Here is a 72,089-nt window from a genome sequence, read left to right as displayed (position 1 = left end):
CACAAATTAGGACTATCCTGCAGGTAGCTTGCTTCTCTTCACAGTTGTATTATAGAAATCAACAATCACAGCAACAGAAATACTCTAGGAGAACAGGAATGTTAGGAGGAATTTAGAGAACTGTCATGTCTCCAAGACTCTGTACCAGTACTGAAAACGGGCAGTAACTGTTGACTGGGTCCTGAGGTTTTGATGCAACTATTACTAAAGACTTTTAAAGTAAAACTGTAATTCCTCTAAAAGTGAATATGAATTCCTAAGACAAGAGAGTCTTACACGTGAAAAGTCCACTGGAAAGCAGAGCAGGAAAATGATATGTGGGACAACAGTGCTAAAATGAGGAAAAAGTCTGTTTAACGTAACCTTAGATGGTGAGAAAAGATGAGTGAAGGCAGCTTACCAAGTAGCTGTAGATCTGGATGTGAACAGAAAACAACACAGCCAGAAGCAAACTTGTTGCTGAGTTCTGGTAGTTTATTCCTGATGCTGCCTCCCTGCCTGAAGTGTTAGGAAGCAGAGTTGCAATTTGTGCATGTGCTCATTACTTGTGACTAATGAGACAGCACAAAAAGAGGTTTGGCATCCTCCCCTGGGTGGTGACCTCTCAGGCTGTGAGAGAAATTAATTATTGGGAGCAATTTGTGTCAGGGTAGCTCACAAATACTACTGCTGCAGAAGAATTCATAGCTGGAAAAAGATAAAGAACCACGTCTGATGATTGCTTTTGACAGTTTTCCTTATGAACTTGATATCATGGTAATTGCTTTTTATGATAAATGAAAATGACCATTTAACACTGTGCTAATAAAAGTGTCCTAAGAAAAAGTCAGGCTTGGCTATTATATCCTGCTATAGATAAGCCATAGATGGGACAAACATACAGTCTTAAAAAGCATGAGCCTGACTTGTCACTGTTTCTACTTTTATGGAGCAGACCTTGGAAGATGCCGAGGGCATATCAAAACTATCAGAAATTAGCTTTAACTTCAGGAGGAGTTCATGCCTGCACAGCCAAGAGCTCCCTGAGGAGAAGGGACATGGAAAGCCAGGCTTAGGAAGGCAAAAACAAACAAGAAAGGAGTAGAGGGACTTAATTAGGGAACTGCGAAACCCAGCACACAGAAATCTGAACGCGGTGAGGTAACTGAAGCTGCACAAACCCAAGTGGGCTGAAAGCTCAGCCTAGTGATCTCTGTTTTGTTTGCAGGTCCAGTCTTTGCACCAACAGGACAGGTTTACCAGGCAGAGGGTGTCTAGCGTGCCCCCTTCCCCTTCCACCTCCTTGTCACCAAGTACATGATTCATCTGCTAATAATGCACAGCCATGAGTGACCACACCAGCTCACGGTCTCAGTCCTAGCTCAGAGCCCACCTTCTCAGTGCTGATGATCACTCACACTGGTGCCAACCTGCAGTGAAGGGCTCTCTTGGTGTGGTAAGTTGAAGCACTGCCAGGAGCAGAAGGTGCACGATTTTCTTCTGACTTAGCAGCTACCGTGGATACAGTCAGCTCAAATCTTCTGAAATGTTGCAGGGTGGCAGGGTGTATTGGGGTCTTGTGGTGAAGAGCACTGGGTTTCTGGGGTGTAGGTGGCATGTTCCTGTGAAAAGCAGCGAAAGTCTCACCACAGCTGCTTTGAAATCACTGTGGCTTCACCACAGTTACGGAACTTAGATGAACGAGCTGCTCCGGGAAGAGTAAGGTTTTGAAAACCACCAAGTGTAACTGAGGGACCAGCTTTGAATTTCTTCTGGTTAATAGATAGCTTAGGGAAGTTTTGAAAACTCCAAAACCCCTTATATGCCTTTAAAAATCTCTCCCCCACCTAGTCTAATGCTCACGAGTTCCTGCAGGTTGGAGGCCTCTGAGAGGAAGACTTTCTCTAGCTAATGATCATGTCCTTATCTCCTTCCTGCATAGGTCTGACTCAAAAAGCTGCCCTAACACTCCCAGCAATATGAGGAGAATGTAAAAATATCCCTGCCAGCACTTCTTTTCATTTGGCTCATTACTAACTACATGTCAACAATATTAGCTATGTTAAAGCACTAATACTGTGTTCATCTCTTGGCACTACATATGAGGACTGAAGTTTACTACAAGCCCATAAAATACTTATTTAGGCTGTAAGAAACTGTTAAGCTTTCCCAGACCACATTAGGTAAATGTATTCAGGTAAAGGTATTCAATAAAAATTCTTTAGTAGAAAGTCAATAATGTTTCTTCAAGAGGGCTCAAACTGAATATTACTTCTCCTTTGATCTAGCCATGGTCATTGCAGAAGTGCTGATCTCAGTCACAAACCTGTATCCACACCTGGCCCCAACTTCAGCTGGATTTGATCAACAGGATCCGTGCAGGAGGGGCAGCAGAGGTCTGCTCAGCAGACACATACTTAGTGGGAGTGAAATAGTGAGGACTGTCAGCACTTTCCTTCTTCAAAGGGCGTGGAACAGTGAATTCTTGATCTGCCTCAGGAGGCAGGTTCTTGCTCTTGTGGAGGATTTTTTTTTTTCATAAATATTCAAGATTGTCATTTGTTCTCCTTAGAGTTTTGCCTTTGAGGAGATAAGAAAAAAAATGCCTTGGGAAGCTCTTATTTCTCTACTCCCCCTGACCTCTTGATGCTAGGCTTTGTTTTTTGTTTGTGTGTCTCTTTTTTTTAAAAAAAAAATTCGTTAGTTTTTTTATAACAATTTAGAAAAGAAAGAAAGCAGCTAGCAGAGAATTTCTGCATTTAGCTGTTATTAATCTCTATTCCGAAAATAGATTTGTAGGTATTATAAAGAATATAATATAAAAAAAGCCTCTCTGTTTCCTTCTCCACCCTCCCCCCCCCTAAAATAAAAATAATAGTATGAATATTCTTTCCAGGTGTGGAGGTACAGTGTGAACAAACACTGTTTTGTAAATGTGAGCTGTGTGCATCAGGAGCAAAATATCTCAACTCACTTTTGCAAGTGACCAGTGATTCTGCTGCCTCATTTTAAGCAGCATTGAAAATGCTGGATTTTTGCCAGCAGAAAAGCTGTTTCGAGTTCCTCTTAGGTTGGCCCTCTAGGAATCAAGACACTCTCTAAATCTGTAGCCACCTTCTAAACTTCAGACCAAGATACAATTTTGTTTAGATCAAAGTTTCCTTGTGGGAGAGCTTTCCTGCGTCTCTGTAGCAAAAGGATTATCGGCATGTTAACTAGTTTCTCAGATCACAGTGTGGCAGAGTATGTAAGACATCAGCATGTGGTGATTCATGTCCCCAAAAGGCAGGACAGCATCATACAGAGACTTCCCTGGAAGTCCTTCTTGGCATAGGGGAAGTTGCTGCTTGTGTTCAAGAAAATATGTTGGGAAATACTTAATCCTCGAGGAATCAAATTGAGATATAGTGAGTCACATCTATGTTGGAAATGGAGTGGAGAAGGGACAGGGAGGACATAGCTGGAGTGGGGGCTGGATTGGCTGCTGTACCTGGAGGAGGTGCTTTGTGTGGGGTCACAATGTGTGTTTACGCTGCTCCTGGAAGGGGTCCACAGCTGGACTGTGTGAAAGGCCCAAGAAGCTGAAATGCTGCAATTAAACCAAAGTGAAAATAAATGGACAGTTGATCTCTGAAGAGTGAGCCTGCTAGGCACTCCCTTCCCCTTTGCTGCTGGGGTCACCAGAGCGCAGGGCTCTCATGTGAGATCCAAGCTGGAATGGTGCGCGCGGACTGTGAGATTTCTCTTCGTGCCATACTCACAGCATGAGCCCCCACTCCACTGTAAGGATGCACTTTTCTCCAGGTGACAGTCGCTGGGATGTGCAACTTTGCACAAGGTTATTGTTTCAGAGCAATGGAATGTCTTACAACACAGGAAAAGACAAAGGAGCCAGAATAGTCCATCGGAATCCATTTCCCTTCTTCAACACTGTAGCAACTGTGTAGCATTACATGTGTCTGAGCCTCTTCTCTTGCATTTCACCTCCACTGAGCACCTTTTTAATTTTTTTTCCTTTCCTATATATTGCTTTTGTCCAAATTGGAGGCTTCACATGGATGCCAGAAAGTTAATTTGCACAATGAGGCTTTCCCCCCAAGCAGGCTTGTGGTTTACCAACAAAACATTGCAATCAGCAAGGTACTTCTTCCTCAGAAGCGGTCACAGTAGACAATGGTTTGGAAATGAGGAGACCTTTTAAATTAATGGCTCATGTCCACATTTGCCATTCTATTCAGTACAGACTCAGGCAACAAAGACTAGATCTCACCTTGTGCTCCAGAGAATTGCTTTAGAAATCATGGTGATGAAATGAGTGAGATTGATCATATGAGAATGTAACAATACTGTAGGATTATTTTGTCATTTTGTCTAACCCCTCTGACACTTTCTTTCAAACAGTCACAGAGATGTTTCATGAACCAATTTATAAACGCAATTACGGTTGTTATTGCAAAATGTTATATTGGGAACAATTCATCAAAGCTTCTCTCATGGTCCACGGGCACAGTAGACAAGCTGAGTCAAGTGCTATGTTTTTCTTGGCTTGCTGTTGTTAATAGTCCACGACATTTGATGATAGGATGTGTAGTAACCTGTAACTTCTCTCTAATTGTTCCAGAAGGAGATATGGCACGTCTTTCTTCTCTTTTGGGACACCAATTTGAGTAAGCTATTACAACAAAAGTGTGAATAGAATTAGCATTTTTTAACATATATTAATGCTATGCAGCAATGGGATGACCATTATATGTTACAAATTTTTTTGGAATAATATTTTTTGAATAAGAAATACCAAATGATCAAGTGGAAAGAGAAGAAATGAGTTAACCTAGCCAGCCACTGGATGGCACAATTGTTCTATTTAACTATTATAAAACTGGGTTGTTTTTTTCTTCAAATGCAAGTGAATAAACAAATCAACCCAGATGCAAGGTAGTTATTTACAGTGTAATAAACCAAAGTAGAAAACCAAAGTCATACACCAAGTAGGAAGTACAGTTTGTCATTGCACAATTTATGATATCCTGCAAACAGTACTACTTTAACAGAGCAATTACCAAAACAACTACTTGAACAATTGTCACAACACCGAACTTTGCTTTCCCTCCTGTTTAAGCAGCTCCACTGTCTTCAAATTCATGAAAAAAAAAAAGGAAAATAGCTGAAAATGTACAAGTATAAAGGTCTAACAAAATGAAATTAGACTTCCTGACGAAATACTTATTGTTTTAAAAATAAACTACAATTAATAGGTCTAAACATTGAAATTACAGAAGTGTCCCTAATTTCCCAGTTGAGATTTTTGGAACCTTACTGCTTATTTTGTTTCTAGGCCACTGTTTCACGGTGTTGAGTGTACTGTAATCACCTGATTTTTTTTTTCTTGCTGACATTCTTTGGATCCACAACTTTTTTTCTCTCTTGAGGAAAAGTAGGGAAGATTTCTATAAGTCGTAACATGGATGGCTATGACACATGATGCTTGCCTCCAGTGAGATATGTTACTAGTTACCCAAGTAGTATTTCAAGAAAAAAACAGTCATATAAGGCCGATATTCAGCCTAAGTAGTACAATAATAATACACAGCAGCAGTGTCCTTTTGCTAGGCTTTACTGGCAGCCCATGGGACTTCTCCTGAATTCCATTTTCAGTTGTCATTTTGACTGTTTTTTCATGGGGAGATGTAAACCCAGTGACAACTGCAAAGTGGGTGGGCACCATTGTTTGCCCAAATCAACCACAAAAAAAAAGCTCAAGAGCTGCTGATTTAACTTCTATTGTGGTTTTCTTTAAAAAATAACAGTAAGGAAAAGCAGGAGAGAGATTTGCAAAATCACAACATTTTTCAGTTGGCCACTTGCCTTTAATAACTTTGAAAGATGATAGCAGCCTACAGTTCCTAAATGTAGAAATTTCTCCCATTTTGGGGTGGAACAAAATGGTACCCGGGGGCACAAGACAGGGAAGCAGCAGTGTCCCTGTACCCTTTCCAAAAGCTGGCTGTTGCTGGCCTGTTGGTTCACCAGCCTGCCGATCAGCCCATGCATTGCTTCAGCCTCTGGTCTGCCAACCAAATAAACAAGGACATGAGAGAGATTGTTTGGGATATTAGGGAAAGATGGGGAGGTTTCTGGTGGATGGAGAGCAACCAGACTTCATTGGATCCATGACTCATGCTTTTTTTACTTGTTTGAAAGTCTGCAAGGCACAATTAGATGCCTAGTTTCAGACACACATCAAAAAAAAAAGAGAAAATAAGTAAGTAACAATACCCATGAAGGCTGTAGAAGCACAAAGCCACGATGGAAAGGCTGACAGCAGCTTCAAGGGTTTGCATGTGGAAACGGTGGCACATGGCCAGTTCCAAATCCCAGGGATGTCGCTCTTGCAGCAAAGCAGATTCTTTAATAGGCATATTTCAAAAACAGAAGAATAAACAGTATTTGTATGAATAGCTGACCGGTTCATATGTGGAGGAGGGATCCCCTTGATGAGGAAAAGGAGTAGTACCACTGAGACCTAAAACCACTGGATGAAACTGAAAAGAAATCTGTACTCAATATTACCAAAGACTCCTACACAAACCCGAGGCATGAGCATAAAGGAAGAGCTTAGTTTTCTGTAAGGAGAAGTCCTGGCACATCACCAGTCTCTAGCACACAATTTGACTCTCTTATAGAAGGCATATGAGTTAGGTATCCTAATTCTTTCTCCTCTGAGCATTTAAAATGCAGAAAAAGAAGTGAAGAGGGGTATGATACACTATTAAAGAGGGCAGTAGCTGTCATGTGCAGATGTTGCTGCTGCTGAGCAGAGGGCCCATGGTGATGGAACGCTGATTGCAGTGCCCAGATCCTGAGCTGGGGCTGTGATTCCCCCATGGGGCTCCTCCTGAGCTGGTCCTCGCTCCCCCAGCACATCTATGCTGCTCTCATCCCCACCCTGGTTTATAAACCAGCTGCTACAGGAGAGGAGAAAAGCCTCTTTTCAGAGGCTTTTCAGAGAGGTCCAGCCAGGAGGGTTTTGGCTGAGTAGGTCCTACCCAGACCTCCACCTTCCTTCCGCCTCACTGCACCGTGCACATCTGTGCCCATCTGTGTAGTCCTACCCAAATGATGGAGAGAGAGTTCCCACTCTGTGACTGGGGAGTACCCACCAAATGCCCCTAAACCAATGCTCCTCCTGTTCACAGCATCCCAAATGGATCATCCTAACTTCAATGGATGCCCAGGGCAGGGACTGTCTATTTGTTTGAGGTTTGTGTTGCCCACGGCACAACCAGTAAAGGACCAGGATCTTGGCTGCTCCTGCAGTATAACTAATAACCCTACTTTAAACAGAGTTAAAGGTACACATAGAGTTATTTGGACCTACTGAATCCACAGGCAAAATCAGCATTTTTTTTATGTCTCTGAAATTAAAGCTTTGTGGATAAAGGCCTTCCATTCTGTATGTTCTGTGCTTATTTCTCATAAAGAATTTAAAGCAATTGTCAAGAGAATAGAACCCACAGAATAAATATACTGTAGGCCCCGAATTTATTCTCAGAGCTTTACTGATGCCGCAGCCCACGAACAGCAACAGATCCCTTTATGTGAATTAAAGCTTACATTCGGTTACAACCATCTGTTTACACTGCATAGCTTTGAGGCCTGATTCATTATGGCATAACTCCAGCTTTATGAATGGCACTTAGAGTAATATTAAAATGATGGTTGGATTAATCTGGCTTTTGAATGTTTTAACAGTTTGTTTTTCTTTAACTATCAGAGTTATTATCTGTTGAAAAAATAACAGCTGAATGTAACTTTCAGAGTCCACTAGAAGAAATGCACCACAGGTCTCCTAATGCTGCTTAAGAAAAGGACTGTGACTACAGACTAAGAATTGGAACATGTTACAAAAGAGAAGTGTTGGGCAATATATTTGGCATAGTTAGTATTTTTTCATGATGTGCTAATCTGTCATGTGAAGATTTAAAAGTGTAATAGCTTTGTGGGATGTAAATACAGGATCCATAGGAAGTTTATGAGTGCGTCTGTACTAGCAAGCTGGTGTTTTTCATGTTTTGCTCTGAAGCCACGTTCTCCTGGTCACCCAAAAGGCACATGGCCACCTGAAAGAAGCCAAGCAGCTCCCTGGGAGGGGAAACAGCCTTACTCATGGCACACTGCTGTCGCTTTTTCCACAATGTCAAAATAACAGGTCTGTGCTACACAGTTCACACAAGGACAACCCAAAAGCCATGGCTGGAGACACAAAGGGCTCTTCTGACATCAGTGACAAAAGCGTGCAAAGAAAACCAGTATGAGCTGTTCTTAAGGTGGTTACTTTCCTGGGTTGCAACACTGAGTTTCTTTTAAAGCTGATGAAAGCAGGGTGTTATTGATGTAAGAGATCTGCTATTGATTTAAATCCTGCCAGGTTTCACCCTTCCCTTTTATTATCCTGATGCAAAGTGAACAACGCAAACATCAGAACCTGCACCTTGCCAGTATGGATAACACTGATCTCAGGAGTGGTTTGTGTCCATTGTTCCTAGGTTGGTATATAACCTACTTCAGGATTAAGTTGTAAGAAAAAAAAAAGTTTAAAGTGGTTTTTTTTGTTTGTTTGGGGTTTTTTTGGTGGTTTTTTTTTTGTTGTTCTGGTTTTTATTTTTTTTTTAGGAAACACCATCCCACCCCCAGGTATCTTCTGGGACCTTAAATTTCCTCATATTCATTATAGAAAGGAAATATCATGGACTGCAACCATGTGGCTTGCCATCATCATGACCTGCTGATAAAGATGTGGGTCATTGGTCACCCGTCTAAGTCTTGCCCTTGCAGACTCTGCCCAAGAAATTATACGTTGAACCATTAGCCTGGAGTGCTTGCAAAGAGACCGAGTTTTGTCAGATGTAGCTGTTGCACTCCTGCCTGAAAATGTGTGAAAATACAAGACAGTAAGTTGATAAGTTTCTACAAATGTATAGTCCATAAAGTAACTGAAAGCAGGTCTGGTTTACTTTAAACATTGCAAAGTTAATTGCAACTCTATTTTTCGTTAGTTCCAGTTCCTACAGGTATATAGTGTATTCCATCTTGAATTCCAAGGAATATTAAATGAATATGCATTGGTTTAGAATTTATTTTAAAGAACATTTTATTGGAGCAATAGGAATACATCCTTTAAAAATCAAGGTAATGAATATTTCTGGAAAAAAATCAGGTTGTGTCTTAATCTAGGACTTGTACCTTTCTCCTTGTTTGTTAAACAAGTTGAAAATCAATCTCAAAACATCAGAGAAGGCACAGATGCAAAAGTTAAGTTAAACTCAATACTACTTTTCTGTAGCCTCATTCTTCACATTTTTATTGCATAAAACGGGAAATTAACACCAGATTGAGGAATCTTCATTTTTTTTCCTTCGAAATATCAACAGTACTGCAGTTTCACTTTAGACTGTCAATCAGTCCATGTTTTGAAATGAAAACAAAACCATTAGTAAAAATATACATCTATCTTGTATATTTTCCCTTTTTTTATCCCCCCTATGAAATCAATCTGCCTTCACTACTGTAGTATCAGAGTTCCTTCCTAAAGTTGTCATGAGTGGCATCACATTTTGCCTTGTTTATAGAATCTCTCTGTTATATTCCTCTGTTTAATATTTAAAATAGCTTGGAGCCTGCAATTTGATTCTGAAATGCAATAAAATATTTGACAGTGGATTAAGCTTTCTCATAATCATACTTTTCCCTGCCGACTATTTTTTTATAAACTATCAGTCAGCAGTTAAGGGCTTAAGTCTCTCCCTCAGTTATGGCAATCGCTGCCGTTGTTTTCACCTCAAATTTTATGAGAAGAGTTTTCCCCTTAGGATCCCAATAGTTTCAGCAATATCATAGATGCCTAGAGGGGGAAAAACAAACAGACAAACAAAAAAGAAAAAACCATTTCTATATGACCTTGAGCAACATGCATGCCCATTTTATGGTTTCTGTTGTATCTCAACTGTTTTTTCCTAGTCTGTTCAGTGCATGTTAGTAATGACTTGTGGCTGTATTACCTTGAGCTACAATCTTCTAATATCTTAATATGGTCATCCTGCTTGATGCCTCCGTGAGAAACCTCCAAGGAAAGTGAAGGTTTGGGAGGAGGTGGCCCTGGGGTCGCCATCCCCGGCAGAGCAGAGGGGACAATGCTGAGGAAACATGAACCACCAGCACTGAGGCGCCTTGCTTAGCTGCCGGACAGTTAAAGCCGGTGTGTCACCAGCTATTTAATCTTGTGGCATTACAATTTCTCTAGTTAAATTCTTGCAGCACTTCAGTCAGGAGAGCCTTTCTTTACAGCAGCCCCTCCTCAAGCGCAGAAGTGTCAGGCTGTGTTGGGCAGCTGTGATATTTCAAGATGGACATGGCTGAGCTCAGCCCACAGAGACAGTCGTGTCTCAGGACAAGCCTGACACAAGCTTCACCATTTTTATTCCACTGAAGACAGAATATGGCTTAATAGTAAATTACTAAAGAGTAAATGTTAACTTAGAGTTTGTAAATACACTTCAGGATCTTCTGGACTGAAAATGTTGTGGCTGTAAACAAGATGTTGCTGTAGCGTAAAAGCAGTCTGTGCTGCGTTCCCTTCCATGCTGCAAAGCAGAGGCACTTGCTTATTGGGCATGAGGGAAGTGCTGAGATGCTAGACAATGGAATACAGCATCGCTCCCCTTTCCCCAGCACTTCCCAGTGCGCCTTGTGAGGGGTCACCTGAGTAAAGCACGGGCATGTGCGTGTGTAATCTCATCCCTTCCTCTCCTGACCCTCTGCTCCTGCCTCCAAAGGCAAATCAGACCTGACTTCATGCTCACCACAAACACCATGGCAGATGGACAAGGCCAGGACAGGTTCAGAACAGACGTAAGCTTCAATTTTCAATTTTTTATAGTCATATATGAATAAATCTGCATACTCACTTATGTATATACAGAAAAAGGGCATAGATGGCAGCTGTGTTTCTTTTATAATATTTTATCTTACTACCTTTATGGATGCAGGCTGTACCTGGCCTTGGATGCTGCAGTCAGAACAGATCTCATGTACATGTGAGGTTTTCCCTGGGAAAGTCACAGGAGCTACCCTGTCCATGGAGCTGGCCCCAGAAAAATAAGGCCTCAGCGCATCTTGTCCTGTGTTGTTATTTTCTTATGCCTTGTGGCAGTCTCCATTTCTGGCCAATGTTGACACTATATAGAAAATTTTCTAGGCTGGTATTCTATGCTTTGCTGACATATGTTGGATGTTGTGAATTTTCTCATGTGTGTACCATATATCCCCTTTAAATTGCCTATAAATTAACAATACCCTTCACAGTATTTCTAAATTGCAGTGAACCAAGTTATGCTTTGCAGCTTTATAGACATAGACGATGTTACTCTGGTGTAATGGACAAACTTCAGCTTAACGTGGGAAGGAGAAATTGCGAGAAGGGACGTTTTCCATAGAAAATGTGAGAAAGGACTATATGAGGAACGTTTGGCACTTCTATGACATCCTATATATTCCACAAGATTTTCAAACCCAACTCATGAGTGGGAAGAGAGCATAAATTACAGGACAATTGCATAATATTTGGTCTAATATTGCTGCATGACACTTTTGGCCTGAGGCAGTCTTGTGAATTTGTATTTCAGAATATTCGTGGTCTTTCTCAAGAAATCTAATTAGGCTTCAAAGATGTTTCTACTAAATTGAACTCTATAACTGCAGCAACAGCAATGACATCAGCACCTTTGGAAAGGAAAAATATGAGTACTGCAAGAGAAAACATGTAGGAAAAAAGCTTTTAGGAGGCTGTTGACCATGGGCCAAACTAGGCCCTCAGCTGTGTATATGCTATTCCCATTGAAGCTAAGGGGATTTGTATATGCCTTGAAGCAGAATATGGTTCCTTGCTTTAGATGGCAAAACTCTTCCATGGCCAGATGAGAAATACACATTCAAAAAGCGACATATGCTATAAATGTCACCGAGTTTCCTTACATAACTATTTCTTAAATGAAGAAGATCCATCTTCTTTGTAAAGGAGTTTGAAAATCACAGCTTTTCCATCCCAGCAGATTCTCAGTAAACTGTTGCTAGCAGTACTGCTTAGCACTTGCATACAACAAGCTTCTTGAAGTAAATGCAGGTAGTACAGAAGGGAACAGCTATGTCTTCTTGGGACTTGACCAGGCTCCACATTTATCACAGACTCACAGACCTATTCTGGTTGGAAGGGACCTTGAGAGGTCTCTAGTCCAACCTCCTGCTCAAAGGAAAGTCAACACTGCATCAGACTGGTTTGCTCAGGAGTTTGTCAGCTGAGTTTTGCAAACGCTGGAGGACAGAAACTCCATAGCTTCTCTGACAAACATATTGCACTGCTTAATTACCCTCAGAATGTACATTTTTCCTTAAATCCAGTCTCAACCTCCTCTTTCAACTTATATCCATATGTCACCACAGACCTTGGTGAAGCGGGTGGTTACATCATCTTGATAACATCCCCACAGACCCTGGCAGGCTTCTGCCATCTCTTCTCCAAGCTGAACAAACCTAGTTCCTTTGGCCTCTTCCCACTGGGCAAGTCCAACCATCTCAGTGCAACCCCAACCATCTCAGTGGTCGTCCAATTAACTTGCTCAAGGTTCCCAATATCTTTCTTGTACTGAGGCCCCAAAAGTGGATACAGTATCTAGATGTGGTTTGATGTGTGCTAAGTAAAGGTGGACAATCACTTCCATAATTTTACTTGCTATACTCCTGTTAATATAATACAGCCCAGGATGCTGTTGGCTTGCTTGGTGCCAGGGATCCCTGCTGTCTCACATTCAGCTTGCATCCTCCAGGACTCTCAGATTCTTTCCAGCAGAGCTGCTCCCCAACAAGGCAGACCCTGGCCTGGGTCGGTGCAAGGGCTTAGTCTGCTCCAGTGCAGGACTTGACATTTGCCCTTGATGAATTTCATGAGGGTCCTGTTAGCCCATGCCTCCAGCCTGTTAAGACTGTAACAATCCAAATGCCCACCCCATGTTGAAAAACCTTAAGAGGTTCATACTGTGGAAAATATCTTAATAGATTTCTGCTGTGCTGACTTTTACTTTCAGAGTTATCCAAGTAGACTTTATTTGTTTTTAAACTTTCCACTTCTTGGGATTTAACAAACGTAGGAGTGCATTTGGAGCTGTGCTGTGCCAAAAGTTGTAGGAATCTGCCAAAATTTTTACTTTCAGAACTTCAGGATTTGAACAAAACCTAGGAGTGAAAAAATTATTGCCCACCTTCAAAAGACCATTTTTAAGGTGAGAGTCACTATAGTAGAGAACACAATAATCCTTGTTTTAACTGTTTTCAGATGCACCCTAGTTTCTGTATAATTTTATTTTTTGTCTTAGAAACAATCCTTCTCACTGTCATAATTGTGTCTCATTAAAAATTCAGTTTATAATTCAGAGACTCTCACTTACTAAATGGTGTGGTTATCAGATGATATCATTTAGAGCAGGACAGTTTAGGGCCCATATATAAAAACTTCATCTTCTGTGTGACTCAGGCATAATCCCTTAACTCTAGCTTCCAAATTTTGAAACCTCCTCAAATTTCTAGACAATTTTTCTGAGAATCTAAGTTAACCAACCACGATTAAAATTGTATTTTTTTTTGTTTCTACCCTTCCCCAAAAATACTTTTGCAGAAGTTCTGAGGATAGGAAGGGACAGATCCTAAAGGATGCAGAATCTATGCACAGCAAACCAGGCTTAGGCAGTGGAGGAGCTGTGCTATGAAGCATGGAGAATGGACAGAGAAATTTAGCCAGGAGGTAGCAGATTTGCTCAGCAAACATTGTGATGTTATAGGTACCTCCCCCATTGTGGAAGGTTGTGGACTGAGTAGCAGGAAGAAAAGATAAAAAAAAGTAATAGGCTAAGCTGGGAGCTAAAGAACTTAGTTCTGTTACAGGAACTTGTATTGCAAAGTATTGCAAACCTTTCAGTTGTAAATCTTATCATCTCCTTAAATAATTTTTTTTTCCATATCCCTCTTACAACTCTGCAGGTTGTAGGACTAATGCAATATTGCATTTAAGAAATTTTCCCTTTTCAAGAACCCTCTGTATAGAGCCGAGGTGCTAATTAGCCAATCAAGTAGCCAATGCCCTTGAAGGGCATTCAAGAACAGCAAGCCAGTCTAGGAAGAGGTTGGGGGCATGGGTGGGGTGAGTGGGAGGATCTCAGCCAGGCACAGGTGTAAAGCCAGAGGCAAGGTGAGGATGCCTTCCTCTGTTAAGGCCAGCTCTAGCATGGAGTGAGTGGGAGTCTAGAAGTAAGTAACTGGACAAGCTTTTTCACTCTTGTAGAGAGAGGAGCAGAAGAGGTTGGTGCCTCTCTGGTTTTTGTGCTGTGGGAGATTAATGGAAGAAGGAGCATCTGGCAAAAGGTATTGCTTTAGGAATTTCTCTTGCACCTATTCAGGAAGGTAAAAGGAATGAAGAACACTGGTACTTTTCCTGCAGGGAGTGTGTATGGATATCAGTGTAGGACAATTGACCCAGAGAAAAGTGGGCTAATGGAGATATTCATTGAGGGCACACGGAGGTTGCTGAACAGTCTAATCCTCTATAAAGCCATTTCTGTTGAGGCCAGGCTGACAGAGATGTCCAAGAACATCATACTGGCAATGGAAAGGAAACATGACTACCATAACAGGTTTCTCTTTACTGGATTATATATGTGTGCCCTCTTTTAATGTGAGTGTCCTTCTCAAATTACGATGTCCAGCAGGAACGTAAGAGAGGGAAGATGCTCTGAGCCAGCAAACAGATGTACAGGGGTTCAGACATACAGACTAACATACAATATACCTACTTAGTGCAAAGCTAGTGAACCTCAGAGGCTGTGGTTTGCAGCTGGTAGTGTTCAGGTGAGCACCAACCATATAAAGGAGAGGAAAGGTAGGAAATTCTGGAGGCAAAAACTTTTTGCTCAGAAAAAACCTGGAGACCAGGACTTTGGCGGGAACTTGATCTGAAGCGTTCACTGTACCCTGTGCCGGACTGGAGAGAGAAGTAGAAAGGCAGAGCTGTAATTCTAGGAGGGTGGTATCTGGAGGAGATTTCTGCTTCACTAGGAATAGTGCTACTTGCAGACTACGGAGAAGCTACGAAGAAGAGAGAGATTCTGCTTGAACCAAAGTGGAATCAAACTGCTAGCATTTGCATTTAAGATAGCTGTGAATGATCAACTTTCCTTTGTTCAGTGGTTTCAGAGCCAAACATGGTAGGATGATAATTCAGTATAAGACCTCTGTTAAGGAGAAAGACATGAAAATTCTGTATCAAATGAAGTCATACAAATGTTATGAAGTGTTATAAAAAGAAGAGGAAAATACTCACATCAGTATATCCCTATGTAAATAGGGATAAATGTAAATGTTCACCTACATTTTGAATCTTGAAACCAGCTCTACTCCTTCATTCTTAAGGAAGGAAAGGAGGATGCCAGTGATAGGAGAGGATCAGAAAAGGGCAGCGAAGATGATCAAAGATAACAAAAGGCTTTGGTATGAAAAATGGCATATATGCTTGGACTCTGCAGTCTGGGAAAATTGACTTGGGGACGTGTGACAAATTCTACAGAAGGGAGTGGCTGGGGCTCAATGTCCACTCTGTTTGAACGCAGGAGATATGTGCTACCAAGCAAAATGCTAGGTTCAAAACAAAAGGAAGCTGTTCTTCATGTGGCAGTTACAAACTTGGTGATTTTTTTTAATAAGTTCAATGGCACATAGCCGAAAGTGAGGGTTACTAATTAAACAAACTAATCAGATGTAGGAAATTCCCTGAGCTGAAAAATGATTGTAGGCTGAGGGAAACTCAGAGAAGTAATATACACTTGGAGTGTGCTTATGCTTCCCATGGCAGCTCATCTACACTGTTGGAGACAACTACACCAGGCAAGATGGACTCTAGGTCTGAAAAAATCTGGCTGCTCTCATGGGACATTGATATAAAAAGTAAGGACTCTTATCAAAGCGTGGTTCTGGTGCTGTGAGAGCACTCATCACTTCTGTATCCCTAAGGTGAGAAAGGCACAGTGCTGCTCACCTTCCTTGAGAATACTGTAAATTAAATCCTGTTTTAAAGTCTTGTAGGGAGGCACCCTGGGGAAATGAAGTATCTGAACAATATCATTCCAAGGGACATCTTTAAAAGATTCAAATTTCAAAAATATGATGCTTCAAGCAAGACTGTCATAAAATAAACCTTAGAATTAACAAGACTTCAGGTATGATATACTGGTGACTTCAGGAGTAGCTGTGTATAAATTGATTATAAATTTTATATACAAAAAATCTCAACCCAGGTGTTGTAATCATAGCAAAATTATAATTTCTTTGCCAAAGTGTGCTCAAGAATAACAATTCCTTTATCTTGCTGGTTCAAAGGACATTGCAGACTTGACTTTGTTGGCAAGCACCTGCATTGGCCCAGGGAAGCAGCAGGAACTGGGTACTGACCAAGTAGGGAGTAAAACTTGGCAAGGTAAAAACACTTGAATTCCACGGGAACTAGGTCACCAAATGTATCAAATAGCTTAAATTATAGCAATTAAGCTCAGTAACACACTTTCCTTCATGACATTTCAAGTGATGTTGACAGCCATTTGTTAAATTTTCTTTTTTTTTTTTTCCTTCCCCCTCAAAAATAATTGAGTACATTGACACACTTGACAAAAAGCCAGCTAACTAGACAAGCAAAATTTCTCAGCAGTAGAGGAATTTACATTGAATTATACACTGCATTATTTTCAGGTAGTTCAAACTATTTTTTTAATGAGTGAGGAGGGGAAAAATAGAAAACGTAAAAATACTCCACGATAGCTGCTAGCATAAATTCTTTGTGATCCAAGAGGGAACATCAGCTAATACAATAAATAAAGCTTCTTATGTTTTGGCTTGCAAAACAGGTTCTGTAAAACACTGGGGTTTTTTTGAAGAATATAACATGTTACAATAACATTCCTAATCTGTTATATATCTGATCTCAAAGGGGACCTTATGGACTTGATATTCAAAGATGCTCAGCATTTTCACTCATGATGTAGTCTTCAGCTGAACCACAAGGGCCCAGCAATTTCATAGAACTGAAGCTTGGACACAGTTAAAACCAAAGAGATTTTTTTTTCCTCTTTTCTGGAAACTAGTCTACTTGGTTTTCATTTTAGGCAGCATGAAACACTTTCAGTCTGTCACATGACAATAAATCTTCGTTCTGAGTATCCCACTTTTTTCGGTTGGCAAAATGATCTGTCTGATACATTATCTTTTCTTTCTTTTTTGATACTTTCCTTTTTAAAAAGCAAGACCTCCCTTTCAATGGCATGAGGAATAAATTGGCTAAAGATTTTTTTTTTTAACATCATGATTAGAACCTATTTGTGAATGAAGAATCCCTGCGTAAGGTGCTATGTCTGTCTCCCATGCTTTAGGTTTAATGAGCAAAGCAACAGCCAAAAAAGATAAAAGTGCAAAGACTCAAGGAGATGAACATTGGGGAACAATTCAAGTTATGGTTTCAACATGATAGTGGCCTAACCATTAACAGAAACTCAGATATGTACACAAATTTTTAAAGGAAGATCCTGCTATGTGTGAGAAATTAGGGAGGTACCCCATGTCAAATATATACAAAAAAGGTATGTGGTATTATATCTCTATATATAGTACAGTATTTATACAATTTGGTCTGACAGGCTATTTAGCAATCAAAGATGTACTTCTTGATGCTGAGGAAAATTTGGATAGCATATGCAGCCACACACACACACATAAAGGTGTACATGAAGAAATATTTACGAGTTATACAAATTGCCATTAGAATGGTGGTACTGGAAAGGAAATGTATCTCTGGGTTTTTTGTGTCGCATACACCTTGCAGAAGCTGTGAGGGTGTCAGAATTAAAGCTGACAGCAGGAAAATCCCTGTGGGTATCTGACGGCTGGCTAGTTCATCAAGAAATAGCCCTGACTTTTTAAGACTGGAAAGGCGCAGAGGAATGTGACTGCATCTGACCGTGTTCAGAGATGCTCTCTTTAGCTTTGAACTACAGACTTGTTCTTGTCTGCCCAAAAATAGAAAAGCTCTCCTCATCAGCTGTTCACTGATGAAGCCCTCTGATTCAGTGTCCGCAATTTTCAAAGAAGGCACAATGAGCAAAATTTTCTCTGATAGACCAATTTAGACAGGGAGAGATGCACAAGAAGATGGGAAGAAATGGGAAGAATTTATTTTAGTTGGCTTTTTTTCCCCCCCCCACAAGAGCCAGGGTGCAGCTGCAGAATGTTTCAAGGACAGAAGCCAACCCTAAACACTTCTGAAGACAAGGGTAATCTAGGGAGCACCACGTTTAAATTGCAGAAGTCTTTCAAATTCCTGCTTTGTGCATGCCAAAGTGAATGTGTGTCTAAAAATTCTGTGGAAAATGCATCCACTGACATATTCCCTGCCTCCTCAGCAGTTCAGCCACATATCTTCCAGCCTGGGTGATGCCTTCAGAATGGATGTATTGAGGCTATGGTCAAAGGCTAAAGAGTAAGAAGGGGGTTTGTGGGAAAGGCTGCTCCTGTGAGCGGTTTTGAGAGCAGAGGAACCCCACTCAGGAACAGGTCCTGGACTCTCCAGATTGCCAAGGCATAAACAAGAAGCTTAGGATGGGGCTTAGGGCCCCAAAAGGGGGACTTTGCAAGCTGCAAAGCTGAAAGAATACATCACATGCACTGATTTCAATAAGCATATGTGACAGAACTTGGCAATGTTATGCTTTTGTGGTTAATCATTTAGTTTTATCAGCTCGCATACACATCATCTTTATTAAACAGTAACTGTCCTTCATGAATCATGCAGTTCAAGGCCAAGAAAGCAATCAGAGGCCATGTTATGCTCTGGGCTAAGTAGATGATAGAATGCTTGCAAAAAGAAAGACACTGCTTTCTGCCACCCACCATAGTTTCCCGGGATGAGGGGCCAGGAGATAATGTCGGGGCCCCTCTAGTGCTAATAAATCAGACTGTCTGCCTATGTCTAGGCAACATGAATTCTGTACGGTCCAACCCAACCTGGACCAGCGCGAGACTCCCAAGCAGAAGATGAGCGGCCAGAAGCCCCCACACCACACTGACGGTACCTGTGCTCTAAACACAGCTTCAGACCATTTGGGTTTCTGTAAAATTAGATTTTTTATTTAATTCATACAATGCATCTAAACTGCTTGGTTTTAAATCCAGGGCAGCAGGAATGTATTTCCAAGGTTCTTGTTTTTGTTGTAGACCTGAAAGCAGAAGGAACCATTGACTTTTCAGATTAAATCCTCACCAGTTTAAATCAGTCTGTTAACAAAGTCTTTGTTCTTAATTCTAATTATTGCCTTTTGGTTGTCATTATGTGTATTCAGATCTTCACTCGCACCAACTGTCCCTAATGCTGAACTCTCCTGCTTCCGCCCTCACTGTATATTGGGTCAAACTCTGCAACTACCATCATGCAGGGAAAGAAACTAATAGTGTGCACCTACATGACTGGTGTCAAAATAGTGGCTGAAATCAGGATCTCTTTCTTCCTCCTGCTTTAGAGGCAGTAACTTAGGTTTCTTTCCTCTTTGGAGACACTGAGCAGCAAGCCTTCTTCTTGCCAATGGTATCTGCAACAAAATACCAGTTGCATTACATTAGAGCCAAATTAGGGCACTGATGTGCCCTCACTGACAACTTTGTTGAAGCAAATAAAAATTGGCTAAATGCAATGCCACTAGTGTAAAAAACCTGTCATTAGCTGGACATTTTGAGGTATATAGGAATGATTTAATCGTTGGATTTCAGGACACTGAAAGAAAGAAATTTTGAGTGTCCTTATATGCAGCATGTCTGAAGTCCTTTTCATGAGAAATTTCACGGCACTGTGCAAAGCAAATGCTATTATGGATTCTGCTCAAGAACAGGACGTGTGCCACCTTCCCAAAATAGCAATGTGTTTTCACCAGTACTCACAAAGCAACTGGAGCCTGCAGTGAGTGCCACAGATGAGGCACTTGCAGAGAGATGTACCCATTCCCAGAAAACCAGCTCCTCTACCACTCAACAGAGCAAAGCAGAAGAAAGGCTATCATAACCTATATAATCTATAGATCATATTTCTACAAAAAGTACCTTCTTGTCCCTACGAAGTGCTAACACTTCCATGTGCATTCATATTTCATTTGGGTTGAGCAAAATAAACCAGCAGCACCTCCAAACTGCTAATTGCTATTGTGTCCCTTCCTACCTTCTCAAAGTTCATCCTGAATGTGTACTCATCTGTTTGCCAACATCTGGTAAACACAGTATTTCTAATATTTTATCTCTCCTGACATAGTATTATTCCTTTTAAAAACAACTGTAAACATGTTCTTCCCTTCACAGACATTTGTGCACCTTATGAAAGTGGTTTTTTTTTTTAAAAAAAGGAGGTGAGCATCTCTTCCTCAACTTATCACAAACATTTGAACATTAAAAATATTAAAAGACCATATGGATTAAACATTGATTTTATTTTTAGAGAGCAAGTACAATGATGTTGCATTAAAATAATGCTATGTCATAGTTGTTACAGCTCTGATAGAAAAATAAACATCTCAATATACTACAGTGTCAACTCATTAATAAATATCAAAATAGAAGTTAGTGGTCAACTGAAATTAATAAACAGCTATAAAAGTATACTAATTTAAATAATAAAATATTCAGTATATTTCTAGACAAACAAAAGTAGTGATTTAAAAGTATCATGTAAAATGAACAGTAAGAAGTTACAAATTTATTTAAAACCTCTTCCCTTACTAACATTCTCTATGCATAAAATCTAGAGAAACATTATTTATCTCTATATACCTTTTTTACAAAACGTAGGATATGTTAAATAGAAAGTTAAAAACTGTAGTATTATTAATAGCTGTCACACCATTGCTAAATAAGACAATAAAAGTAGCTTTACTTTTTGAAGCAGTAGTAGGTAGAAGTGAAGAAGGGGTTAGCACAGTGAATTAATCCAACACTAACGTCTTCTCAAAATAATCTTCCACCTTTCAACATCTCCCTTCAAAATATAACTGAAACAGCCCAAACAGAATATAGGATGAAATGTTAGGATTTGGGTAAAAGCCATTACTTTAACAAATGCCAGTAGTTGTTTTTAAATAAGTAGGTACCTTTTTTTAAGAGTGTATGTAGAAAAGGAAACAAAGAGAACATGCAATCCAGAGCAGCATTTCTGAAGCGTAAGAATCTAATTATTTTAAGAATTTTAGGTTTTTTCTTTTTCTTCCCCCACCTCCACCCCAGAAAGGCCAACCATTCTGAGCTGGCTTGCACTCAGTGAAACCCCACTGATTTGGCTCGCTATAGAAATGCATTCACGCTGGCTAATTTTAACCTTTTTTCCCTCCACATGTATTTCAGTTCTCTGTAAGATCCATGAGATGTCTGTGCAGTGTCAAGACCATCATTAAAAAGTAGTGTTCTCCTTAACTACCACTCTGTTCCTTCTTAGCAAATAAATCTTTCCCCTCTCTTGCAAATGGACAACCAGAACACTGGCACTACACCCACAGTCAGAGCAGAATAAGCATCACCCAGTGCTGACTCAGCATGAATGCCTCTGTGAGAAGTGCCCTTTCCCAGCTACAGCTGACATTCCTTAAGGCTGGCTGGTGGAGATCCTGGGGCTGGTGGGAAGTCAATGGGCAGATGCCCAAAGACTTCTCAGAAGCTTTAATGGAGGTCTGCAGCACCCAGGTTTACAGTATGTATTGGCACAGGCGGTCCCTTCTATGTTACCTGCATTTTTTGATGAGAAAAGCTGTGAAAAAACTGCAGTGCTGATGGTTGTGGACTGCACATAATGCACTTCCAACATGTGGCCAAGCGCTTAGGACACAAACTGCACCACCTTTGCCAAGCCAACCTACTCTGAAGAGGCATCCTGCCCTGACAAATGGAGAAGTGAGGTCCCAGAGCACCATCTTCAGAGGGATGCTATGAGGAATTGTAGGATGTGTTGCACCTGCTGAGGATGCTGTCCCTCTTCAAGAACCTGCACAGGCAGCAGTGCCCTTGCCTCGCTCTGCCTGGGGCATCACTGAGTCTTAGGGCTATTTTAGGACTAAGGGTTGCTTGAAGCTGCTTCACATGTTCACTCCCATGGTTTGCAACACATGTACACTTAGGTATGCACACTAAGCAGGAAATAAATTTTATATATGACCAGACTGGGAAAATATTTTTTTCTTCTTCAGCCTGAAGAATACTTTACATAGCAGGTTTTCATGACACCATAGAGAGGAAAAAATAAATCCAGTTGAAAATAATGGATAAAATGTAAACTATGCCTATACAAACGTCCTTCCTTTCGAAGGTTCACTTTCAACATTCCTTGTGAACGAAAGGGAATTTCAGCTGGGCACAATGAAAATTCCTCACATACCATGTGCACGTTTTCTGGATGAAACAGCTATTTTCCCACACACTTCTGTAGCAATGCTGTTAATGTACTTATGATGCTTGGAAATAATCAATTCATAGAATTTCTTCATTTTAGAGTTTATAAAAAACATCTGAAGTAAAATGCATGCTTTCTAATTGCATAAATATGTTGTTTCTGAAATGTTAGACAAATAACCAGTTAAAGGTAAAAAAAGTGGGATTAGAATTTGAAAATTATACATATTAACATTAAAATCTGCTGTGAAAAGTCATGCACATGCTCTGTTTGTGGGAGCACATCTAAAAACAACTCCCAAACCCAATGATGAGATGCAACAGTATCTGCCAGTATATTTCTGGGTATAGGCATGCAGTCAAATTATTTCACTATTTTTTTTAAAATTTTTTTTTGAAGCAGCCCAGCATAAGAAGTTTTATTTAAGAAATTTGGAATGTTCTATTCTGAGGCTAGATATTTTCACCCTATTTTTACGAGCATCTTTGACGCACAATACATTGAAAATGAATATGAACTAATTCGTCTTTAATATCTCCCACATTAAGCACTATAGGAAGCAGAGTCCTTCTGCAATCGCTGAGGAAATGCCTTGTGAATTACAGGCTGCTTTCTCATTTAAGGTCATGTGCTGAGGGAACACAGCTCCCTAAATAGTGAGGCTTTTGTTGGGCTATTCATCTCCTGCAGCAGCTCTTCTGAAAAACATGGTCAAAGGCAGAGAGAAACAAGTACCAAGCAAAGCCAGAGTTTCTCATGGATAGATTCCATCCCTAGAAACAAAGCCTCCTCCCAAGGATCCTGCTCTGTATAAGCTCCCCATGGGCCTTTTAAAAGCCTTGACCTGTCACATTAGCAGCAGCTTATTCTTTTTCACTAGGCTTCTCCACAATACAGCAAAGCCATGAGGGAGAAGCAAGAAAAGCTTTTTTTTTCTTTCTTTTTTTTTTTTTTTTTTTTCCTTTTAATATACTTGTTTTTAACCTCAGCAGAGCAAGCAGCTTACAGTGCAATTTGTCCTGTGAGCCTGCTCTATTTGACCAGAGCACATTAAACATTCGGGCAGGTGTCTGATAAGGAAATACTGGCTGTGCCCCTTCATGGGCAGCACTGCAATGCCAACAAGTGCTACAGAAGAAATGCAGTAGCGGCGTGATCTGTCTGGAAGATGAGTGTTACAGCTCAAATCTTTCTTCCACAAAGAACTTAGCTCCATTGTCCTCTACCCACATATTTTAAGTCCCTCTAACAGCAAAATGTAACTTCCAAGTAAAAAACATTAGCTATCACTTTAGTAAATGCTTTAAAGGTCATTATGGCAAATACATTCCGAGGAATCTTGTTCGTTAAGAAAAATTACCACTCTGTTTAAAAACATAATCACATCTTTTGTTACATACTCAGATATTCTCCACTGAGCTTTTATTTTTTTTTTTCTGTTTTGTTTTGTTAAGCGAAACAGATAACCAGAGACTTTGTTTCCTACTCAAAAATATTAATGAATTGTGACTAGGACAATAGATGTAAACCATTATCAATCTTTTCTCTTTATCCTACTGAAACCAATAGTTTGGACTCTGCTAATTTACACAGGAGGAAAATGGTTCTATGTGTTTTAAAAGAAAATGAAAGTCTAAGGTATACTTGAGAGACTACAGAATTAATCTATAATTAAGATATTACAATTAAGCTATAATTGAAATCAGGTTCAGCGTAAGGCAACCCCCTTTTCTTTAAATAAGGCACTTTTACCTTTACAGTGAAAAGCCCAGGGACTACTTTGAAGACGGCTTTAAAAACACTTACTAGTCCAGTTTACATTTGTAAAAAAAACCTAAAATCAGAAGTTTTTTTGACAATTTTATGGAAAGCTTATTGTTTCTATATGATTTTTCTCAATCCTACTTGATCCATGACCCAAGAAATAGCGAACACTCACATAACACTTATCATTTGTTCTGCATCCTGCCCTCCTTTCACATGGATACTACTCAGATTTCAGTGGGAATTTACAGAAGAAACACAGAATAGGAAATATGAATATATACTAATCTCTAAAAAGTGCATATAAAGAGGCCCTGCTTTGTTTCTGTAACTCTTATCTATGACAAGTATAGACCAACATTTAGTATCAGTAATGTTGCTAAAATGATACATTGTATACTGTCTTCTGAGATGATTTTTCTTTTTTGCCAGAAAGATTTTAGTGCATTAGAATTTGATCAGATTTTCGTAGGGTTTTGGCAGCATAAAGTTAGTAAATCAGACTGTTGGCTGACTCTTCCAACAAGCATGTAACAATAACATCTTCTACCACTATAGCCAGTTTCAGGGGTAAGAAAATGCTTCTGCTTGAACTTGTAGCTCAGATTCTGCCCTCAGATAAGCTTATATTGGTCCCACTCTGTTTAGAAGAATTTTTCCCATTTTTGAAGGCAGAATTTGATCCCAAATTTACAAAGTCAATTAATGTGTTCTCTTGAGAAAGAAGCTCCTGTTTTCCTCACCTTCCAATCTGCAGGTTCTTTTTCACATCACACGAGACACATTTCTCAATGCACAGCCACAGAAATTGAAGTGGTTATCTAAGAATTCATAAAAACTAATCCTGTCAATTAATTTACATAGAAAAAAGAGTATGCCTCTCATGTCTGATATCATACAAAAAGAACAAAGTCCCTATTTGGCAAAACACTGACATGTAGCTAGCAAACCAAACACAGCTCTGGTGTAATTTGTCTACTTGCAATGGAGTTGATGCTGCTGACTCGGAAGGTGAAGTCAGCCGGCAGTGATCGTGACTATGCTGTTGGACAGAGGAAATCTCTCGTTTTCTGTAGCCACTCAGTTTCCAACTACCTTTAAAATTTGTATAAAAGTTTTTATGTTGAAATGAGTAAAAAAGCTAAACATTACTCTCGATCAGATATAAATTATCTTTAAGTGACATCATGCATATAAAAAACCTATATATATATAATTTACCTGTGTGTGTATGTGCATGTGTGTGTGTTTACACATACAGCTATACACCCACACCAGTAACTAAGCACTCATTTAATCCAGTCATTTTTAGTAAGAAATGAGGAAAGTCTAAGAGGCTAAAGCAGACAAATCAGTGCAATTTGTCAACTGAGAGAACTATAAAAGTACCATTTACTCTATTTAAGAGCATTTGAATAGTTTATTGCTATAATATACAGCAATGTTAATATTTCAGTCACAGCTTTTGTCCATTCCCACAGAGCACATCAGTACTAGCTACATGTAGAGTGAGATCAGTGCTTTGTCAGACCAGTTCATATCTACATTCTAGGCCATTACTAAATAAATTAGAATATGCTAAAGTGCTACATCAACACTAATGTTCCTGAACAGTAGTAACGCACATTTCTCTTTCAAAGAAAAAAAAATACAGCAGCTATCATTTCAAACACAGTCACATTACGTGAATGTGCTTACATGTCACTTTGTTACAGTATTGAACAAAATGAATGACACAAAACCATACGGCAACAGTCAAGACTCTGACAGAGTGCAAAAGGTAACTTTGAAGAAGTCAAGCATGATGGAAATAGGCATTTGCAGGAAACACACAGTCTTCAGAATTCACACTTGAAAGTTTCATTTAATCGTAACTTGCTGATGTCGATATTTATTTCCTCTGGTTTGTCACGTCTGTATGTTACTGTTCTTGTACAAACAGTAGGCAAAAACATCTTATCCTTGAAGGAGAAGATAGAATTTTTATCAACCATTAGCTAGCTTTTATATGCAAGAAAAAGATTACTGAATATGATTGCTCTGAAATCAATTACCTTCTTTGTTGCAGATACTCTGTAATCAGCTGAAGATTTAATTTTATTGCTACTCCCCTGCAGAATTATTTGCCTGATGATAAGGACAACAAGCAACCCAATCAGAAAGGTAACTATAAAGATTATGGAAAAGACTCTAAAGTAGCTTTGTCCAGAGAAACATTCTGCAATGAAAGGAAAACACAAATGTAAAGCCTCATGTATGGAACAGGCACATCCCCCAAACACACGTATACCTACCACTGCATAGTAATGGCGCATAAATGTAACGCAAGCCTGACAAGTTTAGGGAAAACAACTTAATGGAAGTTAAGGGGAAAAGTTGACATGTGTATGCTTCTAAAGTGGGGCATATCAAGAAAGGCAACTCCGATAAAGATTCACTGTAGAAAAATGGTGAAACTATTATTTCTTTAATCTACAGAACAAAGGCTCAGGCTTCATTTTGTTGGCCACTGTAAATTCTCTGTAAGTCAGTGATTTATAGCTGAAAAACCGAGGACGAAGTGTTAGAGATGTATAGGGCCATGACAGTTTAACCTTCACAACATTACAGTGAAGATCATTGGCAAAATATGAAAGAAAATGTGGTTTATTGAATCCTTGTCCAGTTGCTCTCCTCACTGTCTGACCTCTCTCACACAGAAAGCTTTCTTTAATTAATACTAAAGTTATGAGATAAGTATTCACAGTTGATTTCCTCATTTAGGAACAACTGTAAGATAAAAAGATGTACAAAAATGTGAAGTGACAAAGGTAACCATTTTTGTTGCAGCGTGGACTGATTAAGCTTTATGAGATTTTATTAAAAAAAAATTATTCTTCCGCAGCCCTTATAACTGTGCCATTTTTTATACTTGAAAGGAATATTTAAACATTACTGATCATGAGGTAAGCATTCTACTTCATTCTTCCTTGTTTCTGGTAATGTCAAATAATGTAAGCATATCCAAAGTAATAAAACATACAGATGCCATAACAGATTTTTATAAATATTTCTTTAAGCATTGCTCAGGCAAGATTCGTTATTATTAGATGTGACTTCTCAAGGAGCTGGGAAATCTGGTTTAGCAATGCTTGCCAATCATGTTTCCTGTTATTATTTATCTTTTACTTTCCCTGAAGCTATGAGTGATTTTTTTCTTTTTCCTGCTTGCTTTCTTTGTTATTGTAGTAATATGACACACTTTTGAAAGACATTGTAACAGTGGTGAATTCAATTACTAATCCAAACAATCTCTTATTAACATTACCTAGAAAATGTCACATACCTGAAGTTTGGTCAATATAATGCACCAGGTAAGCGCATGAGGTTGTGCACTGGTCAAGTTTTGCTTGAGATGCATTGTTAGAATGATGGCACTGAACACAATTCCTGTAAAGTAAAAATGTAATTAAAAAGCTATGTCTTCCTCTGCAGTTCCCTTAAAGAGAATTTATCAACAGGCTGACATACTGCTTACACATAATGCTTTCCTGTTGCTAGTAAAAACATTGCGACATTTATTTATTTTTTTCTGAAATGTGATGCCTCCCTCAGCATTTTATCCCTGTAACGCTTCTCAGAACCAACTAGTCAGAAGTTGTAAAGTAAAATACGTCTTTGGCTACGAACTGCCTTCATCCGGCCCCTGCTATGCATTTTGTGATGTGGGTTTTTCAGGGGGTGTAGCTCAGGGTCCAGCCCCCTTTCTTCAGCTATCAACCTCCAGTTCAGCCCTAGTCTTTCCTTATCTATAAATCTCCTTGGGTGCACACTGGAACTGAAGGGTAGAGACAGGCGTAGGAAACACAGCTTCGTTAATAATTTTTTGGCTGCTCTGTTAAGATAAAGCCACGTTAAGTTCTCGGTGCTGGGAAGTTCAGAGGGCCTGCAGTGCAGCAGAAGGCAGCACTGTCAGTCCTACCATCTTCACTGTATAGCCTTGCAGAAGATGGACATCACAAGCGATCCTGAAAAAGCCCTGCCTGAATTTTTAACAAAGCTATACCATCTTCTGAATTTATTAAAGGCAAACATTTCATAGTGACTTTGAACAAGTGTAAGCCAGCAAGGCTAACTGTGTTTTATCTAGTGAAGCCTTAGTAGTCACCTTCTCTGTCATGGCCCAGCTTGGCTCTCCAGCATATTCACCAGATGAACTATAATTCAAGTGAATACAAATAAAAATTCTGTTTCGATCACTATTCCCATTCCAAGGAAAGGCTGATCTCTCACCCTCTCAGCCACAGTGGGATGCAGAACACCACATGTGCTGATGGGAGGGCATAAAAGAGCCATGCTCAAGGACAGGGCTTCACCGACTCTTTAAGCCAGCACCACTCTGTATCACTGAGAGCTTGCTCTAACTTCTCTCCTCCCTGGGGCTGCTCATATCAACCCTCAAACTGTCCCTTGGATACGGAAAAATGGCATACTTTAAAACTAGCACAGCAAAGACTAAGTGGTTTAAAACTGATTAACAGAGAATGTTGTTCTCTGAGTAAGACCAGCTCTGCTCTGCTGACCAATGTGCAGGTACTGCTCTTGTTCTACACCTCCTTCTTTCAGCTGAGAAGCACAAGGAGTGTGCAAAAACAAATTTGGAGAATATTATTTGACTTGGTGGCCTTCAAGAGTAGGATCTACTGCCCATTTTAAAAACTCCAAATTGAAAGGCTTTATTTCCTACCCAGAAGATTTTGAATGAAAAACCATTTTTTAATAAATGTATGAAAAAAATGATACTCATAGGACACATCTTTAGCTCCAGAAAGCTGAAAGTTGGACACAGACTTGTGAACACAGATATGGATGTGCAATTGTCTTAATTGCCAGTGTGTACCCCACCGCTACACAGAGAAAAGTCTCAAGTATGAATTTTTTCAACTTTCTACAGTCCAAACATCTAAGAAATACAGCACACATCCAGCCAAGCATAAAGATATCTCCTTGTTTCAGCACTACTGAGTTAAAAAGTCAAGTCCATCACAAGAAACGTACCAGTTTTCTCCACAAGCTTTGTTACAAGTAGGGCAATATTCACAGAAACGGCCAAAACTTCTTGGATCTGTGCACTCACACCTTCCACATATACATTTTCCTCTTCCACTGCAAATCTGGCCCTTTGAATTCAGGCAGTGCTTTGCTGATTGTAATGAGCACTGGCAACGGTCACCTTCCCAGCCAGCAAAGCATTTGCATTTACCAGCTTCACATTCACCATTACCTGCAACATCAGATAGGTCTTGAGTCATATGCTATTACGAAAACATAGAAAGTCGATTTTTATATGCATTCGTTTGTATTTCTGGTACTTTACATTAAACAGGGCTAATTTAGACCTTGAGTTGCTAATTAGTTTTTAAGTTAATGATTTTGGCTGAGATTACCAGCATGATACTTATTTATGGCTGCTGTTTGTTGTTAAGTTGAGCAAAAGCTGCTATCTTGATGTCATCCTAAAACCTTTTATGAGAATTTTTCCCTGTTGCCTTGCATCAAAACAGTGGGGATTAAAAATTACACAATGATCAGGAAAACAGTCTTCAGGAAAGCTAAACAAACTTCTCTTTAGCAAGAAAGCATTCAATTCAAATAAGCAGCAAGATTCAGTGGAAGAAGGAGTATCAAGTTCATGTGCACATGCCAGGCTGTTTCTTTTCTCCTTTTCCTTTCCTTTTCTTTTCTTTTCTTTTCTTTTCTTTTCTTTTCTTTTCTTTTCTTTTCTTTTCTTTTCTTTTCTTTTCTTTTCTTTTCTTTTCTTTTCTTTTCTCTTTTCTTTTCTTTTCTTTTCTTTTCTTTTTTCTTTTCCTCCTCTCCCCTCCCCTCCCCTCCTCTCCTCTCCTCTCCTCTCCTCTCCTCTCCTCTCCTCTCCTCTCCTCTCCTCTCCTTTCCTTTCTTTCTTTCCTCTCCCTTCCCCTCCCCTCCCCTCCCCTCCCCAAACAAAAACAGAGCACAGACATAAACTCTGCAGCTTACCAGAACATAAGTTTCCCTGGTGATAAGGGCAGGAAAAATCATCCATTTCGCAGTACTTGCCATACACCTTGCCTAGCTTGTTTTTGTAGCAGAAACATTTTCCATCTACGCAATTTCCTTGACCACTGCAGATGGGCTGGTCCTGGTGTTGTCTGCACCTCTCAGAAGGAACCACATCTCTATGAGAGCTACAATTACTGCCACTGCAATGGGACTGTTTGCCATCAGAAGTTGTTTCATCAGCCCATACTCTTTTGTGCCTTGCACTGTCTCCATACCGACAGGCACAGCTTTTCTGCACGCTAACGATGGCAGTTTCATTGAAACCAATGGGCTTAAGTGTTGCATATTTTCTTCCTCCAGATGTATCACATCCTTTCATTGTAATTGACACATTGAAAAGCACCTAAGAAGAAATACAAATTTTACATCATTATTATTTCCCATAAATTGCTTAAAATTTTTAACACATAAAGCAGAATCTTGCATTCTATATGACCGCGGACTAGCTAATAATAACAAAATACACAGTGGCCATTTGTCAGACATGATGTACTAGTAATACTTAAAATCCTAACAACAGAGGATTGACGGCACTCTACTTTTCATGTTAAGAAAGCATAGTTGCAAAAGACAAGTTTAATATAAGTTGAATAGTAATAGAATTACCATCATCATCCTCCTGCTATGATTTAATGTGTACACTCTGTTATAAAATACTCAGATAAGAATTTGAACTAGCTTGAGCAAGGCAATACACAAACAGAAACAGAGATACTCTTCATAAAAAGAACCTATAATCAATGTTCTTGCTGAAGAAATGGTCTGTGCAAATAGAAACCACAAAGGTTTTCTGGATGGCCCTACCTACTCCTACTAAAACACAGAAATGGCTCACACCTTAGTAGCAGCTTATTTGTCAGAGTTCCTACAATGGGGACAGAGCAGGAGAGTCTTGCTGCTCTTGCCGTGGTCCTGAGCAGACCAAGTGGTGCTTCAGAGTGGACCCAGTGCCCAGCTCCTGGCCGTGCCATGCCCATCACCACCATGCCCCAGGCCCTCACCCCAGCATTGCCCACTGCAGCAGCAGCATCTCTGGCTTTCCAGAGTCCTGGCGCAGGATGCTGGATCTTTTTGGGTGTTAGGTGACTGCCACAGAGCTTGCATCAATTGCTGCCAGAACTCTTTGATAGCTCTGATGTGTGATACTTTCACTGGATAGCAATCTTGTATTTCATGATTGTTTATTGGGTTTCTTTGGAGCAGTAGGCTTCTGACAGGATATTCTCACAAAGGTTATTTAGCCTGCTGATAGAAAATAACTTTTCTCACCTCCTCACATAGAAAATACAACCAAGAGGAAAAGGTGAGAGAAAGGAGCCCATGAGAAGCAAATACTTTTACTCTTTACCGCCAAAGAACAAAGATTTCCAAGTGAAAAAAAAAGAGAAAACCTAAGAAACTGATTACACAGGAGGCTGAAACTACCCACAAAGACTAAGGCCATTCATTTGTCATCACTGTCTCCCCCTCCCGCTGCGCCCCCACATGAGAACAGCCCAGCCCTTGGGGACAATGGTGGCTTTGTGCCTACACGGACAACAGGAGAAGAATGCCATGCAGAAGCATGCGCTTCTTAATATCAGATTGAGGCAGGGGCACACAGGCTTTGTCTCGCCCTTTGCTTTTCTTTTTCTTGTTTCTCAAATGCACCACTACACACATAAGCCCTTGTTGCCTACACTCTCTGTGCGTGAGACTTCTTCCCTTTGGTTACAGGACAAAAGTGTGGCAATGCATGAATTCATAGGGCAGGTGCATATCACACAGGGAGGACAGGCTGCAATTAGAGAATGTGTTTTTTCTTCAACACAGAGCTGTGCTAGAAAACATCATCTTCATGCACAACACAGTTACATAGGAATGGCAGGGAGATGGGAGGGAAGGGCAAATCATGTCTTGCATGCAAGTTGTGAAGTTTGATGGGTTTGAACAGAGTAGCAGAAAGATTAAACATATTGCAACTAAATAATTAGGACACCATTAACATTGGCACTTGCTAATGGCCAAAGTTAGTTTTGCACCCTAAAGAGGCCATAGGATTTTTCCAGAATATAATACACTTTCTGTTTTGGTAAGAAAAGGAAGGAAGAAAGATTAGACAATGAAAGGAATGTGAGAATTAAGGAAAAGCATTTTGCCTGTAAACAAATACTGAAAGGAGGATTTACGGTCAAAATAAATTAATCTCTTGAGGATGGCTTACTTTCAACAGGAGTAGAGGTTTAGGACCACATGCAATCTTTTATAATCAACTGGCTTGGCCTTTTATTAAAAAGAAACAGATATAAATATTTTTCTTTTCATTAAACAGAACAAATTCCAGTCCTATTTCTTATGACATGCACAGGAACAACACTGGAGAAGAGATGAGTGAAGAAGAAAAACATAGCAAATCCCCCTCAAACTGTAGAAGCTAATCAGCAGCAAGTCATGCAGACAAAGTTCAGAAGAGCATAAAATACATCTAAATGAATGTATTTAAAATTCAGACATTTAATCTACTGATTTGTAAAACCATACCAGCTGAGACGTGTGTGCATGTCCAGAAGGAAAGAACTCCTTGACCCTGCTCTCCAAAAACACAGATCTCTTCCTGGCAAGCTAAATGACTTACTCTACTAGTCCAAGCAATTAAATAAATATATCAATGCACAGAGTAATTGTTCTGGGAAGAAAACCATGTTCTTTATATTAGCCAGACATCTTTCTTCACATTTTCATGGTGCAAGATGCTCCGGTTTTATAATCCAATTCATTCAGTAGGTGGCACCAATCCAAATAGGGATAAATCATTTTATTAATTTGATTTATAAAATAAACTAATTATGCCCAACCCTGAGTGTGCATGAAGACTAATAGAGCAAGGAGAGGGAAAAGCGACATCTTGTACAGACCCAAGGAACACAAATTCCAATGATTCCTTTCTACCGGGTGATGATCTTTCAACCTCTTATGTACAGATTTCATCACAATGATGAACATGACCATTGTGTCCAGTGGAGGACAAAAGAGGAGAGTTTTAATGGATATTAGCTTTCAGGAAAAGCTTTGAGCCTTAGTTCCATGAGATTAGTGAGAATTAAAATAAGATTCAGGAAAAATAAAACCAGAGAATAATAGAAAGTCTGTGATCATTAATCACATAAATCCATTTTCAGTTTAAGTAAATCCCTAGAAGATTCCACACCATTGAAACCCAAGCAAACAGAAAAATAAGTATTCCAGTTTCAGTTCAACATACTTCTTCATTATATCCCACATTTTTACATCCTTCCATGCCAGTTTTTTTACTTCCATCAGGACAGATTGCAGTGATATTGAACTCAAGACCTTGGATTTGGTTATCCACTTGAATTTTCACTTCAGAGATTAGTTTCTGTAACCAGAAAACAAGTTTTAGGAGAATTGCGTCTCAACATATAATGTGCATTAGTGACTAACAAGTACGGCTACTGTGTCTGACTGAAAATGAAGAAAGCTTGTCTGTGTGAATAAAGGAATGAATTAAAGCATTGTTTCCCATATAAAGACCCAATTACATTCCAAATATACACAACCAGTGAACTGGTAATTCTGATAAAGAGGATTACGTTTTCCAGATAAAAACATTTTCAGCTTTTCTAAAATGGTTTTGAGACTGTATTTTTGGCAATTTGAAAATCTATTCTAAAAAATGTGCACAACAAAAACTGCTTATTGTTTGAGAGGCTATACTGCCTTTTAGCCACACATTTAAAATGAAACAGCAGACATACATACAACTATTGTTATTCAGCAGAAAAGGTTCCTAATTGACTTGACACTTTAAAACTTCTCGTATTTTGCATCTGTCTTGGAAAAGTTTCCTCTGAACAAACTTTAAGGTGATCTAAAGGCTATTTTTATTATTATTACTGATTTATTTGGGTCAGCTAGGACTATATAAGTCAGCAACTGGTTGATTCTCATTAGGCCTCTTAGCAATATAAGATAATGGAAAAGTCAGCTACTTTGTAACTTGTATTTACTGCATGCTCTAAAATCCAACTTCTTTTCAAGAAGGAATATTGTTCCTTGACCTTTTAAAAAAATTTTAAAGCTCTGTACAAACCAATGAGCTGAAAATTGTACAAAGAGATTATTAGAATTCCTGGCATATTAGTATTTAAAAATTAGTTTTCTGGGATATTTTACTGCTACAAATGGTGATTCAATTACATGAATCTGAACACATGTTTATCTTAGTAACTTTTTGAAAATTAGTGAGTCATCTTTGGCTTTTTAGCCAGGGATTTTCAGCCAGGGTTTTCCACAACTAAGCCTAAGGTTTCCCTGCCTAGAACAAGAGTGCAAGAGGCCCACTGTCATCAAACATCAACATTAAATCTATTTTCTTATCTAAGTACTTTTGTTTTCAAGAAAGCAAAACATTCAAGCCCTGTTCAGCATGTGTTTGTATATTATAAGCCCCAAAATGATGATAAAAATCTTGAAGTATCAAATCCAATGAAGTTTTGGATGGGAAGGAAGATACTGCCTAAAAAATGAAAATAATAGCAAAAGCAAACTGGGCATGGCTGGAGCAGGAAAGTCCAACAGAACCTTACATTGAACTAAATTATTATTTTGTAAATGTTTGCTTCCTCTGTTTAAATGTTTGTTGTGCATTGTGCTCTCAAAACTGGGATACAATTTAGAATGGACATACAAAAGGATCATGATCTTCAGAATTTTTTGCCAGAAACTTCCTGCAAACTTTCATATTCAAGATTAGATTTCTCAGTTTTATAAGAGGAAGTACAATATCAGTGAGAACTTCTCTGCAATTTGATTACACCTAACCTCCTCTGCTTTTTGAATGTCTCTGCCTTCTGCACAATGTTTTCAATATGACACAGAGAAAAATGCGTACAAACCCGTTCTATTGACTAGGAGCAGATATAGAACTTGGCTCTTCATTATAGCAAATTTGCTGAAAGCAAACAGCCTGATTTAGATGGTTAACCTAGTACAATGGATATTTTCGTGGTCCCATGTCCAATTAATTTTAAAAATATGTGATACACCTTGCATACCTTGCATATGGCTTTGTAACTGATTTTTCAGTTTTTAGAACTTCCACGTTTGTGTAACTTGCACACCTTAACAGCATTCAACCATCTAACCCATTGCATTCATTTTGCTGCTGTTGTACAGGCTCCCTTTGCATTATTACTTCAAATGTATACTACTCGGTTTCATTTTCAAAGCTATTTACACCCACTCTTACCAGGCTACCTTTCATTCACTATCAAGATGCCAATTTCCACTTCCCAGCTGCCATTCCCTGTCAAACATTTGTGAAAAACAACTTTATGCTCTTTTCCATACTATTATAATACTTTCTCATACTGTTACTTTCAGCTGAGAACTCTAGGCAAGAGTTCACAAAGCCATTTCATTGTTTTCTGCCCAATCCCTATCAAAACTCTTCTTCACTGCCATGCCTCAAAACCCTGAGTCATTACACTGCTTCGTGCAGTGTCAATCCTGGTTTCCACAATATCCACTACCTCCTTGTAAATTCCTACCTGTTGTCAATTTTCTAAGAATTATGCTGTAAAACCCTCTAGTTACTGCACTGTCTTTTTGCTCTGAATTTATATGGTGCCTAGACAGTGGTGGCTGGTCCGTAACTAAAGATCTGAGATGCCAATTCCAACTTTAGGCTATGAAAGTTGAAAAATCCCCGTACAAATACAGCATACAACATTGTCACTCTGATCATACCTGATAGGCTTCTACCACCAAATCATTGAGATTTGCTGCTTGTGATTCTATCTGTCTTGCAACAGTACCAGGCAACAGAGGTAACAGATCCTATGAAAAATACAATAATTTATGAAGTTTTAAATTTTAATATAAATATTGTGCTTTAAAAACTGGAAAAAGAAATCAGGTTTCTAACCTACTTTATACCAATGGAACTGGCTTCCTTGAACTGCAAAAATAACATTGATGTTATTGTCAATCAATTTTTCGGAGAGCTGCCCAAGAGATGGATGCTCCTGAAAAACACAACAGAAAAGACTGCAGCTAGTAGGGAAAAAAACCTTATATATGACACAATACAGGATCACAAAACCATCCCAATACTTATTTCTAAATGTACAGGGAATGCTAGGCATACATCCAAAAGAAGGTAGAACCAACCTAACAAACAGATCATGACAGAAAAGAATCATCAGGGCATCAGCCAGGCTGTGACAGGCTTATCTGTTGTCAGCTATGCAATGGTGCTGCACAGTGGAAAGATTAACTCATATGGTACCAGGGTGTTGGTTTGAGTCTGATGCTTGAAAAACATGGATATGATATTGTCCATGGTCTGCCTTGAAGAATAACAGGATTCTTGAGAGCGACAGCTGGGTTCTTGTGCAAAAGTTAGGGAGAAAGTACAATATGAAGACACTGAGATGAGGTGTGCTGTTTGGAACAGTAAGGCGAGTAATTAAAAGTTTGTTTCTCAGAAATGTATTTTGGCACCAGTGATCAGACACACAAGCTAAATGCAGCCACCGGGCCAAGTTCTAGTGATGTCAATATTCTGTACATATCTTATGGCTGACAGCTTTCTCCTTCTCTGTATGTCCAAGACCAGCCTTAGGAGTGATGCCTCCAGTCCTTACTGCAATGACTTGCTATATTTTCTTAACCACGCGTGTGCTTGAAGAAGGTAACATGAGTTTCATGTCTCTCCCCACTAATGACATTGCTCTATTTGGTGAAGAACAGCATGTCCTGTGCCAGTGACCCGCCCTTCTACACTTCTCGTTGACAGATCTGACATGGATTCGAGAACAAGAGGAGTGTTGCTATCTCTTCATCCAAGATCTAGGGAAGCACAAAGGTGTCTGTGTGGTCCCAGTGGGTTTTGTACACCTGGGTTATGTGAGGTCCCTCCAGTTCCAGTATTCTAAAACAAACTGCATCTAAAAGTTACTGCTTATTTACCATACAACTGCAAATACTTCTCAAGAAGTAAATTCAGCATTCAAAATTCATGAGGAAACTGAGAAGTGACTGGGGCCTTGGCCTGTGTTTCCCCTCACAGGGACTTAATCTGGACAAGTCCCCACTTATGTCAGGTCCTTCAATCTCTTTCCCCCACATATTTCTGCTGGCTTTCTCCTCCCGAGATTTTTCATCATCTGTCCCATATGGTCTCTCCCTTGCACAGACTCTCCCTGTTTCCCTGCACAATTCATTCCTCCTTGGAGTGCCACTTGTTACTCAAGGCACCCTGCAAGTCAATTGCAATCCTAAGAGTAATCTGAATGCCAAGAGAGCTGAGAAGTTATGCAAGGGGGCAAAATCCATTTTCCATCATATCGCACCATTATAAAGAGCCTTGTATAGAAAGAACAAAGGAGTTCCTTGCTGCGGTTTGGTCTTAGCCAGGGTTCATGCCTCTCTCAACTTTTCTACCCTTTGGTAAGAGATTACATTCCTTAAGATAAACAATGAAAGGTAGGTAACACAGCAATAAACGGGCTGTCTTACAGCTGCAGCGGGGGAGCATTTCATACATGAGGGTCCAGGGAGCTCACATTCCCACCACACAGCACTTCTGGGTGACCTGCAGCAGCAGTGGCTTTGTTGCCATTTTCAGTAGCCTACAACATAGTACTAAGCCCTCCTTCCTTCTCCCTGACCACAGAGCACAGTGGTGGGGCCTCCATTGTGCTGCACAACCCTACAGGCCACACGCGACTGTTTGGCAGATCACAGATGTACCAGGTTGGCCCAGGACATGGTTGACCGAATCCAGATGTTCTGGAAACACCTCCTGCACTGTAAATGTCTGAAACATGGGGACAGTGTTGAGGAATCATGAGACGATGATCAAATAAGTCAGTCTTCCAGCTTAACACGTGGTACTAGACATGTCCGAATTCCAGAACAGTGGCCCTTCGACATCTGTGCAACTCATGTGGCAACTAATGGCAAAACCCTGGGATTTGTGGTACCAGAAATGGTGTTCCTAGCCCTCATGAACACATGAAGCTTACTGAGCAATATGGAGCTTACTGAGCAAGTCAAGAGATGACATACATAGACACGCAAGGGTTGCAGGGACTGGACCCCCAAACTACAAGTAAAGCTGAACTTTTGTCTGCTGTCAGCTCTAACTCATTGGAGTGTCCAGCTTGGTTAGTGATACATTAAATATCTCACTTCTGATTAGAAAGAAAAAATTTCTTTTTATTAGAAAGGACCTTGAAAAAAAAAGCACCAGCAGCACCAGAATATCTCTTTCATTTTAAACATGTAAAGAGATGACACAAGGAACTCTTGGCCACTCATGGAGCCTCACTTTGCTTGCTGTAAAAACCTTGCTGTACTTTATGTATTTTTATCTTATCTCTTCCCACTACTGCTCAGGCAAATGTACTTTCATTTTGGATCATCTTTCTTGTTCCAATTACATCATTTGTTTCATTACTTTAACCTACTGTGTTAAACTGAGAAGATAACTAATGCAGATGTTAAGTACTTCAGAAAGGGAGTTAAGCAAGCACGGATCTAATTAAAGTGGACTAGATTTCTTTCCTGTCTTATGCTTTTTTTTTGCTGACCTCTGTGTGACTGCTTAGCAGAAGTTAGAAAGAAACAGGCAAAAAAGTGACTAAATGGAAACATTTCTGATGTAAAGGTTAAGTTTATGCAAATAAATAAGGCAAAGTCCTCTTAATTGGCACAAGAAGGAAATAAAAAGACCACCAGAAGCTAAGAATCAAACTAGGAAAACAATGTGATTACAGATGGCTCTTTAATTTAGCATAGCACAACAAAATTGCATTGATAAGGAAAAATAGCAAAAATGTATTTCATATGATGTATTTTTTAAAAAGCTGACAGCCTCTCATGACATTTCATTTAAATATAAAAGAGTCTTCCCTGACGCCCTGATTTTACTTGTTCATGTGAAGCTTCTTTATGGATTTCTATGACTAAAATAATGACACATCCCACTGAAAATAAAAAAAAGCAGGAAACCAGTACATGTACCCTTACAGACACTGTTGTGTTGTCATGTCAAATCTACTCCAGAAAACATCTAATACTGAGAAATATTTCCATTCTACCCCTTTTCTGTTACCAAGAACATGCCCCCTACTACATGTGGGCATGCAAGAATTAGCCTCTGGTTGAAAAAAAACCATATGGGCTAGCAGACAGAATACACATGGGCCAAAATGTGCCACCACAGATCTAAGCATCTTTCAAGGTCATTTCATTTTGGTGGCTAAAAAGACTACCTCATTTCACGAAAGGCATCAATAGCGATAATAATGGAGATTTCTTATTCTATACAGAACAGTAAAACCACAATCTTTCAGCCCAGAATCCAGGAAACACTTTCTTCAGTCAGTCATCAATCGGTCATAGTTCCTTAGAAAGAGGTTGATTAACTTTGTCTGTATTTTTATATTGGTGAGGTTTCCCAGCTGAAACAGAAGTTAATTTCTCAACTTGGAGAGTAAATAAATATATTTTTTTTCTGCAACAGACTATATCTTTGTTACCAAAGGCATCCTGAACACCAGAATGAGATTTGTGCCTTCAGCAATTGTTAATAAGCAGAGTAAAATTCCTCTCATTTATAGCACTGAAATTAGGAAAACAAAACAAAAAACACCAACGAAACCCAAACAAACAAACAACACTACAGATCCAAAAAGCCAACCAACCAAACAAACAAAAAAAGAAAGACAGAAAGATAGAGATAGGGAGATAGGGACACCACAACCTGTAAGCATGCTCTGCTTCAGAAAAGGAAATTTGCAGGATTACCTGCTTAAAGTAGAATAAAGGGGGGGGTTGTTTTTATTCCAGGGACACTGTAGATATACTGAAACTGAACAGACTGGCTAGAGAGAAATAAATAATTCTGACATCTGTGAGGGAATATCCAAGAGGTGACAGAGGGAGTGGGTGAATGCAAGAACGTCAGATAGTCGGAAATCCAAACAACTTTCCTGTTAGCACACGCTCAGCTCCCTCCTCCGCTCTGCAAGGTCGTGAACACCCATCGATTCCCAGAAACCTCCCATATTTCATGATTACACACCATACGGTGGCTACTTCCTGCTGCCCTACCATCCTTGTAAACACCAGTTGCTAGGATTAAATTCAGGTCTAGCCTAAAGTACTCGTAGCCCTCAGTGACTTCACTAGCACATTGCTGGCTTGGGCTGAACACCAGCTATGTATTTTAACTAAGTGCAGCTAGCACTGAGAATAAAACTGGAATGTGCTCTAATGATACCACAGGTTATATTTCTGTATTCTGGTGATCATACGGCAATTAGGTAGTGACTCATGTTTCTTAAATAAATTATTCATATTTATTTAAGGAAATAGCCAAAGGAATTAAAACCTGCAAATCTTAGAAAAAAATATCCATTCTTCAGTCACTCTTGACTACATTATACATTCTTGAAGAAATTATTTTGAAAGCTAAAAATATCCGCTGAAAGTGGATTATTATTTACTACAGCGGATTTGATACAACTTTTTGCACAGGTATGTATTATTGGCTTTATACTGAGAGATTCAAATGTATTTAATGCTACATTACCACAGCAAATCTTTGCAGAACAAGAATATTTTCTAGTCCCTCATGGTTGAATTTGCTGCTTGATTTTGTACATCTTCTGTTTTACTCATACCAAGCCTTTTCAATCAATGCAACTATGCATCTTCTGACCATAAACCATGACCACTACCTTATTAGCAGGATTGTGCAATTCTTACATATTACCAGCTTCTTCTTGTGCAAAATACCAGACTAGACACTTATATTTCATACAAAATGTGTGTGATTTTTATGAGATGGTAATAAAAAAGCCACACTAAAACCAGCAACATTTCCTCCCCTGCTGTGTACTGTGTTTCAGACTCCAAAATACTTTATCCCAGTCAAAAAGAACGTCAGTATTTCCAGGTGATTGAGTCTTCATTTCACAACTTGCCTACCTGGAAAAATACTATTCTAATAACTGAAATAAAAGCAATGCTTTGACAGCAATTTAAAAACCTCCTTTACGCAGGTTTACCCTGCTTCTCTGAAGGCAGAATCTATGACATATACCTTACCATACTCGTAGCTTTGATGTATACATTATCTTTCAAATGACAGTTTCCATCATGGGGAATTACGATCCCTGCTAATTTGCTATCAAGCGCCAGATGGGAAGTTTGATCTGTCATCACAAGCAGCAGTCGCTTTGCTTCTTTACGCCATCCAATATGGCTCTAAAAAGAAAACAAAATTAAGGATAAGAAAGCAGTAACTATTTCCTACAATAATAAATAACAAAGGGAAAACATCATGTGAAAGTCTGCTTTCAGATACTACGCTGCTTAGCAGCACTGAGTTTAAACCAGGCTATTTAAAGCATTTTGTGTAGAAATATATGTCATGTCCTACATCCGAAAACCACCTCTGCAAGTCAGAGATCCACTTACTTTGCTTTTTAAAGAAATATCTCTCAAAACATATACAAGTTATGCATTATATACTGGGCTTGGCTAACAGCTGCCACATCATGTGTGTCACTATTACATATAAATGCAAATGCATGGCATTTGTAAAATTCTCTGGTATCCAAAAAGCATTACAAGTAATATATATACATTCATTGGTATTGGTACTTGGTGTCCTTTTCTAGTTTTACTTTATATTCATATTCTCATAATTCTTTAATTTACTTTTCCTACACAGCTTTCCGGAAAGGACATTGGCATATGATCAACCAATCAATAAACTAAAGCTTTAGTGTCTCCATACACCTGAAAATTGAGAAATTCCTTATTATGCAGCAAAATACTACATCTATCCACCATCTTATGGGATTAAGAGCAAAGTGACAACTACAAGCGTGAATTTAATGTTTTCTAGGAATTCAGTGATGTGAAGGAGGTAGCAGGGCAAGCTTGTATCTAAACTGGGTTAGGTGCCAATCTGTATTTCCATAACGTTTATTTCCCTGCAGGGAATAAACGGCTGCTTTAAATTAAACTTTAGAGGCACACATGAATCACCTCATATTCTTTTTCATTATTCCCTCTCCCAATTTTTCCATCCTCTTCTTCAATAATTAAGATTCCTCTCCTTTTTCCTCCTTCCTTGCTCATCCTTCCTCCAACGCTGTCTCATCCCTACCGTTTCCCTTAGCAACGCCAAGTATCTTTCATCTTATGTGAGATGTGCACCTGCAATACATCCCATAATATTGCACCTGGCTTCTATTCCCTACCTTCCTTTCTTTGCTTTGCAGAGACGGATTTAGCTCCCTTCTCAGGCTCTTTCCCTGCTGGCTCTGAAAGGGGATTAACTGTCTCACAACAGTAGGGATAATAAGTACAGAGGGGTCTGGTGTCTTTTCCAGCTTACATATTGGGCATTAGCCTCCCTCAGACAACCCTAGACAGCATTCCCCTAAAGAAGGGGTATTTTAAGTTTTATTTATAAACTGGTTATATCTGAAATCATCCCAAATTCTCCTCCAGCACCACAAAAACTTCTTGCTCCTAAGGCTCCATCATTACTTTGCCATCTCAAGACACCTACCTACATACGGCACAGCAAACAAAATTTTAAAGTAGCTTCAGGTCCTAACCTTCTACCTCTTGCAACAGGGATGTATTGGTTAAAGCAAGATGGAGCAAGTTATAAAGTTCCATAGCAGACAAAATGAGTCCACATTAATATAAATTATAGCTCATGATGGTCGTTATGAATTGCACATTGTTCTCATTCATTTTGGTTCACAATTCAGTGAGCAGAAAAGCCTACCCATTCTCAAGAATGTTTCAATTCTATTGTTTTTGGAAGCATATATTATTCTAGAGCTCACATGTCATAAGTGTGGAATGTATCCAGTGAGAAACACTGAATTTTAAGGAATTTTTCCAGAGCTCCAGAATAAATTTTTATAACGGTTATGATCATAGGGGCTATGAAGAGTGGCTTTTATTTACCTGTTTTATGGCTCATCAAAATTTGAAAATAAAATTAGGCCAAAGTATCAATTTCTAGCATAGTTTGGATTACATTTTGTCCTTGACTCATTCTACTGCTCTACTGCTCCAATTGTAATTGATTGAAATTAATACATGTGCCTGTTCAAGCAAGAAGCAGTTGCTTTCATCATTCATCCTATCTTAGTTAGGCTCGTTAAAGCCAGAATTTGAAGATCACCATTAACCAAAATATTTCATTATGCTCTCCTTTTTCACTTTCAGTGGGAAACAGTAATGTGTAGCTAAAGGGGAAATAAAGGAAAAGGAGGAAAATATCTTACTATTATCCAGCCTAGAACTGACATTTTAAATTCAGGAACACTGAGCACTCTTATACCAAGATATATATATATATATATGTATCTATATCTGTGTCTGAACTACAATTTACACTTTTGTTAATAAGGTCCTTACCTGGCACACAGCTGCTTGGAGCATTGCATCAAAACCCCCTTCAGGTGTATCAATATTCCCAGAAATTTTTTGTTTATTCACTGCATTTCTAAATTCCGCTATATTGTCAGTCAGGGATAGCACGTGAATATAACCATGAGGAGGCATACAATCTAAATTATAATCACTGTACAAAAACAAAACAAAGCAAAAGTCTAACACATTCCATATTTTCCATTTGTAAACATTGCATCCCTATTAACCCATAATATCTTGCTACTAATTAAGTTGTATATATGCACAGTAAAATAAATACTTAAAGAAAGAAGATTAAGTCTACATGAGACTAAGTTCAGAGGGAATTAGGTCTAATTTACTATGAAAAATGGGGTTTTTTTGTATTTTATGGAAATGTATATAACTTAGTTAATATAGTAACAGTACATATGTTGTGATCCTGTCCAGAAAAAAAAGAAACACAACATGAGTGATGGTATGATCTCAGAGAGTATATGATCCCTTTTGGAACGTCTTCAGAGCAGTACAGATTTGCTTTTCATTATCCTTAGAAAGGGCTATCACACCGCAACACTAAGATCCTTTAATAGCTCAATACACAAGCTACTGGATAAAACTAAAATAAAATTTAAGTTCCTACATCCACTAGTAGTAAGTAAATGTACACAAAATGAATATTGAGATTAGTGACAGTTACCTTATTAAAGGAATGGGAATCTCCATTTTCAGTATTATCTTAGTTGTAAGTGATACTTTTTGAAATTGTGTATGAGGGAGAAAGTATGGAGTTTGACATAAATAAGCTAATGTCACAGCACTTATACAGGCCATTGCTCTGTGACTCATTTGCAGCAGTGGAATTGACAGCACAAGCTGAAGTGCTCATCTGATCCAGAGATGCTGAGCAGGCTTCAACTCAAATTCTGTTGCAGATAGTGTAGGCATCCAGACTATAACCTGCCCACCACCAACTCAGTTTACAGTCAATGAAGAGAAACTGGCACTGTAAGGATTAACACCTCTGCAGATGTCTACTGTTAGGCAAAATGAATCATATCCTAGAAGTGCTAATGGATCGCCACTCACTATATAGGCAGACTAGATGACTGCTTTATACATAGACATTTACATCAATCTAATGAATTCCACTACTAGTGCCCAATTCAAAAACTACTGAGATCAAAAAAGCTACTTATGGATTTCACAGAACTTTGGATCACATCTTCCCAGGAAAGATAATAATGAGCAAGAAGGTATGAACAGTTAATATTCACTTTTCCAAGTATTATAGTTTATACAGATTTGAATTTGTTGCAAATAATCTTGTTCTCCAGGGGGTTTTGGAAGTCATCCCTCACTTTATGTAAGTGTCGAACACAAGGTATAAAAGACATAGCATGAAAAAAGAAAAGCAAGCCAGAACAGCTCTCTTATTTAAAATGGGAGTTCATTCATATTACAACTGTGGAATTAGATCAGAGGATTGCTTTTGTTCATCAAATGAGCTGAAAGAAACTGCATCACATCGACAAAAGCAGAGTTTTAAGAAAAGAGTTAATGAATACAAAACCATACACCAGAAGAGAAGTCCTAGGTCAGAAAGTACAAAACTTTGTGATTAATCTAGGCAACATATATCCAAAGTAACCAAAACCACACTAGTTGGCTACAAAATGAAATGAAAAACATATTCAAATATACCAAAGCAGCATGTTGTTTGTCTTGTTTTGCTAAAGAAAATAAAGCACATTTTTTCTGATACAGAAACAGTTTTTCTGAAATCACTCACCAGATATTCAGAAGTAATCATTGTATAAAAATTTTCAGCATTTTTCTTAGGAAGTTTGCTGGAGGATGGAGGTATAATGAAACAAAGACAGATTCTGAAGAGCTTTAAAAATAAATATGCATAATGCATATTTGTGTAATTAAATAATTTATCAATGGTACAGTGAATGCACAGAGGCTACATACCTGCATTGGTTATGGATTCTACCTGGATGAATGCTAATATAGGGTGACACAGTTTTATCCACATAGGATCCAAATCCAAGTCGAAAATCAAGAGAAATATTCTCCATCTTTTTAGATAAAGCAGATCCAACGGAATTTAGTTTTTCTATATTGTTGTGCATAGAAGCTGAGACATCAACTAAATAATAAAGATCCACAGGGTATTTCTCCAGGGGACGAACTTTTAAGATAAAGTTTGCTTCACTTCCTGGTTCAAATGAAACAAATAAGTTTGTTTACTATTCTTGAATGGACACTCTTAAAAATACTTTATTTTTTGCAGCAACCTCAGCACAAAGTTGTTTTGTGTCAGCAAACAGAAAAATAAACAAACAAGAAAACCTCCCAAGAACAAACGAAACCTTGAAGCACCATTCAAAAATAAGCCACAAAGGGGCTCTTTGCAGAACATCTTGCCTTTTTTTTAATTTTATTTTTCTTGTAGGAGTACTGTGCAATTTATTGTAAAAATCTGTCATCTCCCTATTTTCTTTTAAATTCCTGGTTATGCAATCCCCTTGACATTATACCAAAAAGCAGTTATGGCTCACAAAGGACACAGATCTGCATACAAATTGTGGTCAGTCACTTCAAGGTTGACACTTCTAAACTTGTAAGTCTATCATGCAAATAATTTGTCATATGAGTCTGAAACTACATGTATACCACATAGACAGCACAGCCTGAAAAACGCACGTAAATGATGCTTCAAGTTTATACCAATCTACTTCCAAAGATTTGATGAGAAAACCCAGTAGGATCAAAGTATTTTTTAAAAGCAGAGGTTTTACTGTCAAAAAATACATCTTTTGGCAAATACAAACCAGAACTTTTATTTCAGGATGACAAATTGTCACTCCTGCAGAACCACATCACATTCTCATATGTAATAAAAACATTAATAAAAATATTAATGATTTGGAAGTCGCTAAAAATGGGCCCCACATTTTTCTTGCCTAATATTCTGTAATGCCATCAAAAAGAGTGAAGTGACTGGAGTATGGGCAGCATAGGTACCATAATGCATGACTTCAAATTATTCATTATTTTATGTCACCCAAAGTGTGAGGTCACAGAAAAAATGAGGAAGTAGGATCGTCGTGAGTCTAATACAGTATTATGCAATGAAAACACAGCAAAAAAGGGAGACATTATAGAAGAATTATGCAGGTTTTCAATAAAAGCTATCCAAACACATTCAGAAACAGATTCACTAAAAAATCACCTGAAATGTGACTTCTCTATTTGTGACATTTACTAGTGCATATGGCATCACTAGATACCATCATTAAAGTACATGTAACAAAGACCTGGCCCAGAAAAGTTAAACATGCAAAGTACTTTCTCCAATGGTCTTTGAAAATAATCCACCTGAAAATGTAAAGGTTTGTTTGTATCAGGTGTTGCATGAAGAAAAGAGAATTTTAGTGTGCTATAATTTGTTTCGTCTTTGCCAATGTAAATCAAATTACTTTTTGTAAATGACCCTTGCAGGTCTCTAGTTTGCATATAGTGAGATGCTGAGTGGAGCTTTTATTCTTTCCCATATAAATCCTGACAGTTTGCTATATGAAAAGTGACAAAAAAGCCAGTATCAAAACAAAACCATCTTTGTCTGCATGATTATACCATATCAAATTTCTGGTTTGAGGCACAACTATAGCTGTACATCTGTGTATTTCCCTGGGGTTTAAAGTAGGGCAAGATGTCTATATATGAAAAGTTATTTTTTGGGAGCCCTCAGAATTTCAGTCTCCTGCCCCCCAATGCAAGAACTTCTGCAAAACTTATGGAACCCCAAACTTAATTTAACTATTTACTAGTAAAAAGGTTCATTAAACCGAATTTGAGAAAGCTAAGGGGTTTGGTTTTGGGGTTTTTTTTCTATGAATCCAGCATGCCTTTGGAAATAAATGTGATTACAGGCACATCTAGAGCTAGCTCAGTTTCTGAGAGCATTTCTCAGTACAAAGCAGAGTAGAATTCTATATAGTAGAATTCTATGATTCTATCAGTCATATCTTTGGAAGGGGAGTGGGGAAAGGAGGGGATGTGCTGATGTAACTTTGTCAGTTTTATTAAGATGGAAAACCAGAGTTCCTTTGTGCTTTACACTCATGGAGATCCTTCCTGTTTCTCTTGTAATTGACAGAAAATTATCTTTTATACAATGAATATCGGCAAGATACTTTTCCTATTCAATTAATGATTTTCTACTGAAGACTGATCCATCTTAAACAACATATTTCTTTCTCCAGCTCTGGTTTGGAAAAGAAAGAAATTAGATTTGAAACATATGAAACACACTCTGCATCTCTTTATATCACCTTCCACTTCTGCTGTTGGCTACAGCTGTTTTAGAGACAGAGAACATACACTGATTTAACTCAAGTTCAGCTGAGGGCAAATAGAGATATACTAGAAAATCTCAGATCCATAAAGGGACTTGTAGATTCTATTAGGGCCAGGTGTCTCACATTTTAGAAATGAAATGTTGGGCAATGAATACCTAAGTCTCCTTTAGGAATCCAGTCCTTTCTTATATATTGGCTTTGGTGTCTTCGTAGTTGTCTAGCCAGTGCACTTAAAAGCAACCAAATAGTTAAGAAGGTTATCAAATGATTAATTTAGGAATTCTAATTCAATTTACTTTCAGTAAGGAATACAGTTATGCGTGTAAAGGATAAGAGGACTATTTGTGTAAGTGGCTAAAGAAAAAGAATCCAGAGAAACCACAATAGAAAACAGAAAAAACTACCTAAAATTCCTTTCCCCTTATTACTTGCATTATTCTGACTTTCATCTGTGTTTGACAGAAACGCTTCTTGCTGAAAACTGTACTTTGAATATGGCATCAACACCATCATAGTCTTACAACATAATGTTACAGCATCATTCTTCAAAATAATTAATCCCGCCACTGCTTCACAAAATATCCGTACTTAATAGTATCATATTTAGTTTAAATTGACTATAATATCAATCTATTAGAGACAACCCAACCTGGACGCAGTTGGACTGAAACTTTTCCTGGTGTCACTTGTGTATTTGTTTCATGGTCACTGGGTATTGTGACATGAACTGTGGGATTTTCTACAAAATCTGATTGGCAGCCTCTTTTCATTAAATTGAAAACAGTGTCACAGCGTCCCTTCTGTGTTGCGTCGGCCATGAAATCCTGTTTTATAAGAGACAAAAAGTACAAAACAATCTGAGCTGAAAAAAACAACTGTAGTATCTTCAAAGGAAAGAGAAAAACAAAATAATAGTCTTTGAAACAGTAAAATATGCTACTACAGTTGCATAAATTGTAGAATGAGTTCACGGAAGCCATATGTTTTTCATAACGGCAATGACAAAATATTTAAATTAGAAGTTAAACCTAATTGGCACGATGACTTTTTTCTACAAAGGACAAAACTTTTGTATGAGAAAGAGGATCTTGCACAATCAGAACAAGCTGACTTTGGAGAAAAAGGAAACTATGTACTGTCACTATGTCACTAAAAAAAAGTTCGGTGTTATGCTATAATTAAGAAAGTGTCATTCATATGACATCAAAACAGGTTAGTTTTCAGAGGAATCCACTGGTAATGTTACTCAGCCTAATATTTAAAAGTAGGAGCAGAAGTCAGCTTCATAATTTATCTAACCTGAATTTGACTATCACAAATGTTTAAGTTTTACCCCATACCCTACACCAAATCCAAAGACCAGCTGGACTATACCATTTCAATCCCCAGAAAGAGGAAGCTATGTTCTACAGGACTGGGCAGTTTAAGATGCCACCAGCATAAAAAAGCCCCTGTAACAACAGAAAAGTGATTAGGAGTAGGATGATCTCAGAAGCAGCACATCCTTTGTTGCAGTGAAAGGGCAAAGTTGCCAAAATCGTGCCAACATGATCCAATGCAAAATTCCTTCCTGACCACAAATCTGGTGATTAACATGATCCTGATCATGCAAGGAAAAAAAAAAAGACAAGATCCTTTGTACTCTTTCAAAGCACTGGTCCATCCCAGCTACAGCTGGAGACCAAACAATGGACAATCTCTGATATTTCAGAGGCAGATGAAGAAAATAAACAATCAAAAAGTGGATACAGCCAGCTGTGTATTAGAGAATAGAGACATCCAGACCCTGAAAAGTCCAGAGAAAGTCCCTGTAGAATGAGACTTGACGGTCATGTATCTTGTTCTCCAAGTTCCAACTCATTTTTGTAGTTTATCTCTGATATATTTTTTTCCATAACCATCTTTAATGTAGAAAACAGAGACTACATTTTTACATTACTGCTATTTAAATACTCTTTTTGATGTACATACATTTCAAAAAGGTAGATTTTTAAATGTATAAAGAACTTAGCTACTCATTGTTATCAGTAATGACTGATAGATATGTAGCATTTTCTGAAGTTCACTGTGTGGGAGTATAAAGTCAAAGTATCTCCAGCGTACCTTGGGGCTGATTTTCTCATTAAAAACATTGTTTAGATGAAGCAGGCGTGCTAAGCTGAAAACTGCCCCTGTAACTTCACTCTGGGAAATGTTTATCTGCACTAATATGGATTTTGCCATTCCACAACCATGGATGGTTTGTAGGAGAACTGGCCATCAAGCATGGTCGAAGTGGCTTTGACAAAGCCCTGGCTTCCATGAACAGTTCTCAGGATTGACACGAGAAGTGAAGGAAGAGAAGCAGGGCAGAAGTGAAACCTGGCCAAATCTGAGCATCTAATTCGGAGACCTTCTGCAGCTTCACAGCACTGGAAAGCTAATAAATGCTGTTCCACGGTAAATACAGATGTAGCAGGATAAAATTGTGCCCTTTGTAAGACAGAACAAGAAGCCACAATAATGGACCAGACCACATTGTAATCCATTGTGCCACCTACACACACCCTAAGGCTGCTCTGGGAAAACAAGCATTCCATACTTCTATTGCATTACTTCTCCTTATACTTGTTTGAGACTAAGTTAATCATTCCAAGACACAATATCTCAGAGAAACTCATACTCCTTATCTCTTCCAGGCACATCATAGGAATTTATCTACCTTCTCTGCTAATGAAAGCTACTACCAGTAATTTGTATGTGACCCTCAAGAGCATGGAAGTTTGTAATTGCCAGTGATAGCCTTGTTCCTCTGAAGTGCTTAAAATGGTCCAGCCTTACTCAAAGTCATGCAATCTACTGTATTTTTCTGTTGAAGAAAACCAGAATTTCCATATTCTCACAGTTCGCAAAACAATAACAATTTCAGAACAATTCTTACTACCTAAGATCTATCTTCTGTGATAAGTGTCAGAACCAGTAGTTTCAAGTGTCAAAATAAGAAAAGTATCACTTTTTCCATTTGTGATAGGGTCATAAGATACGGTGAAGTCAAAGTTAACTCCACTGTTAGTAAGGCTTTTGCTAAATGTAATAGGCATATATGTATAGACTTGCTCTGATACATAATGAGGACTTAATATAAATTACTGATAAGTAACTTTGCGTTTGAAGCCAAAAACTGTTGAACTCTCAAAGCTACTATAAGTCTGCCAAAGCTGTCTACAAAGCAGATGGAATGCATTAAAAAGTTCTCACTTTATTTAAAATTACTGCAATTTTCCAAATAAAAGATTGTATTTTCTCCTTTGGAAACAAAATATATTTCACACGATTTCTCAGGTTCTGTCTCCAGGGGTTATTAAAAGACTTTATTGCTATTTCTCACTATAATTTTCACAGTTTAAAAGTCTTTTATCTTTATAAAGATCAGAAGCAGCTAAAATACAAAGTCAAATGTAAATATGCAAAATGCCATACCTCTTGAGCACACCATCCACACTCTGGACCCAAAGCAAGACACTTTGTGCATGTTACTGCATTTGAAGTGGCACATCTGTTTTCCGCTGCAATGAAATACAAAACCAAACATTCATGATTTATGATGATACGTGGGAATTGTAAAATACCTAATTTTAAACCAAGATTTCCAAAATTACTTCACCAGATTAAGAGTGATGACAACGTATCCAAACAGAAGTAAAACAGAACAAAGGCAGCCTGGTGAGGGAATACTTGCAGCATTTTTTTGTATTGACAGTCTAGAACTGTATGTACAGATTGAAAAAACTCCATTCTCAAGGCCAAATTTTTAAGATCCTGATTTAAAATAATTTTGAAGTGAAAGTTTATCTTTGGCATGTACCTTGCTGATTTACTGCCTAACGGAAAAAAATTACCAGGTAGCTTATCTCTTCATAGACATTTTCCTTTTAAGTCATTTACACTTGAGTTATTCATTATTCACTCTGCATGGAACCTAAAATATTTTCTCACCTTCTATAAATATTCTCCCTCTGCATTTTCTGGAATGAATGGTTTCCCAGAAGAGGCAGGTTTTTCTTCAGAAGTGAATTCAAATGTCTCCAATACTATGTGTATCGCAGATTGAAGAAACATAATTTTGTACTAACAACTGCAAAAACTGTGCCTCCTAACAGGTCTGTCAGCAGAGGCCTTTATATCCTTTTCACATATTTGTTTTATAGGTCATTGTTTAAGTTACTAGTCTTTGCTGTGAAACTTTGGCAGTCGGAGTTGAGAAGAGATAGCCTTTTCAAGAGACTCGGTCAGCTCAACTTGAACGCCAGCATTAGCGTATCCCTTCAGCACATTCAGCACGAGCCTCTTGTAGACCAGTTGTGCCTCTACGTGAGACAGAATTCACCTGCCAGGAGCGATGAGGAAGGCACATGATACCACTCTTCAGTGCATAGCACAGTAGCAGTGCTGTTTAACAACACTGTTTAGTGGCATATTCAGCATGGCATATTTTATTATTTTAAAGTATATTGGAAACAAAATAAAAATGAATTACTGCATACTGGAAAGGCTACATCTTCTAATTGGTCCATCATGAGAATGTGTGTATCATTATACCAAAAATGTCTGAAGAAAGGTTTGGTTTTCATCCAAAGTTTTTGGCTACATGCACTGTCTCTCAGATTATTTCTGTCCAACCTGCAATAATGCAAACCATCTCTCTTTTTAGAGTAATGAGAGCAACTTCTCACAGTGAAAAGCTGCATTAGGAAAACACGTACTAAAATATATTTTTAATCTTCATTTAACTGATTTCAGCTATGGATTCAAAGATGAGATCCCATATCACACGAACAGCTAGTCCTCGACTGGTCACTCTGAATAACTGATGATCCAAGGAACTAATCACAGCTTGCAAGTTATTAGTAGCAACACCACATATACCATTATCAGTATTAAGATAGAAAAGCCTAGTACAGCACAATTGCAGCATTATACTGATAACATACAGGTTAGTGGCAATATCATTAATTTCAAAGGTCAGACCTGTATTTCTATTTCATACAAACTGCTGTTGACAATTTTCATCGTGCAGGCAATGTGAGAAAAGAAATGTATACAAAGGACTGATAAACTTTTACAGATATGATAGAAAAATAAACTGAAAAGCAGCTCAGAACAGAGGGAAAACTGATTAAGCAGTGGGAGAGGTGGGCAGGGATAAATAAAGCAGGAGTCACTAAAGATAGAGAAAATAAGACAAAATCCAGAAGGTTTTTGTTTGTTTCTTATAAAAATAAACACAGCAAGCTTGACTTGGATGTGAAATGAGAGCAAGATCACTCAGCACTGACACAATAAAACTTCTTTGCATGTATAAGAAGACGGCAACAGCACTTCATGTTCTGCAGTCTGAAAGAGCAGACCCAGAGACCATAGAAAAAGTTACCACAAAACGTAGCAGAGGAGAATGAAGGTGAGGATTCCAGGTAGGTGCCGACATACACAGGGCTGTGGAGCTTGCCACAGATCTTCTTCTAGACAGTATTGGTAAAATGCAAAGACACAGGATGAAAACTTTTGAAGGAGTAAAAATAAAAGGAATTTAATTGTTATTGGCACAGAAACACCACTCTCATCTTCAGCTGGATACCAAAGACAGCAGAGATGAAAGGCATTATGAGGAAAAGAGTGTAAAGTGATGGATTCAGTAAAAGTGTCAAAGGACAGGGAAAGAGAAGAATTGCTGATGTGCAGCATTAACAGTGGGTAAAGACCACGGGACAGAACATTGAAGAGGTGACTTGAACTTTGAAGTTACCAACCAAGTAACATCCACCATAAGAGACGAGCTGTTCTGGCAAGAATAAATAGCTGACAGAAAGAAATGAGAGACCTGTGTATCTAGCTATACAGATAAAGAATAAGTTAAATTAATTCCCGGTCATCATAATCAGTAAACCAAAGTAAACCAAATAATGAGTTTGGCCTAATTGATTTCCTGCAGTAATCTCTAAGAGTCCTTTTTAAAAATGTATAATTCTATCTGCACAACACACATTTCCCAAAATTAAATTCCACTGACCATGTAACAAAACATTCATGTCTTATTGTAACATGCACTTGCTAGAAAAAATAGTATGTGTCTATGACTGGAACAACTGTACCATATTTCCAGATGCACCAGAAAACTGACTAAAAAATAATTGTCCCAAATTTTCCTTCTGTATGGCTAGTTTAGGTACTGAACCTATTGAATCTTGATCCAGTTTATTAATACAGCCTATGTGGTAAAAAATGAGGTGGTAGATGGGCATGTAGGAGTGTGTCTTTCTAAACTGCTACAGCAGAAGAAAAGATCTTAAAATCCAGTTTGGGTTTTCGATGTGATCATGGCAGATGAAATGTTTTAACAAATGAGATATACAGTATTGCTGGATGCAAACCTGTTTGCTGATAACTCTCCAGTCTCAAGAGCCCCATTTTCACAACATGAAGTCACAGATTGGCAATTGACAACCTTGGTACCATTGGCTCAAAAAGCTGATTTTTTTTTGGACTAAAGAGAAACTTGAAAAAGGTTTATTAATGCCCAAGACATATTCTGGCTACATCACTACTGTAGTTCCCAAGTACATAGTCCCTGAGAGAAGTAACATTTATGGACATGCTTTCATCCACCAAATATTTATTATTTAGTTATAAGCCTACTCTAAAACCATAACTGATTTAGTATAAACTTCTCAGTTTCTTTTAAAAATCATATGCTAAAGCAAGAAACATTTTTTAAATTAGTTGGCTGAAAAAGAACTGAGATTTTTCCTGCCACTTCACCAAAAACAGAGTCCAGGCAAGACTGAGTTACTGTTCAGCCAAAGCTAAGGGCAAGTTTCTACTGGCTTCATTATAACTGATGTATGCCAAAAGGTATTTTCAACAAGGGCCAAATTTTGTGCTGGGAACTGCACAGGCATATGCATATAATAAAAAGTGAGTGCAGCAGGTTAAAATGGACTTTTCCAGCCTCCTCCACAAAATAAAACCCTGCTCCAACGACTGTAGCTATTTACAGTGATCACAGGTGTGGCAAGCCTAAACCCTCAGCAACAAGAGGGATCAAGGCAAGACAAATATAATATATGTTATAATCATATCCTGCCTCCCTATTATGAAAATAACTTTATCATGATCAGGGTATTTATCTCAGAGATGGAATAACAATAACGCACACTGGTGTTTGAGAGGGGATGTTAAACATGTTTTCAAACAGACGGCCAAGAATTTGGATTTATATCAACTGCACTGCTGGTACACGCTTGTGCTGGTTTTGGAGTGTGTACCATTTGCTTTCTTGAAAGAGAAAAAAAAATATAATCAGCAGTTTATACTCCCTGATCATGGTCCTCACACTGTTGAACACTAGTTAAGGCAAGAAGATCCAAGATTATCTAGCCTCTGCAGAGCTTTTTTCCTGAAATTCTACATCCACTCTTGTTCTAGAGCAGCATCAGCCACAAATAATGTGGCCTTTACTACACCTGTGTGCTGTAGCATCACTTAGGAGAAAAGCTGCAGCTTTTATGCAGTATGCTGTAGTTGTCTTCACTTTTCTGTCCCCAGGAGCTAAGCAACATGACTCCTGCAGAGGGGACAGGCAGTAACTATCCCAGCCAACACACAGCTTCCCAGTTCACTTCGGCAGAATGTGCAGATACAATGAAAAGCATTGTAAAAATGCTACAGAGGGGGGATTTTTTTTCCATTATTATGGTGTCTGACACTTACTTGCCCAGATTACAAGTTAAAAATGAATGCCTGTGCTTTAATCGCCAATCCTAAAACCTAATCCTGGCATTAGGGTTTTTTGCGTCCTTTTTCCAAACAAGCAATAATTCTTTCTACCCTTTGTGCACAATGTCATGCTTGAAAAACACACTTTGTCACCACCAGTTTTTCCAAGAGGGTTACAAGGTACACCTCAAAATCAGATTTAAGAGGTACTCACCCTTGTCCAGAAAAAGAGATTTCAATTTGAATACTGTACCTCTATTATGCTTTGTAATAAATTCCTAAGATTACTTAAGCAGAAATACCAGACAACTTTTCTTCCCTCTCCCTTTTTTCTATTACTTACTGGATTTGTTAATTGGTTTCACTTCTCTATTAATGGTTGTTCATTTTAGTTCCACTATTTAGACAGGGGCTAAGCTGCACACTGATTTGAAAATATTTATCAGCAAGGTAAGTAGCAGAAACCTAAACTCAATATGTAAGAGACACATGTGTTTGCTAAGAAAAAGATGTGTAAAAGAGAGGTGAAAAACATGACTGGCACTGTTAAATCCTGAGATTTAACAATTTAATCCTGGAAAAATACTTCTGTAAATATGAAAAGTGAGTAAAAAGCATCTTTCCATTAAAACAAGCAAACAAATGACAAAAACAAACCAAAAAACCACCCTAGACCACCTTTTTCTACTAGTCATTCAAAAAAAAAAAGCGTTAGTGTTCCTATAATGAAAAATGGCATATTTACTGGAAGAGATAAATCATAATGTGGTTACAGAGAAGATAAGAGATATAAATGAGACTTAAGTAAGAAGTATACATGCACATCTGAATAAATGCAGTGAAAAGCATCACTAGTGAAGAAGTCCTGATGACTGATACGGGCTCCCATTCCTAACTCTGCCAACAACCTCCCTGAGAGTTTTGGGGTTCCCCAATGAATCTGCATTACTATACGAACACAGTACCCTATGAAGACAAGAGGCATTATTGAGAGCTACACAAATGATTTTAAAAGCCATCAAAACGCAAAATAATGCAGCAGTCTGCCTCACTGTGTGAAAGTTTGTGCCTTTGCAAACTAAGCAGCAAAATAACCAAGATCTTCCTTTTTTTGCACATTGTGTAAGCTATGAGTGACGCCACTCGAGAGAACCAATGCTGGATATCAGCTAAACAAGGCAAAGGCAACGGGGGACGAGGAAAAGGAGGAGAACTCTGTCAATATGGCATTAGGAAAACCCTGGCAGAGAAGGACAGTTGAATTGTAGCTGATGCTGGAGGACAGCAAATATATCAGACATCTGCTGTGTAAGGGCACATGGAGATAGAGTTCCCAAGCAGTGTATGGACACTTCCATAATCAGGGAAAGATACAGATCTGAGGCCTCAAGGAGCTATTCCTGACACCTCTCAGAGCCTAGCCTCATCTCTCTGAAAAGTTCCATCACTTAATGAATATTGCACACCATTCAAGAGGAAAACTTGGAGAACGGAAGCCTAATACAAATGCATATAAAGTCAAGATTTTCATGTAAATGTATCAATTTAGAGGATTTAGAAAAAATTGTCAGAAAGGTGCATATAGCAGCATTTTGGAAAAGGTACTACCCAAAATAGCTTCTGGCATAGTAGTTAGGACTCACAAACACAACATTCAAACCTCAGCCTCAACCATGACCTTGACTGTGGGAGGCAGAGCTATTGGCTACTCCAGAGTGACTTTGTTCCCAAGCTGCAATACAGAATGAAAACAAGCAATGTAACCTTGAAATTTTTCACAACACACAATTTTTGTTCCTTGGCCAACTTTTGCTGCAGTCTCTCCTTTCTATGAAACTTCCTGCTTTTATGGGAGATGGTTAAATTTTGTTGATGCAATCCATGCCTGCAAACAATGAGTCAAAGACTATTTGGTTTCTGCAACCAACCTATTGTGTCTCTTCCAAATAAAAACATACTGGACAATTTACACTGATTATATCATTAGAAGATACTCATTTCCCACAGCCATTAGCTTTTATGATACAGGTTTGATGGTCCTATTTGCACAGCTTTGCACCAATCAAAATGTAAAGCATATGGAACCAGAGAGCTTAAATCTTTTTTTATTAAATCCCTTGATGTAAAGGGAACTTCAGGGTGCGCAAATGCTGTGTTAATTCCCTTGTTTCCTAGGAGGGAAAATGGGCATGGCAATCATTAGACTCTAGTCACTTCCAGCTGCTAGAATCTCCCTCGGAGCTGGCCAGCTTGGATACAGTCACGCTGCTCCAGCAAAGCCTGGAACAGCTACTGCCATATTTCATCGCTAATTGAATTCCTTGTGTACTAGTAAGCACTGCTAGCAAGTAGCACATTGACAACTTAGAATGGACAGTATACTCCTGTATAAACTATATACTATTCCTGTATATACTTTATCTAAATTTGAGGTCATGATGAATACAAAGGTAGACACAAATGCATATTTTTTGCCTGCAAAGACAAGTCCAAACTGTATCTCCCACCATCTTCTATAGCTTCACCTCTTCAAACCAGGCCCTCTATCTCCAACCACCTCCCTTATCTACCTTTCTATTACACATCTAGTCTTCTCCAAATTCTTGCTTTCTGTCCCATAAAAGCACTACCTCTTCCTGCCACTGTGCTTTCATTCAGAAACCCAGAAGTAATGTAGAGGATGGGCACCAGATCAGGGCAACAGCTCAAACTTACTTCTTCCCAGGGAACATCACCATAGACCACCCAATCCACAGGTTCTTAGTCCACAGCAATGCAAACAGCTCAATTCACTTTTATCTGCATATACTGTGATTTGGAACAAACCTACTCTGTATTTCAGACTGTAATTCTCAAGGCTGAAAACCTAATGGAACCAATTATTCAATTCTGAACACAAAATGGTAACAAATTGTGCAGCTACAGAAGTTTTTCCTGAAACAAACCAAAAGCCCCATCCCAAACCAAAAACTGTGTGCATGTGTATCTTAGGAAGACATGTCAGAGTTAAAACAAAACAATGAATATATAATACATAGTTTACATTCACAATAAGAAAACCTCAAGAATATTAAATAAAAGCTAAGACTGGTATGAGAGAGGATAACCACCGCTCTTCAAGGACTTGTGGTACGTAGTGCACGAGTTTGGGAGGAGCATTTATTCATCAGGGCTATTTGAAAACGTTATTGCCTTCTGGAATACAAAGTGTTTAGTATCTATTATTTCAGTAATTTTCTTTTCAATAGGATTTTCAATCTTCAAACATGATGATTGGTCCTGATAAAAATGGAATGCGGTAAAAACTTTCTGGGATTTTAATTTAAATTATTTGTTACTTTTATGCTCTTTGAATGCAGAAAGTTACAGGTCATGTTTTAATTAACTGTGTGATAACAGCACAAAAACCTCTTAAGATCCCATTTGATGATTAACAGCTGAATTACAAGTGCTTCGAAAGTGAGTTAAACTACAGTGCTTTTCTGAATATATAGATCAAAAATGGATGTACACAAAGATCTCCTAAGAGAATACTAAGAAATTAGCTTCTCAAATAGGAGATACAAGCATTGTTCACAAATACTAAAAAAAAAAAATACCAACCCCCAACCATACCAGTCTATGAACAGACACTGGCCAACCTCCATTTTAGGTTTATATGAGCCTGGTTGGTTTTAATAATTTGGGGGCAAAGATTACACAAAACACGACTGCAGCCTACAAAATACACAGTCTCGCATACTAACTATAACTACTGGTGCACACATACTGTTTGAATGCAAGCTCTTGCTTGTGCTTCTGCAAGTGAGTGTTCCCATATGTGTATGGTCTGCAGGTGCAGTTTAAATGCTCTGTAAGGGACAGCCTTCAAACACGCAAATTCTAGATTTTAAATGGGTAGTGGTTTATTTTTGACAGCAAAATGCAATCCAACAGTTTTGCTTAGAGTGGAAGAGCATGTTTGCTGATGTCATTAGTTTTATTTAGGTAATTTTGCATCATTTCTGCCAGAGTATAGGTTGTCTCAAGTTTTCTTATCTCCTGGGAGTCCTGTTTGTACAAGAAGATGTGATCTCGGTTCAGCTTTCCAGCAAGAATCTCCCATCTGAGAAAAGCAAGTTGTCCTCAGCACAGTACTAACTCCTGTTATCCTGCAGAGACGAAATGGAAACAAATCGTACTCTTAAGTACAGTAGAACAAGTGGAATTCACTTAGCCTAATTCCCTTGAACATCGAGAAAAGAACAGATTTTGGAAAGAGCAGTTACTAGTTTAATCAGACTTGGACTATTTTTGTGATGCCACCATACATCATGCAGCTGTATTCCTAACACAACTACAACAGCAAAATACCAAAAATACTTAAGTAATCAAGATTTGAACCCAACGAAATACTGTTGCTAACAACTTAACTCCCAAGTCAATGGGCAGAGAACGAGTCTGAAGTAAAATAAAAATCCAGCATCCAAGAACATTATTCCACCTGCGTGAAACTACAGATTTTTTTCTCCTCCAATAATTATACTTTAAATCTCTGTCTCAGTATCTTCTGGTAATTATAAATACTTCAGACTCATTACTGTCACCATGGGTAACAGCAGGTAGAAATCACCGCAGGCATATGACAGTGAAGTCATGGAAAGTCATAGAAACATATGAAGAAAAAAGTCAATTACTTTTGAATTTAGGCAAACATAGTCTCAGCTAGAAGTTGCCTTTTTGGCAGCTTTCTAACGCTGTAAATTCTGATCATCCTGAAACACTTATATTTTGCTCAAGGGGTTATTCTTGTTCTGCCACCAGAACAAGGGGGAATCCTGAATGGCTGGCAAGAAGCTTACTTTTCTTCTTGAAGAAAGGTTCCATTACAGTGGACAGTGAACTAATTCATTAGAGCCCCACTTCCTTCCCAAAAGCTAAACTAAATAGCCCAAGTCCATTTATGTAAACTGCCAAAAGAAAAAAGAAATTATCTTTTAATAAAGTTCAAGTGCTTAGAGAAGAATAACAGACCATATCCTACTTTGTCCATCATAAATTACGCCTATTTAAGCAGATCAGAATGATGTATCACATCTTTCCACTGGTTAGACAGAAGTCAGCAGTTATTAATGGACACATACAGGAGCTTTGAAGACAGATTTTGCTGGAAAGGAGGATGTAAGTAGAAACACCGAGGCCTTAAGAATTTGATTTAAAAAAAAAAAAGTTTATTAAAACAAAGGAAATTATATTCTTTTCCAGATTTTTTTTTCAGTACATTCAACTTGACAAACCAGATTTATACCAAGATGTCTGCACTACCAGTTACGGTAAAAACACAGGATAGTTGGTACATATGATCCTTCTAAATATAACATATGATTTTAGTGTCATCAATTTATTTCCAGAACACTGAGCAAACTTCAAAGTTCAAGACAGAAGGCCATTCTGCTTGTCCTTCTTACCCTGACTCACTAAAACCCACTGCCTAAGATATACCTATCTAGGGATAAAAAAGAATTTTGCTACATGTCATTTTTAAAATGTACGTTGGTGATACATAAACTAATTCATGTATGTACCGTAGATTTTATGTGTACAATAAGGCCAATGTTTCCTATGTTAGGCCTATTCTAAAGAAATGAGATCCCTGCTTTCTAACTAAGGACTTATGCCCCAAAATAATGATGATTAATCCAACTTTCTGAAAAAATTTATGTGTAACTTTGGCATAAATATGTTCCTTTGGCAATGTGCAGATCAGCAAACCTCCTCCTTGCTGCTCCTCAGAACTGCAACCTACAACCACGTTCCCTCTCAAACACCCAGGTTGGCTTTCCCTAAGATGGTCCTATACCCCTAGGGAGCAGATCACCCACGCAGGCTCAGGAAATTAAAAATGGACTTTTTTCTTCTTCTTGGATTGTTTTAAGCCTTGAGAAAAACAGTACTGTCTCAGTGCTGAGTATCCCATACAACACAGCTTCTTCCAGTGAGCCCCAAACGGAAACGGGCCAGCACAGAAGAGAAATCAGCAGACAAACACTGGTGAAAGTTACCAAAATGTATAATTTATTTCAGACTTTTTTGTGTGTGCAGGGACAGACCTGCACCACCTCTTTGCAGAAATAGTTCTTCCATGGGTGGTTTAAATGACTTTTTCTATTCCTTTGAGAAGTGACACAGTAATGATTTCTGAAACTTTCTAACTATAGGGAACACACATAAGAATCTGATGTGACAAGACTGGCAAAGCACCAAAGACCCCATCAAGGGAGCATTAATGAATTATGTTTGGCATCAGAAGTCATGCTATTGAGGTAAATGAATTAATAGTTGTCCCTGTTACGATCACAGATCCTCTACTTTCCCCAAGCCCCTAACTGGTCTTTCCAAATGACACCTGTCAATCATGGCTATGTAACAGAATTGTTGTGTGGTGGTTCTCCAACTCTTAAATTAGGGATAAAGATTTTCACGCCACCTCTGTGTGCACATCGCAAGTAAACTCTGCTTACTTGAGCTTCATACAGGAATGGCTACCTAGATATTTTTGAGAGCACTAAACACCTTATTTTTCAAATTTTAATATATGTAAAAACTGGGTTTGAGACACTGCAGAGTTTTGAACCAATGTCCTCTGTTAACCTTGACCAATCAGTCTTTCCTCCATATTTAAGCCCTACATATTCCATGTGCTTATACAGCAGATAAAAACAAAAGAGTTTCAACAGTTTAGTTTCTGCACAAGGTGAGTGAACTCTCTCTACTGAAGCGAGCACTTACACAACTGATTAACATAATGCATACACATGCTCTTGCTGTAGAATCCAGCTTTTACTCAGTTCACTGGTTTACATCTTTGGGAGTTTGTCAGGTTTTACGGTTCAAATATAAGTTTGGGATCTGTATAAATCACTATGGAACTAGCTCCATTCTTAAGTCAGGTATTTGTTTTAGTTGGCTTAGTGAACTGCAAATTTCCTTTGGTGAAACTTACTGAACAAGGGACCCTTTGTAGAAGGCAGTAACACTAACCTTTTTATCCAAGCTTGCAGAACCTTTAATTTGGGACTTGAAACTTTATAGTGTTGTGACATTTCTTTTTGTGTTCCTTGTAACTCCAAAGCTGTAGTTTTACCTTAGCTTTACTTATCCCCAAGCAGTAACTCACATCTCAAACTGCAGTTTGCAGAACAAATACCTTCGGTAGCATCAAACTGTCTACTTTTCAATTAGAAGAGCCACAAAGGCTCCAACAAGAATGAATAAACTGGAGTCCCATGTACAGTCTCTTCTAGAACTGGAGATTCAATGCAACAGACACACAGGTTCTGCCAATTCTGCACATACATAAAATGAACTCACTGATGGCACAGGAACAGCATGATGCTCCTCTCCATGCCCAGCCCTGTCAAGGCAAAAGCAAAGAGGAGTGGCTGCTTCAACACAGCTGTGCTGCCAAATAGCTGTACATGGAGCTGCTGCCCAGAGCCTCTCCCACAGCAGCCTGCAGAAGTTCAAAGAATCCAGGAGGTGCTGTACAGGATGCTAGAGCTATCACAACCAAAAATAAAAAGCATACAACAACAATAATAATGAAAAAAATAATGTGTTCATTCATAGAAAAACAAAACAGAATACTCTTTTTGCTTCAACTGTAGCTCTAGCCTGTAAAGTGATTATGTATGAAGGAAAGAATTCAGTGTGACTTTCAGCTTTCATGAATTAGCAGAGGTTTCAAATGAAGAGGAAAAAACAAGGTCTATCTGAGTTATAGTCTGCCCAATCTGGGACCTATTGTCACAATAAACACATAACCCATGACGTTATCACCCATGTATATTTTCACTATCAAGCACAATAAAGAGAGTAACCATCCTTTGGAGAAAAAGCCCATGCACAACCTTCCCCTATGGCATTCTGTTCTGATGCATTATTTGCACTAGTGTGTACCCAGGAGATACACTCATGAGCAAGCACAACACTGCACTCAGACGCGGAACTATCCTCTCGTAAAGTTTCAATTAGCCTTTCAACTCAATTACACTGCATAAAAACCAATGTGGGATACTAAATACAAGATGTCATGTTTCATAAGAAATTTAATAATATTACATTTTATTTTTCCTATTGACATTTAGTTTGGTTTTGAATTCAAAATATGAAGCCAAAAAAGCAAAATAAATTATCCTACAAAAGTTAACAAATTATTCCATTGTTTTTAATAGCAGTGGGTGAATCCCACTGAATTAGGCATGAATTTGTCACATATGCAATAAAGAACTTAAGACTAATACATTGTTCCCATCATGAATCTTATTTTTAGAGGTTACATGTTAACATTTTAAATTAAGTCCAGGCTTAAACTTGGGATATGCAATCATTCCACAAGGGGGAAAAAAAAAAAAAAGTGATTGACAACTTGATCTGCTTTTCTGACTACTAGTTGAATAAGATCCTTTACAAAACACTTGACTAACGTGATAGCTCTGTCTGATCAACTGCTGTACAATCTAAGGTACATTTACACAGAGTTCTCTCAGCTTGCATGCATCACCTGATGCCGGGGGGTTTCGGAAGCCCTTCCACAATTTGAGAGTTTACCCACATTTACCAGAGCCTTGGCCACCACCAGTACTGTGTCAGAATACACCCCGCCCCAAGGTAAAATCTTCCCGTAACTCTACCCATTTTAAACTCTGCCATTTAATGCCATATAAAGGATGTAAAAATGAGTGTATTCATCCTTAAGAACTGTCCATCCTCAGCTTGTGATCCCCCGAGGGGTCTATGAGCCGTTCCTCGGAGGCTTGCAGGGAGTGACCGGGCACTTGAGGACCCGCAGCACCCTGAAACGCGCACTCCCCGTGGGCTCCCCATACTCCCGGGGAGCTGCCACAGCTCCGTCAAAGCTGGACGCCCCCGGGAGAGACAATTAGAACACGAGCTCGCACTAGCGGTACTCAAGCAGTGCGAAGTTTGGGCAAGGGCCAGCTGCTCTCCCCTCAGGTACCCGCCGGCCGCCAGCTCCGCCGAGCCGGCCGGGCCGGCGTGTGCCCGCGGCGCCGGGTGGCCCGGCTGTCAGAGCTGTGCCCCAGAGTAGCCGCCGAGCCTGGTCATGCCCTCCGCCCACGCACAGCCCCCGTGCGAAAACCAAACCCAACCACCACAGCCCCAAACAGCCCAGGGCACGGCGAGTAGCCCGCGGGGCTCGGCAACTTACGGCGCTGGCAGAGTCCCGGCACGGCCGCCAGCAGCCGGGCCGCCCCCAGGAGGGGTCCGGGGCCGCGCTGGCACTTGGGCACGGAGATGATCCCCGCGGTGAGGCACGCCAGCAGCGGCACCCACATCATGCGCCGCGGCCGGCACCGCTCCCTCGCCCTCTCCTCGGGGCCGCGTCTCGGCGCCGCGGCGCGCTCAGTCCCGGCCCCCGCGGGGGCGGCGGCGGGGCCGGGGGAGGGGCGGCGGCGGGCCCGGCACAGGTAGGGCGGCCGGCGGCGGCGGGGCGGGCGCGGGCCGCCGCATCTCAGGGGCAGCGCCCGCTGCGCCTCCGTGCCCCGCGAGAGGCGGCCCCCCGGCGGCAGCCGTGGCGGCCGGGCCCCTGCCGAGCGCTGAGAGCTGCTCCCTCCATCCGCCTCCAGCCCGGCGCGCAAGGGGCGCCCCGCCGCCCGGCCGAGGGGAGGCACTTGGCACGGCGCGGGGAGCGGCGGCGGTTCCGCACCTCCCTCAGGGGAACAACCGCCCGGCGGCGGTCCCCGCCTTCCCCGGCTGCCGTCCCCCGCCCGCCCCCGTCGCGCTCCGCCGCCGGGGCGCCGCGCCGCCAGGTGGGCGCTGCCCGCCGCCGGCCCGAGCTGCCGTTGGGGCCGCTTCTCCGCGCCGCGGGGCTGGGGTGGAGGGGGCACGGGAGCGCGGCCCGCGCCGCCGCCCAGGCCGCCCGCGGAGCCGTCGGGCCCCGCCGCGGTCGGTGCGCGCCGGGCCCGCAGGTCCCCCCCGGTTGCTAAGAGACGCCAGCGGGGCAGGTTCCGCGGGCGGGGGCGGGCGGGGGCGGTGCCGGCCCCCGCGATGAAGTCACTGCGCCCGCCCGCGCCTCTTTGTTCAGCGGCCGCTCGCAGCGCCCATTGTTCGCGCCGCAGCTGACCCCCGCCGCGGGAAGGCGGGCGAAGGCAGCGGGCACGGCGCTGCGCCGCCCGCCCCCGCCGCCCCTCGGCCCCGCGCGGCGGAGGGCGGCCCTGTCAGCAGCTCCCTGCCCAGCCGGCCGTTCTGGATCTCTCTCCGTGTGAAACTGGCGGCCGCGACCGGGCGCTCGTGCGACCCTCGCCCCCGTCTCCTCCTCCTCCTCCTCCTCCTCGTTCCCCGGTCGCTGTCCCCGACCTCAGAAACAGCCCAGTCCCCGCTCGGGGCGTCCCTCCGCCCGCTGCCCCTGGTGCGGGCCGGCAAACCGCCTTCCCACAGCGCACCCCGTCCCTCCCTGCCGCTGTCGATTACTTCATGTTACCTAAAAATACCTCCCCCCACTTTCATCGCTCCTATCACCCTGCCCGAGTAATTTCTGCTCGGAGTTTCCACCCCTCCGGGCCAAGTGGGAGTAACGCAAAGGTTAATCGTGCCCTGGGCCGGGCGGAAAGTACCTCGCCGTGCGGGCCAGGAAAGCCCCGCCGGGGCTAGGTGCGTTCTCCTGCCCGCCCAGCCGCGCTCCGCTCCCCGGCTCTCCTGTCGTTCTTTTTATTGCTTCCCCCCCCGGGGCTCCGCTCCCACAGGAGGCGGTGGGTGGTGTTTTCCCGGCTGCTGAGACGCACCTGGGCGTCCTGGGGTCCTGTCACACCGGGTTATGGGCCCCACCACGGCGGTAGGTGTGCCGGCCTCGGCCCCTCTGGGCTGGGCACAGAGCCAGCGATAGCCATTGCTGTGTCATCCTTTCTGTCACTACCGAACAGATGTCGGTGCACGCAGGATCCCAAAATAGTATCTCGACGCGGCGTCCAAGTTTGCCCGCGCAGGGTATGATGTCCATAAATCATGCAAATGCAGGCAGTGTAAATACTGTGCTGTTTCACAGTCTTTACGAATGAAACTGCTTTGGTTTCAGACCCCGTGCTAAGCCTCTCAGAGCTGAGATAAGGATGGTTTATCATCTGCACGTGAAAGGTCAGAAACTGAACTCACAAGGGGTTGTTCAAGGTCGCTGAGGAAGAGATGGCAAGGCAGCAGTCCTGTACTTACACGAGTTTTTAAACGCTCTATAATCTTCCTGCTTCATCTTGGAAAAATCCCCCATTTCAGACCTTCCAGTGTCATTCCTCAGGTGGCCACCACCCAAACGGGGATATGAGACGTGAGAAAGCCATACGCAGTGATGGAAAAAAAAGGGTGGCATTCACATTACTTCAAATATTGTGGCACTCTTAACTAAAAAGCTCTATGATTTCAGAGGTCACGGTTTCAAATGATATTAAGTGGTGAGCTGCATGTCCCCTAAGAGCTCAGTTGGGCACTATACTTTGAAATGAGGTGCACTTGTGACAGACGAACTAAACTCAGTTTACTCCTACTTGACACTACGTCTTAACTCCTGGGCTATGAAGTTGCAAATTCATGGTGATTCAAATGTAGGTGGAAAAAAGGGCTCAGGATGAGACACAAAGAAATTCAGTTAAGTACATTTGAATGAAATCCCAGTGGAAGCAAAAGTTGCTGAAATGGAGATCTCTCTACTTCGGGATTTTCACCTGCATAGTCTAAGTAGTGCTGATGGAGGAAGAATACTGCTAATACTTCATATGGCTACATTCTGTATGAATCTCTTCATCAGATTGGAACTTGAATTATCATAAGCATCACAAAGAAAATGGCTCTGTTCTCAACAGCATTAATTATCTTTTGAATTCCTGAGCATAAACTGTTCACCATAGAAACAGAAAACAGTCCTTACACATGCTACTCCTGATCAGAATGACGTCCAAGAATTTGGCATTCTGGGCAGAAAGACAATACCTACTCACTAATATGGGGGAAAAAAAAGGATAATTTTCCTATAAAATCTCAGAATAAGGTAACCAGAATGAACACACTCTAGTCATTAATTTAAACACCATGAATACAATGAAAAGGATGTCTGACTTGGTGAGAACTACGCACCCTGAATAGTAAGTCACCAGTATCAGCAGTAACAAAGAAGTCAAGAGCTGAAAGTGCTAATAGTTGAGGCCTCTATCAATTAAGGCCACTATAATTGTTCAAAGTATTCTGCTGGTTTATGTAAAATATGCAATAAGTCTCATCTCCAAGAACATTATGCAGGAGATTTGAATAATAATTCCATTTTTACAAATGCAGATACTGAATAATCAAAGAGACTTGCAACAAGGAGTTTAAGCCCACTAGAACTGCGTTTAAGTCTCAGTCTGTTGTCCTATCCACAGGGCTATGAATGCTTGAAGTAATGTGCTTGTGGAATCTCCATCCTTGGAGGTATTTGAAACTCAGCAGCAAAGTCCCTGAGCAATCAGATCTAATTTGACCTGTTTTGAGCAGAGAGCTGGGTGGGTCTTGGGGAGGCTTTTTCCAACCTAAGTTATTCTGTGAATTTTTATGGTGGAAAGTGTGTTCTTACATTACATGTATACCAAATTTCTTGAAGTGTTACACCTGTGCTTTCTTTCCAGTATTTACATTTGCTTTATTGCAAAGAAAGTATAAGTGTCTGTCATAGTGTTAGTGAATAGGCTCTCTTTTGAGGAAACAGTTTTGAAAAGGTTGCATCTGCAATGAATGCTGGTCAAAAAACCCAAAGCATTTCTTACAAAAACCATGTTCCTTTTTTGGTTGAACATTTCCAACAATCTTTGATCTGCCATTTCATGGGGGAGAGTCCAAACCAAGACTACAAAGGGAAGACTGACGGTGTTTTACAGCTTCTAATATCAAAACTTTTAAAAAATGTTTTATGTGTTTATTAGCTTGTCACTTGATTTCTTACATTATCATAGCATCTTAGAGAGGATTAAAATCCCCATAGAAAGCATTTTTATATGCTTAAATTAATTGCAGTTTCCTCCAACTTCCCTATTTTAATAATGTAAAATCTTGCTGGAGTATAGTAATTATTTTGGATTTGGTGGCTTCACTTTATCCCACTGACATGCGAATTGTGTTTCTTTGCTATATAACTAAATAAAAGGATCACATGCTTGTCTGTCTGTCAGATACAATTGTATTTGCTATAGCTTGGGTTATTTTTTTACACAATATTTGAATCTAGACTGTGTCTGTTTCATATAAAGAATTCAGTGTATTTTGCAAATCTTTCATAACTGATCAATTTAAAATGATGGAACAATTCAAATTCAATAGCTGTTCCCAAGAAACAGATTGCCAAGGGTCATAGCCCTCTCCCCCAGTAGTGTGGACTATAAACAATGCACCAACTGTTTTTCATATCCAGTAAAATGCTATATAAAATTCCAAATGCCCAATACCATATACAAAATTTTTTGCGAAATGGAATTTTGTAATTTTGACAAAGTTGTGATGCATTTCCGTATGAGATAGTAAAACTATGTACTTTGTTTCTCACTTCTAGGCTCAGTTCTCACTGTGTGAACTAGTAACATCAACTTTCAAAATGGAATATTTGCTCCCCAAATTAGTATTTTTCATTTTTTTTCATTAATGCCTACCTTAGTTACCACAGGATACTGAACTTCCTGATGCACATAGCACAAAGAGAAAATGGTGCATTTTAAGGAAAAACAATAATTCAAACTGACCAATACCCTAGAGTTTTTCATGAAGGCTTCCATTGATTTCACAAGGGCATTTTCACGTCGGGTTACAAATCTTACTTGGGTTTGCAACTTCAGTGGCTCCAGAGGCCTACATGAAACAATCTGGCAACATCTGAAGCATTATCTTTTTGCATTTACCTTCTCGACTCTAACAGTTTGGTCAATATTATGCAAAGACAGGTGGAATAACACCTTCTATTTTCCATACATTGCAGCCTAGTGACATTTGTGTATATTGTGCCTAACTGTTGTTCTTATTCACCATTTATTTGTAGAGGTTTAAATATAAGATGAAGCTTTTTCTGGCCTAAGTGCCAGCAGTATTCCCTCCTTGTAGTTTTCTGTACAGAATTACTTGCAAGACCCCAACAGCATGCTTCTCTTCCTTTCATTGCATTCTAGAATTTGTATATTAAAAATAGAGTATGTAGTCCTCTAGAAATTCCAGATCTTGATCTTGTGTGCTTCAGTGCTTGCCAGAAGCCCACTGAAGAAGTGTGTGTTATAGGACAATAAACCTGAGATATTTCACACCATCAGAAAAAAAGTTGTGATTCAGATGGACTCTCAACCGAAAGGGTCAGCATGAGGTTGTGATCTCATCTTACACCATTTAAGACAGAGACAGCAGTGGCTTCTTGAGTGAAAAGGTAAAATATCAGTCTGTTTAGGGTTTACTAGATCAAAACCAGTGCTTTAATTTCTGTGCAGACACTAATTTTCTAGTACCTCTGCAGTATAGACAGCTGATCTGTAAATTAGCATTGAGAGGGGCCTCGGTGAAGGTGCCCTTGTCCTCTGTTTAAGAAAGAGTAGGATGATTTTTCTAGAAATGAGCAAGCAGAAATTATCAATATAGTCCAACAAAGATGCTCAAAAGCATAAAAACATGTGTTGTAACAAGTGGTCAAAGCTTAGGATTATTTAGTGAAATGCTCAATCTCTTTCTGGAAGTATTTACTGAAAAAAACCCCAGAAGTATATTCATTTGAACGGATCTGTTCCAAAAGAAGAACATTTTAATTGCTGCCACATGCAACGTTTTAAAGAACACAATTACACTAAGATTTTTCGGTACTTCCACGATGCTTTTTTATGTGACGGAACTGGTATTTCAGATAGAAGTGTTTTCTTCCTTTTGACAGATAAACATGTGGTGTGCTATGACAGCCTTTCTGATTTCAGACAGAAGAGCTCCCCTGTGGCTTGTCTTTAAAGTATAAAACTTACCCGGGGTTCGTATAAATGCTGTCATTATTATTTTGCTGATATTAAGTAATAGATTTACAGATACTGCAGCTTGATCTCTGGAAGGAATAGGTTAGAAGGGCAGTAAGCTGGATAAGTTATTTCATTAACCTAATTTCAGTGGGATTTTTGCCTGAAGATCAGGCACGTTACTCCCCACGTTACTCATCTTTGTGCCATTTTCCTGTTTTCCTTCATTGACTAACAGAAAATGAAGAGCATATAATTTTACTTAGTTTTCTATTCATGGAGGACTGCAGCCCACCCCAAACCATTATAATTTTGATGCTAACTGTGTGGTTTTCCAGCTCCGTGGAGGATGGGTGAAGGCCAGGTTTCCTCTTGACAGATGTAGGTGTAGATCCACAGACGCTAAGGCCGCTGAACTCTTCTGAAAATATACATTTCAAATGATAGTTTGTGACACAAACAAATAGTACTTTTTCCTACAGAGGAGCAACAGCCACTGTGAAATTCAGCAACAGTCACACAGTTCTATCAGATTTTTTTTTGTATTATTGCAAGCTGAAACTATCCACATTACGCTGGCACTCCATGTGTTTTCCTTTCTTTTACCTCCACCCATTTTCTTCTGTTCTTGTTGCCTGTCTCCTACCTTTCTCTCTGGTACTTGAAAAAGGTATGTAATCTCCACTTACTGCCGAGAGCCAGCTTAGGTGCCAATCAAGTGACTGTTAACACCTCATGTTGTTTCATTTTCTTCTTCCTCAAAATGTAGTTTTTTCTCTTTTTTTCTTTGAAGACTACTACTCCCATTCTGCCTCTCTCCTCACCTGCATTAAAATTATTTTTTTACTATTCTCATGTGTTGTTTTGGGTTTTTTTTTTTCTTTCCAGTCACTTCAGATGGATCCTCAGATGCCTTACAGGCCTCTTGCTTTCCCCATCTCTCACGTCTCTGCTTCTTTCACTTCTCTAATGGAGTCCCAAGGTCTCCCTCAAGCAGCGCTGCAATTTCTCCCTCATCCTCTTTCCATGGTGATTTCACCGTTTCTCTATCACCCGGATCTAAGATATTGAGTTGCCCAAGGCGGAGATTAAATATTCCATAAGAATACAGCAGGCCTGACAACACTTTGTAAAGTTTTCATAGAA

General features: G+C 39.6%; 1 protein-coding gene across 2 annotated transcripts; it reads right to left on the bottom strand.

Annotated features, from left to right (window-relative positions):
• Positions 1 to 20,891: 20,891 nt before the first annotated feature.
• On the bottom strand, positions 20,892 to 65,361 carry ITGB8 (integrin subunit beta 8). 2 transcript variants are annotated; one of them, XM_065629078.1, is made up of 14 exons: positions 65,165 to 65,361; positions 51,664 to 51,749; positions 48,854 to 49,028; positions 45,812 to 46,058; positions 43,841 to 44,006; positions 41,498 to 41,656; positions 36,307 to 36,402; positions 36,125 to 36,214; positions 33,618 to 33,752; positions 30,314 to 30,719; positions 29,336 to 29,561; positions 27,624 to 27,727; positions 26,353 to 26,516; positions 20,892 to 26,259 (listed from the first exon to the last, which is right to left on the bottom strand). In XM_065629078.1, exons 1-14 carry the CDS (start codon positions 65,292 to 65,294, stop codon positions 26,137 to 26,139), a joined length of 2,307 nt encoding a protein of 768 aa, XP_065485150.1. In that variant the 5' UTR covers positions 65,295 to 65,361; the 3' UTR covers positions 20,892 to 26,136. The 2 variants fall into 2 exon arrangements, with proteins under 2 accessions (XP_065485150.1, XP_065485151.1); XM_065629079.1 differs by lacking the exons at positions 48,854 to 49,028; positions 51,664 to 51,749; positions 65,165 to 65,361 and adding an exon at positions 48,360 to 48,418.
• Between the last annotated feature and the right edge of the window lie 6,728 nt (positions 65,362 to 72,089).

Source organism: Caloenas nicobarica, chromosome 2 (assembly GCF_036013445.1).
Source record: "Caloenas nicobarica isolate bCalNic1 chromosome 2, bCalNic1.hap1, whole genome shotgun sequence".
Taxonomy (NCBI): Eukaryota; Metazoa; Chordata; class Aves; order Columbiformes; family Columbidae; genus Caloenas; species Caloenas nicobarica.
The sequence above is the reverse complement of the archived record's forward strand: the minus strand, read 5'-3'. Positions and strand labels throughout refer to the sequence as shown.

What these genes read in the sequence shown, in the direction of transcription:
- ITGB8 (XM_065629078.1), bottom strand. Translation starts at nt 65,294, where the DNA reads ATGATGTGGGTGCCGCTGCTGGCGTGCCTCACCGCGGGGATCATCTCC. An exon ending in ACATCAAAGCTACGAGTATG is followed by an intron (nt 36,403 to 41,497) that starts GTAAGGTATATG and finishes TGTGTTTTTCAG; the next exon opens with GAGCATCCATCTCTTGGGCA. An exon ending in GCCAGTTCCATTGGTATAAA is followed by an intron (nt 36,215 to 36,306) that starts GTAGGTTAGAAA and finishes TATTTTTCATAG; the next exon opens with GATCTGTTACCTCTGTTGCC.